We start from the raw sequence: 70326 nt of genomic DNA, 5'->3' as shown, positions 1-70326 counted from the left end.
TACAGCGTCATCCTGTGCACCCAAAGGCTGTGAGTTTGTGAGTTCGATCCCTGGTCAGGGCACACGCCTGGGGCGCGGGTTCGATCCTTGCTCAGGGTGTGTGTGGGAGGCAACTGTTCGATGTTTCTCTCTCCCTCTCTCTCTCTCTCTCTCTCAAATCAATGAACATATCCCTGGTGAGGATTTTAAAGAGAGAGAGAACGAGAGAAGTGGAGAAACCCACCAGCCAGTTTTAAAGCCGAGGTTTGTCACCATAACTGTGTGAAGTCTCTCTTCCTCTGGGGGAGAAGGTGGTCGCCAGGGAAGCCCCCGTAAGGGTCGACGTCACAGTCAGAAACGTTGACGGGGTAGAAAGGAGCTGAACAGCCAGGGGGACGACACGTTTTCATCTCGAGTCGGGTTAAAAACAGACCTCACGTATAAAGTGCAAGGTGGCCAGTGTACAATTTAATTCCCGAATCTTAAAACATTTTGCAGGTAAATCACAAAGGAAAAAAAAAGACAAAAAAGTGATTGAGAAAGTAGAGTTTACCTCCTTAAAGAGGATAACCAACCGTGGGATTCAGTAATTCCCTGAGTGCCTCAGAAACACAAAATTTGTTTGGGGTATTCTAGGCGCTGAGACGGGCGGGATCAATTTCCCCACTCTGCTTGATCATGTTATATTGGGTTTGCAGCTGCACCCACCCCCAGGGGGCACGTGGCAGCGTCTGCGGACATCTTTGATTGGGACAGCCGGGTGGGTGCTGCCAGTGTGGGTGGGGAGAGACCAGGGGTGCCGCTGAACACCCTGCACCGCACAGGACAGCCCCTCGCAGAGAGAGACGGTCCGAGCTGAAACGTCATCCCTCAGAAGCCGAGAGGCCCCGTGGTATATGGTTCCTGGAGGACTCGCCTTTGTTTTACAGTGGGTGAGAAATCCTGTTTAATCAACTTCATAACACACCAGAAACACAGATTCGCGTCCTCTTCCTGCACATCTCAGCCCATCCAGAGTCACTACCCTGTTCCCCCCGCCCAAAAAGTAAAACAAAAAGGAGTAAATATTTGAGTGGGATTGACTTTAGCTGCAGAACTGTGGGGTCGGGATAAACAGCAGGACTCCCAGTAGGGAACAGAACTTCTGGGCAGGCGAGGTGGGACCCCAGGCACTGGAGGATGAAGGCTCTTTCTCCTGCAACCAATCCGGGCATCACTCACCTCACCACAGACCTGCTCCCAGCTTGAAGGTGACGCTCCGAGCCTGCAGCACGAGGTTAAATGGAAGGAATAGAAACTTACCCTCTCCCGTGGTTAGTTGCTTAGTAAGACACACACACTTCTTCTTGACTTTTGTGAATGAAATCCAGCTGAAATCTTGGGTGGGGGGGGAATCACAGCCAGAAAACATCTTTCCATTTCTCACTGGGTACCAGCCAATAACCATGAGGCTAGGGCTCCCCGCTTGCCTCAAACAAGTCACCTGCCCACCCCGACCCACCCAGGCACCAGCTGTGTGGACTGTGGATTCCTGAGGTCAGTAGGCCACTGGGAGGGCTGGGACGTCTCGCTGCCTGGCACCTGCTTTGAATGTCCCCATTGTCTCTGTGCGGAGGAAGCTCTTTAAGCCCACCAGTGGGGTGGAAGAATGTGGGACATATGCAGTGTGGCTTTGTGTACGCGAACTGTTTATTCACGGCAGGTAGCGGCAGACTGTGGGGGAGCCCAGAGTTTCATTGAGAACGTACCTGTGGCCCTAGAAAAATCCGTGCAGAAGCCACAGCACCGGTGACGAGGCGGACTTCAGTGCAGGAGGCCTGTGGCAGACAGACGAGGGTCACGGGCCACCTGCGGCTGTTCAGGCTGCACTTGGCAGCCCAAGGGTCTGCGGAGGGAGGGGCTTTCCTCTCACTGCCCCACCCCCTCCAGGGCACAGGAGCGACTTTCAGCAGCCTGACACTCACAGCCAATCCTGGACATATAGTCAGGGGTTCCTTTCCAGTCAGCTTTGCTCTGCCCTCCCTATTTTCTCTATAGAAACGAGAAAACTGCTGACCCCTATTTGGTTGTGAAGCGATCGTAAACTCAATAATCAGCTTCTATTAATGACCCTAATTATCCAGCTCCTATTTTGGCATGCTGGTCTTGCAGCATGCTCTAGGTGGGTGGCTTTAATGAAGCCTAATTACAGATAGTCACGTCCAAATACGCACGCATGAGTCACAGGTCTTGGGGTTCGGGGGCCCTAAGCAGGAGTTTGCCGTGGGATGATCAGGAATGTCAAACTCACACGCACCGTGTAAATTACTTTTCCGATAACTACGATGGCAGAGGGGATTGTTGGCAGGCAGAGTTGTTGATTCGAGTCGTTTAGGACAGTCTAGCACCTCTCGTTAGACCCTCAGAGAAGTCGTCAAGTTCACAAAAGGTTTGCTTCCTTCCAGCACTGAATCGCACTGTGCGGGCTTGGAGTTACTGCCGGGTTTGTATGTCCAGATGTCTTCTTCTTCTTCTTCTTCAAAAAAAGTGTCTTCTAATATAGCGACATGATCTTATCATTAAAGAAGCACTAAGGGGGGGAATTTTACTTCTGTGCAAAGTCTAATCGCTCCTTGTCAGCCCTTCCCTAGATACCAGCTTTTTATTGCAGGCGTCAACACTCAGTATTTTATCGGGTGAAACTGCATCAGATTCCCCAATACCACCCGAGTTCGGTGTTGCTATTTTTGCACATGAGAAATGAGCAAGCCCAACTTGAAAGGACGATGTGGTCAGCAGGAGACCTCGAAGGGCTGGGCTGAGGAGTGACCGGGAGATCTGGTTTCCTTGGTGCAAACCATCACGTCATCGTGCGTCACTCCTCATGGGCGGGGCAATCCGGCCCAGCAGCCAATCAGGGGCAGCCATAAGAAACACCGGGAACTCCGCTCCCTCCACCCACGCGCCTCCACCTGCCGCTCCGAAGTGGTACACTCAGCACCCACGAAGATCTGACATTCTTGCAGGAGTCACTCACAGAAGAACACAGTAAGAACTGATAAGGACTGTCCTGGTATGCAGGCTGCCTAATCCGTTGGTCGACAGCAAAGAAGCTGCAAATATGGAGGGTTTGTCTGCAAACAGTGAGATCTGTGTCTTTTTTGCAGCGTCCTCGACTCAGACATCAACTTGGTTCAAATCCAGCAGCAAAACACATGTGACCTGGAAAGGCAATCTTTGCAAGGCAGGGTTTCTGGGGCGGGGGGAGTATTCCCTTGCGGGAATACGTTTCTGATGCGCTGAGGGACAGAGGAAGACGCGCAGCAGCAGTGGCGGAGGGTTGGCTCTGGATTGTAACACGGGCGCCCGGAATTTAAATTATAACCGAACCGAACCGAGCTCCTACGCGTTGACCTTACCTTTCCGTGGAATTGAGAGGGATTCCTTTTAGTCAAGGCCAGCGGTTCAGAGGTCTGGGGATTTGAGGGCTGCTCACCGTGGGTGGGGCAACCTGACCTTTAGATAGTTAGCCACCCAGCACAGCTGACTTGGGCGAGGTGCGCAGAGAGGTTATTAGGGTCAAAGGCTTCGAAAGCAGGCTGGCCTCCACGATCCACTGTGTGACTTTAGGCATGTTACTTAACCTCTCTGAGCCTCTGACTTCCACGCCTACAAAACCAGACAGTCATACTTTAATTACTGGGTCATCATGAGGTTTAAATGAGCTAATGGAGATAAAGCGTCTTGCCCTTAATAAATAGCCATAGATGTTGAGGAGGGCCTTTTTACCAGAGTATTTCCCCTAAAGTTCCACTTAAAACTATGACAATATTGCATAGCAAAGCCAAAGTGACCATGATTCTTAAATATTCTCTAATGAATCGACCCCTCAGAGAAATCACGACCCTCAAACCCCTCCACACCCAGCGCCCGCCTGGATCCCAGATCCTGGGTTCACGTCTACACCAGCCTCATCAACAGGCAGAGATTGGAACCACCTGGAAACGCTGTGCAAAGACAATGCCCACTCGTGACCAAGTGAAACTTGGAATCCTGCCGAGGATACAAGGTTCCGTGAAGCTAGAGAACGTGATTGAGGAGCTATTGAAGTTGGTCAGTGTGCAGTGAGGCCCGCTGTTGCAACTAGAACCTGCAATTTATTCATAAAAAGCCAACGTTGTTTGTTTCATTATTTTAGTCTTGTTTTTCGAGATGGTGTTCCAGTTGTTGCATGTCCCCCCCACCACCACTGGTTCTGAGAAATCTTGCTCCCCAGCTGAAGTGAGTTCACTTTAACTGGCCTTGATTTGGTCACAGTTTCTCCAAGGAAAGAGGCCCCTGTGTATTTAACTTATGGATGTCAGTCCATAGAATGAGGGAAAAAATGGCTTCAAAACGACAGTCCACCAAAATCAACTCTGTTTAGGCGCAAGTAAAGACAAATGCATGTTGAATGGAATTAAGTTTTCTGTGTGCCTCCGGCGAGTGGGCTGGACAGAGGGGCGGATAATTCGGTGGATTGCGGTTTCGCCCCCGCTTCTCCTCCCGCTGTTGTCCATCAGTGTCCAGCTCCCTGGCATCGCTGCGCTCCCTACCACCACGCCCAGGCTCCCCCGCCCACTCCCACTCTGCCCCTGCCCGGTGCTCCACGCCAAGGCAATGGCTTATCAACAGCTGGGCACACGCTCCCAGCCTCCAGCCGGGTCTCTGTGTGAATGAGTAATCCCATGAGCAGCCTCCTAACCCAGCCGGCTCCCCAGGCCCGCAGCCTTCCAGACCTCCTAGCACGAAGGTGACTCACTCCTCAGCCATCACAACAGTAACATGAGTCACGTGTTGTGCAAAAGCTGAAAGGCTGTCTTCTGCATACACAGAACGCCAGGTTTATAAATTTCTGGGATTTAACGTTATGGGGGAAGGAGTAGGGTAGAAATGAATGCCACATTTTTTTTTCAGAGTGGATTGTATTAAAAGCCCACACCGTGCAACATCTGTGTGAATCGGTCTCCAAGGACCCAATGTAAACACTTGTTGATATAAATAGATGTGCTCTTAAGCAAAGACAGATGGCCCAGACCAAAATGTTACGAAAACACATAAAACAGTTCAGTTCAAAGGCATCTTGGCTGTCATTTCTCTCCCAAAAGGTGCATCTTCTCTGGGCTACGACAGCGAGGGGTAGCGGAGGGAACATTCTGTTTCCCGATTAAAAAGCACGCTGCGCCGTGGACAGCGGGTGTGCGAGCAGCCCAGACAGAGCAGCGTCCACTGGCCTGGGTTGCGATACGTCCTTCACTCAGATATTCTCATGCTATTCGTTGATTTACTGAAGAACATTCCAGAAGATCCAGTCCTCAGAATAGTTCCCGGAGAGATCCAAGTGGGAGGCGCCAGGAAACAAGTCCCTGGAATTTGGAGGTTGGCCGCTCCGCCATCCGTGGGAGGAGAAGGCCGGAGCCTGCAGGGTTCTGGGGCGGGACCACAGTCCTCTGCGCCCACCCGGCCCTGCTCCTCCAGCGCTGGGCGCAAGGACCCGAGATCGGAAAGACGATAAACAAATCTGCATCTCAGTGGGAGGGGACATCTCGGAGAGATTACCAAGGAAACTGGAACCAGGCAGGAAGGTCATTTATAAATAGGGCGAGTGGCATTGTCTGCGCCGCAGGCACCCGGACGCGTTTTCACATACGTCCCCTCGCCGCTTGTGAGAGCGAAGAATGTCAGACCTAAAAGGAGTCTGAGAAGGCAGACAGGGACGTATCTGACCATGCTTCCCTTTCTATGGTAGAAAAATTCTACCAGACCCTGTCAGAGCAGGTCGGCCCTTCCTGCCGGAGGGCACGGCCATGACCGCTGTCCTTGGGCTGAGCCCTCCCCCGTCAGATGCTGCAGCTGCTTTGGGGGCGCTGAGGACTGAGTCGGGGGTGGGAGTGCGGGAGGGTGAAACAGGCTGGTAAACGGACCCAGGAGTCTTCCATGGTTCCCTCCCCATCCAGCCAGGGCACGCCCGGCCCCACGACAGGCATGGGGGTGGGGGCGGTGCCCTTGTCTGCGAGGACATGGCCGGCTTGCTGGCCTCTTACACGCGTGGACATACGTGCTGGCTGAGGTTTACCATGGAAAAGCCCACCTTCCCTTCCATCTGAAGCCAAGTGATCTGGAGCTTGGTTCTTTCTCAAACTCTCAGAAAAGGAAGTCAAACCAAAGCCCCAGTCACAGGTCACTGCAGGATGCATGTCATCCTCAGGGGTTTTGTTTATCCGAGATTGTCACGCTATCGGGCGCGCCGGCAGGGCAAGCCATCAGGAGCTGCAAAAGCAGTCTCTGGCCCACTCGACACGACACCATAATCGGTCAAACGACCTGAAGGTTTGGTCTCCATGTCTCCAGACATCCGTGAGTATTAGGATGAAACGCTGTATTAATCAAACATTTGGATGAGGCCACCGGCGGAGGTCGGTACGTCTGAACATGGTGAAGCTGAGATGGGCAACGTAAGACGTTCACAGCCTCCTGTCCTCTGCCCGGGCACATAGCAGGATGTGTCTCCCAGCCTCCCTTGCAGTGAGCCGGTCATTTCACTGGGTCCAGGACGATGGAAAATGGGCAGAAGGGGTGGGAGCTACTTGTGGGCTTGGCCATAGAGGTCCCTTGGGGTCTTTGGTGCACTCTCTTCCTCTTCCTCTTCCTCTGTGGTTCTGAAGGTCAGACGTGAAGACGGTGGCCTCCCAGGGTACAAACAGACTGGATCCCTGAGTTCCCACTTAGAGGAGAGGCCGCGGGAACCACCCAGGCTGCATCAGGCCATGGAGGAGGGAAAAACGGGTCTTTCTCATAGGACACTGAGATTGGAAGATTGTTTGTTAGCATTTAGTATCCTGACTATGCATCTAGTTTCTGGGAAGTACAGATAGAGGCCACTGAGCAGGGTGCTTTCGAGAACTTATTTTGGGGCATTTTCCTGATCGCGTGTGTAGCTGAAAATCGGTCCCAAAGGACCGCCGTTGGGAAGGGAAAGAGAAGCAGGATGGGAAGGATGCGGTGATACTCGCCCCAGACCCCATTCGCTGTAGACTCCCAGAGCCAAAAGAAGCCGAAAGGGCCATTGGGTTCATTCCCTGCCTCCAAGCACGGCCGCATCCTGGGGGGCTAGTCTGTGCCCCGATCCTAGAGGAAGCCATGCATGACACTCCACAGCCCACCCTTGTAATTCGGTGGCTCAGAGAGCTCGGGGACCAGGGGTGCGTTCTGAGTGCTCGTCCCAGCGCACTGGCACACTGACCCCTCCTGTCCAACGAGGCACCAGGCTGCTGCTCACGGTCTCCACTCTGCGTGCCTTCCTTTATTTGGTTACTGGCATCGCATGCAGTTCGCATCGCTCTTCGCTGCCTAGGCAAAATAACGCATCGCTCTGAAATGCATTTGACTCAAACAGCCATGGCCGAGGCTCGGGCTCTGCCCTCAAAGGCAAATGACAGAAACACAAGAAGGCCGACAGGACCTTACTCTGTTTACAGTGAGTGAGAAGAGTCTGATTTGGAGGAAGTAGGGAGCTGCAGGCTTCAAGGGGGGCTCCCGGGAGGAGGTGGGCTTTGAGAGGCCCTCTAAGGTGGTGAGAATTTGGAAGAGTCGAGAGAGGGGTTAGGATATCAGGGGAGGATTCTGGGAGCCAGTATGAGTGTGGGGCAAGAAGGTGAGAAAACCAGCCTGGTTGGAGTGGAAACTTCCGTGGGGGGGAACACAGGGGGAGTCTTGGAGAGTGTGTGGGGAGAATAATGCCCCCCCCGTGGATGTCCAAGTCTGAGACCCCTAACCTGTGAATGTGACCCTATATGGAAAAGGAGACTTTGTACGTGTGACTAAGTTGAGGACCTGGAGACGGGGAGATTCTCGTGGATTATCCCGGTGGACCTTAAATGTGAGCACAAGAATCTTCGTCAGAGGGAGGCAGGGGTGTCTGACTCAGAAGGGGAGACATCAGGCTGGAAGCTGAGGTCAGAGAGAGACAGGGGGAGGATTTCAAGATGCTATGCACGACGCTATGCCTTGAAGACACAGGGACTGTTAGCCAGGGAATGCAGGGGCCCGTGGAAACTGGAAGAGGCCAAGAACCAGCTCCTCCCCTAGAGACCCCATGAGAAACACAGCCCTGCTAACACCGTGGTACTATGACTTCCGACCTCCAGAACTGGAAGAGAATAGACTGTGTCATTTTCAGCCACTACGTTTGTGGTCACTTGTCAGGGCAGCCATAGAACCCTAACACTGAGGACTTCAAATTGGAGGCTGGTGAGATTTTGGGAAGAGGCATGAAGTCACTCATCCTTCACGTGTGCGTTGCGTGAGCTGTAGTAGGTAAGCATCACACAAACAGGTCCTGGCCTGTCCTGGTCCCCAAGTGTCCCAGCACGGAGAACAGTGCCTGCCATTCAGACGACACCCAGCAGGGTGCTGTCCGGGTGAATGAACACATGAGCAGTAAATGCTGCAATCTTTCCAGTCAAAGTCCTCACCCCCACTCTCGCTGGTCCTACTTCAACACCCACCTCATTGGCCTCCAGGTCTTTGATCTGCTGCCAAGTGCATGTTCCAATACAAGCTCCAGTTGTGCCTTTTTCACCCAAATAAAATGCACATTCCTGCAAACAGTATTCAAGTCCTCTGTGACGTGGTCTCAGGTCACCTTCAGGAGCAGAAGCCAGCGACACCCACACTTTCCTGTCTCCGTTGACGTGACTTCACTCTCAAGCCGCCTCCCTTCCCACGCCTGCTCATCCACGGCTTTACTATTCTAAGAAACCCTTGTCCAGAACAATAGAAGTTACTCACTTGACTGGTAAACACAGCATCTTCTCGGGAAAATCCACTTAAGTAAACTCCAAACGATTCCACTGTTCATTAGATAGTACCCGGGATTGTTTATTCTCCCGGACACATTTGAGAGTCCTGCTTCAACCCCCCACCTCGCTGCCTGCACTTCTCCTGAATCGTTACACCAGGCCCCTACCCAGTCCCCAGCGAGCTTCCTCCCACACGGGAAGACGGGCCACACCCTGGAAACCATGTGAACATCTCGGCTTGGCTCTGCAGCTGGAGAACGCCGCTTGGACTCTGTCTTCTGCTGCGATTATTTGCAAACACCACCACAGAAACCAGCAGGGCACGTGCCGGCGGGCTGATGTATCTGCGGCTGCTTTCGGCTCGTAACGTTTCGAGGGGCGTGAGAAAATGTGTGCAAGTCTCGATGAGGAAGGAAAATGATGACATCGAAATTGTCTCATGGAGTGTGTACAAACTAGAACGCTATGTCAATTCATTAATCGTTGGATTCTGAATATGTGCGAATTGCACGACGTGAGAAGACAATCTGTGCGCTTGATTTCCTCCATTCACCAGAATTCCGAATCCTCCAGTAGGCACAATAGATTAGATCAGCGCCTGGTTGCCGACTAATGTTGAACGCAATGTTATTTTTTTAAAAAATCCTATCAAGTTATTCTGCATTCAGAAAAGATATTTAAGATGTGACGTGGAAGCATTTTACTAACGCGATGGAATGAGCTGTGGTGCTTCTGAGAGCGAGGGCGCCTCCAGCAGGCCTGGGGGGGGCGGCGGGGCCGGCGAGCAGCGGGGTGAGAGAGTGGCAGTGTGGCCAGCAGCCCTGAGGACAACAGTGGCGGCCAGTCCCTGCACACTCATCACGTGTGACAGGTTCTTTTTGTGGTTTTTGTGATGGAGGTGAAGTCCACATAACATACACCCAGCCCTCTTAAAGCACACAGTTCAGCGGCATGCGGCACCTTCCCCATGCCGTGCGGGGACGCCCCTGTCTGGTTGCAAGTCTTCCTCTCACCCCCGAAAAGTGCCCGGTACCCATCAGCGTCCCCATCCTCCCTCCCCCTTCCCCCAGTACCACTCGTCTGCTTTCTGTCTCTCTGGGTTTTCCTCCTGTAGACATTTCATGGAGACAGAATCATACGCTCTGTGCCCTTTTGTGTCTAGCTGTTTTTTTTTAAAGTATTTTTATCACCTCAAAAGCAACCCCGTTCTCATTAGCAATCACCCCATTATCCCTGCAGTCCCCCCAGCCCTGAGCAACCACGAACCCACCTTCCGCATCTGCGGATGTGCCTGCTCCGGTCATCTCCGGTCAGTGGAGTCCTACCACGTCTGGTCTTCCGTGACGGGCTTCCCTCCCGCAGCACGGTGTGTTCAAAACTCATCCACGTTGTAGCTCTTGATTGCTTTTTTATGACGGGATGATGTTCCACTGTGCGTGTACAACTCAATCCGTTTACCCTTCCACCTGTTGACAGACATGTGGGCTGGTCCAACCTGCTGACTGCAATGACCGGTGCTGCTGTGAGCACCCAGGGGCACACACTTTCTTGGGCACCCACACTTTGTGGGTCACCACTGGGAGCGGAATCGCCCGTTCCTGCGGTGACTCCTTGTTTCACTTGTGGAGGGGGGACCCTTTCCGTCCTCCCAATAGTAAGACGGGGAACTAGAAACGGTTACAAACATGTGCCCAGGGGGACACCGGGAGGAGGTGGAGCCTCTTCTTCTATTTCCCTGCTTTCAGCTGCCGGGTGACCTCAGCCACCGTCGTCTTCAGCCGTGTCTTAACCTCGAGTGCGGTCTGCTGCTTCTCAGTGAACGGCTCCTTCCCACGAACTCCCACAACACGGAACCTGCCCTGGACACGGATGCGGTGGCGCTCCGTCCCACCTCTGCCGCCCTGACCCCGCAGCCCTCCCCTACCTGCACTGTGTGCCCTCGGGCTGCCCGCCTCCTCCGTTCTCCACACGGCCCGAAAGACGTTTCTAGAATGCAAATCCACACCCGTTGCTACCCTGACCCACCACCCCCAGCCCAGCCCCCACCTCTACGTATTCTATCTTCCACCTACTCAGGAGACAATGGTTAAGACCCCGGTTTGTTGTGGTGAGCGTGCAGTCAGATGAAGTCCAGAGGCAAAAGCAGGTGCTCATCTACAGTGAGATGAACAGGATCCTGGCGCTGGCCCAATGCCCGTGACCGTTCGAGGAGAACGTCTCCGATCGGGAACGAGGCGCCATGTGAAGTGCGGGGTTTCGGGTCTGCCTTCCTGAATCTCATAACCTGACATTGTCTGTGGGCGAAAAAGGGGCTCGGTGGGTAGCAGCCTCGCAGGGCAATCTGACCATAAATTCCTAACTGGACAGGTCATGGTGAGGAGTCACACCCCGGGCATGTAACTCCTGTAATAAAAGGCTTATCTTTGCCTCAATCAGGAGGCCCGGTTCATTCTGTCCGTGCATCTAGGTTAACACACCTTTCAAAGGCCCCTTTTCAGACCTGGCGGAAGCAAAACTAGCCTCAAGAGAGCACATTCTGTTAACTATCCTATAATCTTGCCCTGGCCTCGCTTTCTCCCACCTCCGTATAATCTTCCTTAAGTTCCCTTTTTACCTGCAAGTGTGTGAAACAAGTTGCAAACTCGCATTCTAGGAAGCATTTTTCTCAGCCTGTTGAGATCTTGCTTCCAGGCAGGCCCTGTTTGGCTCCAGTGAGTTTTTATAAAATTCTCTATAGGTCTGGCCACGCTCAGGGCAACCAGAAGTAAGGCGCCGGGGGTAGCAGAAGCCAGAGCTCAGTGCGAAGGGGCCGGGTCCAGCGGTGTCACTCATGCATCTGGGGGAAAGCAACAGTGATGAACCTGCCCGTAGGAGCCGTGACAAGGTCTGCAGAAAGTCTCTGTGGCACTTACGTTGGAGGTGGGGGTGGCGGGGGGAGTGTGGGGCTGACCTTGAACTTTGCAGAAGTTCCTTTCTGCTACTGAGGCATGCCCTGGGCATCCGTTCCCTCACGCCGCCTCCCCAAGCCTTCTGGGGTCGCTGTGCTCCGAACGGAACCTGACCTCAGGTTAGCCAGGCCTTCCTTGTAAGAGGACACCGAGACTGAGATGGGGAGAAGGGAGCCCGGCCAGAAAGAGAAACCATGGCCCAGAACCTCAGCGTTACGGAACCCGAATGGCTGCAGGAGTCTAGTCTCCAGTGTTCAGTCTCGAAATCGCAGCTAGAAGTGTTTTCAACGTAAGGGGTTAATTTGGCATTCCAGATCTGTGCGCATCCGTCAAATACGGTTCTGTTCGGGCAAAAGAGAGAACCCCCTCTTGGAAGGATTGTCGTGCCGATGGAGTCCTTATGGAAGGGGGAGGCTCTCAGGACTGCAGTTTAGTTCCACTTTGGGCTTGCCAGAAAAAATCGCTCGCTGTTAACCAAGAATCAGGTCCTACTTAAATCAAAATCATGGTTCCACAGGCAAACTTCCGAGCTATTGCAGGTGGTTGGGCTCCACAGCACCGCAGTGGGACGAATGGTGTAACAGAGTGAGTCACACGAGTATTGTGGTCTCCCCGTGCACATAACTATTATGTTGACACTATACTGTAGTTTATTAACTGTGCCATCGCATGAGGTCTAAAAAGCCAATGTGCGTACCTTAGTTAAAAAATACTTTATTCCAAGCCTTGGCTGGTATAGTTCAGTGGATTGAGCGTGGGCTGCAAACCAAAGCATCGCAGGTTCGGTTCCCAGTCAGGGCACATGCCTGGGTTGCAGGCCATGACCCCCAGCAACCACACATTGATGTTTCTCTCTCTCTCTCTTTCTCCCTCCCTTCCCTCTCTAAAAAATAAAAATAAATAAAATCTTAAAAAATACTTTATTCCTACAAAACTCTAACCATCATCTGAGCCTTCAGCCAGTTGTAACCTTTTGGCTGGTAGAGGGTCTCACCTTCAAGTTGTAAAAAATGCCGTGTCTGGGAAGTAAAGCATAGTAGTAAGAGGAGATCTGTCTGTGTCGACACAACCTCCAGAAGGTCTTCTGAGGAGGAAGAGACAGGCCTCGCTGCCAGGGTTGCCTCCCGCCTGGCTCTGAGCAGACCTCGCCTGTAACCCCCTCGCAGCCCTGCAGGGAGGTCCGGAGCAGGAGCTCCGTCTTACAGAGCGAGAAGCAGGATGCGCGCTTATCGGGCGACGCACAGACAGGGCCGCACGGTCTCACTTGCCGGAGGAGGCCGATGCAGTCCACCGTCCGATATAATAAAACTGAACTTTGAAAGGTCCCTTATGTTCCATTGCAAAGCAGCGGGACAGAATGAAGGGGAGAAAATGATGCCTTCCGTTTCTCCTCAGTTTCCCGTTTTTACTACATCGTACTGGACTCTGCAACTCTCACCTCCTACCAGGTTCTCGTAGCAGGGAGGTAAACAATAATCCGACTTTGTACAAAAGCGTAAGATGCGATTAGTTTTGGATGTGGTGTAGCCAATGGTAGTGTTCATGTTTCCAGCACAGACTGTGCCAAAACATTGTGTATGCAGCCTGGTCAACAGATGGTGAGATAGACACTAGACGGACCGACAGACCGACCGTCAGACAGAATGCCTAGGTGGCTACTCACAATCACAAGATCACTGTGGCATGTGCTGCCATCCCCCTGTTACCCTGAGGCCCAGAGAGGCTCGGCACCTACTGAAGGTCACACAGCAAGTGAACAGCAGAGCCCAGACCTGACCCTTGCCAGGACCCGCGCTATCTGGCGGCCTTGGAAATACATCCGACACCGAACGCACACTTTGTATAGTGTGAGCACTTCACTTCCACTAGGCTGACACTGAGATGAATGACACACTAGTATAACACACACTAAAATAGCCAGTAGGAAAAACGTAAAAATAAAAAAATAGACCTGCATACTGTGTATTTATTCAAATGGGGCTGCTATTTGGCCAACTATTTCTTTTAAGGTTGGGGTCCTACGATTAAATTTGTATAGGTTTCTGCCCTGGCTGGTGTAGCTCAGTGGATTGAGTGTGGGCTGTGAACCAAAGCATCGCAGGTTCGATTCCCAGTCAGGGTACATGCCTGGGTTGCAGGTCATGACCCCCAGCAACCACACACTGATGTTTCTCTCTCTTTCTCCCTCCCTTCCCTCTCTAAAAATAAATAAATGAATAAATGAATAAATAAATAAATAAATAAATAAATGAAAATTTGTATAGGTTTCTAACTCCAAATGTGGGAGCTTAGGCCTGTTACATTAATTAAACAAGAAGGACAGTAGACTGAGTGACCTTCCTGTTCTGGGGGCCTGCGTCAGCAAACCAAAATCCAGGCCTATAAATACCTCAAGGTTAGGAAGTCAAAATGCTAAGGACGACCAGTGACAGGCAGCCAACCAGGCTTTCAACGACAGCCAGTCATGCAGTTCCTTTCTCTGCTTCTGCACTTTCTCCGTCCTGGTCTCTTCCCCGGGGGCCTGCCCGGGGGGGCGCCCCTGACCCCTTCTGGTTCGGTGCTGCCAAATTCCAATGAATTTTTACTCAAATAAACTCTTAAAAATTTTACATGCCTCGGTTTATCTTTTAACGGGCCCCAAAGAGACAGTTAAAAATTATTAAAGAAGACCGTTTGGATGATTTAAGTGGCATTTAACACGTCAGGAAGCAGACGATTGCCGCTTGGAGAGCAGCAAAATGGGGGAGAAGGCAGGAAGCTTTCCCAGGATTAAAAAAAAAAAAAACAAAGGCCCGGCCGGGCGGCTCAGTGAGCTGGGCACCACCCCCTGCAGCAGAATGTGGTAGGTTCCATCCCTATCAGGACACAGGCCTTGGGGACAGGTCTGATCCCGGTCTGGGTTCGTGCGGGAGGCAGCTGATGGATGTTTCTCCCCCTCTCTCATCCTTCCTTTCTCTCTGATATCAATACACATATCTTCTGGTGAGGACAAAAACAATAAAAACTAAAAAACAAGAAGCAAGTGCAGAGCTAGGGGTCGGCCTACATCTGGGGGCTGGCTGCCTGGACGGACCCGGGCTCTCTGGTCAGGGACAGTGTGTAAGACAGGGCCGTGCAAGTCAGTTGTCGGCTCTGCTTTGTGGATGTGGCACCCTTGCGGCAGCAGCTCCACCTGGAGCCTGGAAACTCACTTCCACACGACCAGGAGCTGCGAGTTCAGTGGTCACCGGCACCCTTGAGGAGGCTGGGCGATGGATCCTCCAGGGCGTTTCTGGGACCTTCCGAGAGGGCCAGGCTGAGCCTGTGAGCCCTGCCGGCTTTCAGCCCCCATGTCTACAGGCAGCTCAGCTGCCTGACTTCCTTTAGCTCCCTCCTGAGATCCCTGTGTGCCCCGGTAAGTCTGAGACCACCACAAAGCGATCACTGAAAAGAGTGTTCTCTCTCAAGATGGGGATTTTCTCGTAAAATGTATGGTTTAAGGGCATCGTAATAAATTTTACTTTTCCTCTGCCAGCTGTTCCTGTTTATTGAGCACCTACTACCTGCCGAGGGAAGAGACGTGAAGGAGAACAGGAATGTGCATCATGGAGAAGCCTGTACTTTCTCACTTACCGTATCACACCAGCAGGAGAAACACGGTGCATCTGACTCTGGCAGAGCCAGCACGGTCTTATGAATGCAGCAAACCGAGGAAGGGGTCCAGGTCCCCTGATGCACGGGAAGATGGACAGAAGCTTGGTGAGCTGGAATCAGAAGCAAAGCTTCTCGTCTTGGCCACATCCGCAATACGGACCCAGTGCAGGGTAAAACCAGTGTAGAACCGGTGCATTAGATTACTGGATGCTCTTAATCGCACCTGATACCAGACAAGCGAATGCCACTAGAAAGAAGGTCAAATTCTTATTCTGAGGGACATAAGGGTGTTCAACTGTCATTTCAATAGAAATAAGCCTGTAGTCCTGTTAAACGATTAAATGTTGGCATTAAATATGGTGTAAAATCATTTGCATATTCTAATTTCTGTTTATATAATTTCTCTAGACTTTAAAGCACTGACTTTTAACTTGGCATTTGTATTGAGCCTTATCATGAGACAGTTTGTCCAGGCCCAGACTTTTCCACGTGTGCTTAATTACAGTGTTGCTTGATAACCAGAATTGATTAGAGTTGAAAATTTGAAAAAGGAGATGTGAAAATAATTTTTTTATTATTTAGAATATAGTACATTAAGCATCTTAAACTTACTCCAGAGTTTTAAGAAACATGGTAAATATTTAATAATTCAAATCTTCAATGGCCGTAAAGCCTTGTCAGCCCAATTACTTTGTGATATCAAAAATGTCTAGATTTATTCACTAATGTGCATCTCAACTATCTAAGTAAATGCCTGTCATATAGTACATATTTAATAAGTATTATTTTGGTTCACAGGCTGACGGTCAATCCACTGAGTCACACCAGCCAGGGCATATTGCTTTTTTTAAAAAAATGTCTAAAAATGAGGAACTGAAACCTTAAAATATGTGTTCACAGTTAAAGCTGTTTGTTCAAAGAATAAACATTAACCGCTCCGGAGCTGGCCTTCCTATTTCCAAGAGCAACCCGGTTGCTCTGTGCCACCCGGTTCCTGGCAGCCTGGGATACACGGATGCACCAAACCGGTGCCTCGGCCCTTGGGAGGATGCCCCCTCCCCTTTTCCACTCACCAGAAGCCCCTCAGCCTTATCCCCACTCCTGTCCCCCGCCTCGCCCCCCCCAACCAGCTTTACATTTGTATATCCCACCAGGCGGCCACCCTGAGGGGCTGGCGAATGAGTGGAGGACTAACAAGACAAGTCCTGGGCGGGGCTTCGAGATGCCCACCTGTGCCGTGGGCCCCGCAGCCCTGTGCAGAGATCCAGCTGCCCCCCCCGCCCCTTCCTTGTGCTGAAGGCTTCTCTTGCTCAACCCCCCGCCAGGCCCATTGAGTGAAGTGAATGAACCCTGTTGATTTTTCTGCTGTGTTTCTGTTTGTCTCTCCGGCCTTTGATGGGGACAAGTGACTCACCCCAGACCCTGTCTGAACTTTCTACATCTTGATACCATCTAGATGACTCATGCCCACGACACCTGGGGAGCGGAGCGAAGGTGCTGTTTGCTCAGACCAGACTCACTCTAAATGTATTCTGTCCCTTCCTGGAAGAGAAGCCAAGAGTTGTTGGTGACCCCTGGCAGCTGCGGCCCTCTGGTCCCGGAATCAGCGGGGTGACCCTCTTCACACTGGTTGGCTGTAATGGAGCTGTCTCGGCGCCTCCTGGAGCAGGAGGCCACGGGGTGTCAAATTCACCTGTTCAGAAGGTGTGATGTTTGTTTGACGGTGACCTCTGGCCCAGAGCAGCTTCATACCTGCTTTCTCTGGTAAAGAGACTGAAGCTGAGTTTCAATCACCTTTGCTCCTTTCATCAAAGGCAACGTTCACCGTGATTGTAATTACTCCCGTCCGTGTATCATGGCCGCTCCGGAAACACACGGCCTTTCAGAGAGCACAAAGGACCACTGTGCCAGCCGCCGCCCTGGGAAACAGACAGACAAACACACCATTCACAGCCGTGCCCCTCGGGCCGCGCCACTTACCCTTGGCTGTGCGTGGCCGTCCAGCATGGACCATATTCGTTTCACAAGCTGAGGCTTCATTATGAGCATAATTCAACGTGGGGGCCTTGGCTGCGTGTTTAAAAATCAAGCCACAAATAAACATTACGCTGGGGAGAGGTCCCTGGGCTGCAAGGCGAGAAGTCACGGGTCTGGTCCTCAGTCCGTTCTGCTGACCAGCGGAGACACCTCAGAAACCCATGCTGTCCCACGGGGCACGTCCGTTTTCTCATCTGAAGAGTGAGGAGATTGGATACATCAGAGCAGAGGTTCTCAAAGTATGGGCCAGGAGCCCTAGGGGTCCCTGTGAGGCCTAAACGACTGTCGTAGGTGGCGTTCGCCTTTTTCACCCTTGCTCTCTCACGAGGGGTACAGCGGCATTTTCCAGAGGCTCCGTGACATGTGACATGGCAAAGGCTAGAATTCAGGGGCAGATATGAGAACCCTGATTTCTGCTGAGCCACAATTTAAGGAGAATTACAAAAACGTAAACCATGCCATACTTCACACTAATATTTTCTCATTTTAGAACATGGATTTACTTTTCCATTTAAAAATGGTATTCCTGTGAACATGGGATAGGGTTATTGTCATTATTTTTTTTAATGTTTATTGATTTTTGAGAGAGAAGAAGAGAGAGAAAGAGAGAAACATCAACAACGTAAGACAGAAACACCAATCGGCTGCCTCCCACGTGCGCTCCAAAGGGGACCTAACCCCCAGCCCAGGCATGTGCCCGGACCAGGAATCGAACCCCCACCCAACCTTTCAGTGCACGGGATGACGTGCCAACCCATTGAGCCACACCAGCCACGGCTACAGTCAGTATTTTTAGATGAATAAATATTTTCAGTGTCTTGACGGTGTCATTTCTAATATGGTAAAAATGGACAGGCTCCATGCAAGCAAGGCATTTTAAGAATGCAAAAGAGTCCTGAGACCAGAACGTTCGGTACCCACAGCACGAGGTCAGCTTTGGGGCCCTTTGTCATTCTGGAACTTGAACTTCCCTTGCCTGCTTCTCATTGCTTCTCTTTTTCCCCCATTGCATACTTACTGCCACTTTAATGACAAAGACTCTGCTTATTTCTTGTTCTTGCTACTTATTGCGTGTACTCCCCCACTCCCACATCAAGTCTCCGAGGGCCGAGGCACCGGTTTGGTGCATCCGTGTATCCCAGGCTGCCAGGAACCGGGTGGCACAGAGCAGGCCCGTGGTAAACATTGTGCACGGAAGTGGGGAGAGGGGAAGGAAACAGGATTTAGTTCTTCCAGTACCTGTTTCATCTTCAGTGCAGGTTGCACTGTCTCTGTTTTAGGGGGGAAGCTGAGACATCAGAAATGAAGAGCCCCTCACTAGATCACATGGTAGTGGCAAAGCCAGAAGTCCCCTCCGTGGTCACATGACTCTATTATCCGACCCTCAGAAGGCAGCCCCTTCTCCAGCAGAGCCCAGGAGTATCTGAGCCCCCTGCAGTTGGTATTAGCAGGGAGCCTGTGTCCAGTTGGCCCCAAAAGGTGTGGGGACACCGCTTGCCCATGCACAGGTTGCTGGTAAATGACCTCAGAGCCCTTGGGAGGAGCTTAGCAGGAAAGCTCAGCCCCACAGGGCGGAGTGGGGGGAACTCTGGGTGTGCGACCAGAAGCGGGCCTTGGAGTCAGCTGGGGGTCTCTGAATGAGATCTGGTGACCCAGGTCAGGCCCCGTCGACCTCCTCTGGAGTGTTTCGGGCTATGCCAGGTGCGCCCTCTGCTTTTGCTCTTGGTCAGTCCCCAGTCAGGGAGCCACGGTCACACACCAGGCCTTGCCGCCTGCTCTGGGCATCTCCAGGAACGAAGAGGCGGCGCTGCCCTCAGCCAGCCAGGGCCCTCCCAGGCACGGAGCTGGTGGAGCCCATGTCCACCCCAGCCTCTGCAGCCTGGAAGTAACCGCCCGCCACCTCCTCTAAAAGATCCTGGTGCTCCTGCCAGAGACGCTCCAGGCCTTGGCAAAAGGGGGATCTTCTGGGCCTTCAGGAAGCTGAGCATCTCTGTGAAGAAACAGTCAGACAAGACCGACCGTCACAGCTCGGGAGTTAAGCCCCAGGAGTCAGCTCAGAGAGCCAGCGAGTTACTGTGAGGATAACGTACAAAACAGGGCCCGGTCCCCAGAGGGCACCCGATAAACTGCAATGACGACAGTCTCCGTCTGTTTGGGCTGCAATCCCAGAATGCCGTAGACTGGGTGGCTTATCCGCAGCAGGCATCTGTTTCTCACGGTTCCAGAGGCTGGGAGTCTGAGATCAAGGTGCCAGCAGATTCAGTGTCTGGTGAAGACCAGGTTCCCGGTTCATACATGACCGTCTTCTAGCTGTGCCCTTACCTGGTGGAAGGGTCCGAGGGAGCTTCCCGGGCCTGCTATTGTAAGGACAGCAATCCCTGTCTTGAAGGCTCTTTCTTCATGGCCCAATCACTTCCCAGAAACCCCCACCTCCAAATACCATCATATTGGGGGTTACCTTTCAATATATGAACTTGGGGGCCACGCAAACTTTCAGACCATAGCAACGATTACAAAACATGCTCAGTAAACTTCTATTCTCTTTTCTCCTCACTGTCTTGCCTTCCCTGGGCTGCATCTTGGGGTAGTTGGTGAAGGGGAATGGGAGAGGAGGCTGGTAATGCAGGTGAAGGTCATGCCAAGCAATTTGGATTTCACTTTAGGAGCAGTGCAGAGGCGCCGAACGTCTCTAAGCGGGGGAACAGCCTCATCAGAGCAATGGGTGAGGGGGCGTGTCTGGCAGCCGGGTGTAGGACTGGCTGCAAAGAAGCCATCAGAGTGGGGGCCTCTGGTGGGAAAGTGACTGCCAGGCACTGTTGTGCCCGTGAGAACTAAGAAATTGATGATTAAAGAAATTTAGGACCTTGGATTTACAGGCCCTGGGTCAGGACTATTTGGAGTGGGCAAAAGACAGAAAAGTCCGGGGATTACCCCTGGTCAGCTGGGAGATAACCCAGATGATGTGCATTGTCAGGGATGGGTGTGGCTGAGCCTGCCGGATTCATCCTCAGCACAGGCTCTTCCAGCTAAAGACTACAGTTCCCAGACTCTCTTGCAGCTACATGAAGTCAGGTGACTAAATCCCGCCCAACGGGAATGTGCAAGACTGCCCTGTGCAATTCTGAATGGTGCCCTCACTGGAAAAGGCCTCTGCTTCCCTTCCATCCTTTCCCAGGGAGAAACTCGGACATGATAGTGAGCCATCTTCAGCCAAGGAGACGAGGGCATAACAAAATGGGAGGAGCCTAGGTCCCAACGTCGCTGGCCACCAAACCAGCCTCAGACCACCTTCCTCCAGTGTTATTCTGGAGAACAATAAACTTCTATGTCATTTAAGCCTCCGTGTCTGTGGTGTCTTTGTTACTGACATGTCGTGTTCAATGGCTGTTCTCTGTGAAGGGCAGACCTGTTTGCTTTTGCTGTATTTTAAGTGGCTGGGAGGTTGAGAGACTGAATCTCTGCACCAAGGGCTGTCAGAGTCACCAAACTCCACCCACAGGCTCTGCGTCCATGAGTAGTATGAAAAGCACCTGCTAGGTACCCGAGGCTCACGCCAGCTCAGGGCAGGGGCCATCTGGTTCCGCAGCACGTATCTGGGCAGCAATGGGCACCTCACATCTGCTCTGGCAGGACCGAGTCAGGACACACACCCAACAGTGGAGGCCTCGGAGTCACCCGCATTTCGTGGAAACAAGTGGTATCGTATGACCCGATAGGTTTACTGGAAAAGCAGATAAAGTGAATGTGACAGATGTCTTTGTTTGTTCTTCAGCAGGATATTTCCCACAATGTCTTATATCTTCGTGTTAGTTATGCAAAGAGAGTTATTCATCCCGGGGTTACTGCCCCCCGAGGGAGAGTTCTAGGGACATACTACATACGGGCTTTGCCTTAGTCACTGTTTGTTCAATGACTGGTTTATCAAGTTTATCAGTGATCAAAGCCGTTAGTAATGGGAGACACTTTGGAGAACAAAACTCAGGAGTCATAAAGATCTGAAAGACTGGAATAATGCATTGAATCTGGTAAAACTCCATTCATTCACTGAACATATTATATGAGCACCTAGAACAGGCCGGATGCTGTTGATGGCACTGGGTCACAGCAACAAACAAGATGGACAAGGGTTCCACTCGCACTAAACTTGCATTTTAGTATACCGGAGAACAGGACAGCAAAATCAGATAAAAGGTAAATTAGTGAGAAAATTGTGCCGTGATAAATGCTAGAAAGAGCATTGTCAGCACGACGTGATCATGGTAGAAAGGTGAGCCACCTTCTGCGTGGGGGCCAGAATGCACAGCCCTGACCCAGGGACACTTGTCCTGGGTGGTGATAAAGAGCAGCCCTGCAGACACGGGGCAGAGCATTCCAGAGAATCACAAGGGCAAAGGCCCTGAGGCAGGAACGGTGCTGCGGGAGCAGCCAGAGGCTGGTGCGCCGGAGGGCAGCGAGCGAGGGGAAGAGAGGGCGGAGGGGGGCGATCCTGGGTCTTCTGGGGCTTTGAGAGGAGTTGGGGTCCTATGTTATGTGGAAAGAGACGCTTGTAGAAGATTCTGAGGACAGCGGTGGCATCACCGAATTGATTTTTTCAGAGACCGTATCGGCTGCTGTGTGGAGGGGGGATCGCAGGAGGACCGGGGCAGAGGGGTGCTCACCAGTCAGGACAGTGACGCCTGAACATCAAGGGGAGCGAACCAGTGATGAGAGGACAGCAGCAGACCAAGGGAGACACGAACAGACCTGAGACGGGCTATGGAGGTAGAGCCCACCGGATCTGCTGATACTTTGTGGGGCCGAGGGAGGAGGAGAAGTCAAGGGCGGCTCCTGGGATCTTGACCTGAGCAGCTGGTGAAGGGTGGTGCTGCTGCCTGAAAGAGGAACCCTTCTCTTCCTCTCCACCATGAACTCGGGGGTCCAAGACACCCCCGTCCCCTACCTTTGTTCCCGCTGCAGTCACGTGGCCGGCTTCCTGCTGCCACCCGCCCCGTCCCCACGGTTGACAATGGCGTATGTGGAGATCAGCAGTAAGGGCGCCATGTGAACGCTCCCACACGCCAGCAGGTGGGTTGGAAGGAAACCTCAGTGTGGTTCATGCACAGAGAACAGGGGGACTGGTGGTCACTCTGTGGACTGTCCTGAGATGACAGAACTTGGACATGCTTCTGAGCAGGGAGGGGACAGAGGACACCAGGCAGGGGAGGGAGCTGGAACTGAAGAAATGAGACTGAGGCAGGAGCTCCATCTGGGACACCAGAGGTGGCAGGGCAGGGGGCGGGGTTCTCACGCACAGCAGGGCAGGGACCAAGGGGCTCCCAGGACCCAGCAGTGACCCCGGGCTGGCCAGGAGGCGGTCCAATCCCCACCACGCTGTGTAGCTGGCTGTTGGTATACTTGGGCTGTTGGTATAGTATCCTGCCCAGAAGTCCACAAGGCCAGCCCAGTGTTCTGACCGACTCAGGAACAGGGGGTGATTCAGACCCAAAGTGGAGGGGCCCCAGAGAGACCAACTGGGGAAACCCTAGAAATGAGCAGGGACAAGGCCAGCCCAAGCTGACCTTCGGGTTCCTTCTGGTCTTCTGGTCACCTACTGCTCTGCACCACCCTTAACATGGAATTGACCTACATTGAAAGTTCTTTTCTTTTATGACACCTTTCACTGTAACTGTAGACGGTGACTCACCCTCTAGACTGGACTGAATGTTCCACGTTCTTGCCACCGTGAATGCACGTTGCCCCCGCTGGCTGGAGAGCGATTTCATAAACCCCCTTTTCTCTTTTGCTTGTACAGGATGTCAGAGATCCCAGTCACTGCCTGATCTAACGTTTTTTTTAAAGAACTACTTTTTTTAAGATTTCATTTATTTATTTTTAGAGAGGCAAGGGCGGGGGGGGAGAGAGAGAGAGAGAAACATCAATGTGCGGTTGCTGGGGGTTATGGCCTGCAACCCAGGCATGTGCCCTGACTGGGAATTGAACCTGCGACACTTTGGTTCGCAGCCCTCGCTCAATCCACTGAGCTATGCCAGCCAGGGCTCTAATCTAACTTTTTATTTTGTTACCTGATTTTTAAAATGTACTCGACACTTTCTTACTCATGCTAAGACCCCTCGCTTTCTTGGGAAGCTGCGTCTCTCTAGACTCCGGTCCCCGGGGCCCGCACCGACATTCCACATGGTCGGCACTCGCTCAGCAGACACCGAGTGCGGTGCATACGGAGCTGCTCTGCGCTTCACAGAAAAGCAGGCACGTGCCCTGCGCCGCCGCAGCAGCAGAACTCGTGCGGGGAGACACAGAATGCGCAGGACAAACAAGTCAGACATAAAGGATGTTAAATAGTGACACGGCCTAAGGGGAAAAGAGAGCCTGCTGGGTTGCGGGGGGGGGGGGCGGGGTGAAATTTTAGCTGGGGTGTCCAGGGAAGCTTTCAGTGAAGGTGACGATTTAGGGAAGGTCTGAAGAAGCGAGGGAAGGAGCCAGGTGGCCTCTGGGAGGGGCATCCCCAGGAGAGGGGACGGCAGAACGTGAGGAAAGGCCTGCCTGGTGTCTGGGGACCCACTGGCTGGTGCCCGGGAGGGGCCCGGGACCCAGGAGAGAGGAGACATCGCAGAGATGGAGGGCAGCCAGGTCACCAGGCCTACGGGGGACTTGGGCTTTCCCTTTGAGCCACACGGGGTCCACCGAAGGGTTGCTAGCTGAGGAAGCATGGACCCGACTGACGTTTTGATCAGACCTCTCTGGCGGCTGTCCTGAGAACGAACTATGTCTACAAGCGCTCAGAAATGATACAAACAAGTATTCTCATCCACACGGGAAAATCACTGTGAAAACGTCAAACAAGGTCAATTACTTCTCAGGAAAACTGGAGTGAATGGTTGATTGATTGACTGACTGATTGATTGATTGCTTGAATAAAATGTCAGATGGTTGCTTTTTTCCTAAACTAGAGCAAGTGGTTCTTGCAGGAAATAATCTCCCCATTTTTCTATACAAACACTCACATGCAGGGGAAAATAAAGAGACAAGAAAGCCCTGGTTGGCATAGCTCAGTGGATTGAGTGTGGGCTGTGAACCAGGCATCACAGGTTCGATTCCCAGTCAGGGCACATGCTTGGGTTGCAGGCCATGGCCCCCAGCAACCACACATTGATATTTCTCCGTCTTTCTCCCTCCCTTCCCTCTCTAAAATAAATTTAAAAAAATTTATTTAACAGCGATTTTCAACTTTAAAAAAAAAAAGACAGACAAGAAGGCACAACTCACTGAGGACAGACCAAGTTCCTCTTGCTACCCAGAAACGCAGGGGCTCAAGGTCAGACGGGAGGGCCTCCTGACGGGCCTTCCCACCAGGAGGAAAGGGTGGCGGACCCAAGGGCACGGTCGGGCGGCCCAGCCCGGCACTCGGAGGTAAAGAAAGCATTAACTCGGAGCCCAGCCCCAAGGAGAGGTGATTTACAGCAGCCATAAACAGGAGGTGCTGATACCTCGGTGGGTCTGAAAGAGACACAGACACCAAAGTTCATGAATGCGATGGAGGCGGGTGGGGGAGCCTCGCAGCCCCTGGCCGCGAGCCGTTCCTCCGAAGTGTGGGCGCAGCGTAGACAACCCAGCGTCTCAGTGACTTACTCACATGCGTGCCTGCTTAAGTCTGCAGCATTGTTTAGCTCCAAAACGTTCATCCGGGTCTTATATTGTCACCAGCAGTGGCAGGGGAATTAAATGACAAGCCTCTGCTAGACGGACCAGCCCTCGGGGGGTGGGAAGACCAGGAGCGGAGGGTGCCGGTTCGAGGTGAGGTCAGCGCGTGCACGCACTCTCCATTCCGGAGCGCGCTGTGGGAACCCTACTGGCCACAGAGCCAACACTCGGGTGACCAAACCATGTGTCTGTGCGGGTCTGACTCACCCTCCAACCCGTTTATTTAGGGGTTATCAATGCTACAGAATGCAGCAGGTCCTCTCGCTACTTCTGCTGTTTGGGCTTGCCTTAGGCACGTCATCGTGTCCTTTAATGCCGTGGTGGATGGGGAAGGTGGTTTATATACGGAGCGCTGCCTTATAAGGGAAAATGACCGGCGGGCCGGAGTGTGTGGTCCCAGCCCTGCCAGAAAGCAGCCACGTGACTGTGGGAAGGAATCGATCCCCCTTGGGCCTCGGTTTCCTTAAAAAAACAGGAGCTGGTCTCGCTTACCAACTCTCTAAAGCGGTGGTCCCGAACCTTTCTGGCGCCAGGGACCAGTTTGTGGGAGATCATTTTTTCTCAGACGGTGGGGGAGCAGAGGGCGGGGAGGTGGATGGTTTGGGGATGATTCAAGCACATTGCGTTCAAGCTCACCGTCTGTACAGCCTGGCTCCTAACAAGCCCAGACCGGTACTGGCCCATGGCCCAGAGCTTGGGGGACCCCTGCTCTAAGGTGTTCTCCAGTTGTTGGAAAACCCAGTGTTCAGGCCCCGGCATTTTACCACTCAGGGCAAGAGGATGACAGTGAAAGAAGGCAGGGCCGCTAGTGACAGCCTTGGTCTTGACCTCATTCCTTGCTGTGACCTGAAATCCTGCCTTAGCGCGTACAGCACAGCAGTGATCAGAGAGGCTGCCGGGAAGGTGGATTGAGCCCCCCCACCCCTCCCCGGTCCAGAGAACTCTCACGTATCACACGCGTGGACTGTGTGCCGGGCATTGTTCTAAGTGCTTCAGAAACAGTAACTCAGTTCCTCCTCAGGCAGCCCTGGCAGAGCGGTCCTGCGGTCAGGCACGTTTGACAGACAAGGCGACGGAGGCCCAGAGAGGCTCAGGAACTTGCCCAGGAGTTCGCAGCTGGAGGGCTAGTGAAGGGCTGAGCCAGGACTGGACACCAGGGTATCTGATCCCACGGGCTGCCCTGCGGAGGGAAAGACCTCCGCTCCATCCAGTTATTATGCTTTTGTGCCCACAGAGGGCCCAGGGGATGCATGAGGCCGCCCACAGGCAGAAAAGAATCACAACAGGCCCTTAGGAAACGGCTTTGACTTCTAGGAAAGCCCCGTGGCTGCTGCTGCTGCTGCCAGGAATTTAAAAGAGGACAGTAGACACAGGCAGCCCTGGGAACCACCGTTTTTGGGAGATGGGGAGGCTGCTAGGCCACCCCAGGGCAGCGAGGGATGCCTGGTCCCTGTGGGGGTCTCCCGGTGGGCAAGAGCAGGGGGCCAGACGGATATTATATGAGTTGTGTGGACACCTGGAGGCGGGAGGTGGGGATGGGGTGAAGGGGTGGCGGGGTTGGGGGCGGTATAAAGCCAGACTTGATCCGTTCCCGGACCTGACATGTATCCGTGGAATACCTGATCCTTCTGAGCCCCACCCAGTGAGCCAGGGTGGGCGGGCAGGAAAGGAAACACAGATGCCAATGTGCACGAATTACATTATTTCTGCTTCTCAGTGTGTTCTTCTCTCCCGCCCCACCCCCCGCCCCCATCAGGATTGCCAGAGTCTCGTATCTGCGTGTGATTTTCACTGTGCTGGGCACTTCAAGGGCGGGGGTGAAGCCTTCCTCACCTCTGTCTTCTCGGCGGGTGACACTGTTTGCTGAATGAAGAAAGAATACAGCTCAGGGCAGATGACGTCTCCAGCTGGCCCTGGAGAGACCACCTGGAACTGTGTGTGGGCTATCGATCTGGATTTCAAGGGAAACACGGGCATGTGTATAGGGACACATTTTTGCTCATTTTTCAAAGGGTGACTTGGTAAGCTAATCACTTTTAATAATTATGTCTGGCCTTCAAAAGAACTCCTTATCTGTAATTCACCCCCAGGGCATCTGGTATGGAAATATAACACATTCGTATCCTGGGCAGTGTCCCCTCTGCCCTGGTCCAGGGGCCTCTCTCCTTCTTCGGGGAAAAGAGCCGGGGGGTTGACACGGGGCATCGGATCATTTCATCCCGGGTGGCTCCTGTTAATTTCCTTCTCACGCCTTCGACTTTTGATCCTGAAGCACAGGGGCTGTGCTTTTATTAGGCTTAATTTACTGTGAAGTGCGCGCTCCTTGTGAATCAAGCCATAATCGTCAATGAGTAATCACGGGCTTCAGCCGGGGCCAAGGTCTTAGTTCAGCTGAGTAGCTAGGAAACGACGCATAGCAGGAAGGTAAAAAAAAAAAAATGTTAGGAAGGCTGATATCGCCCCAGAACTAGGGTAAGCCGTCTCATTATGACCGGGCGACCACCCAGGCACACAGGGCAGGGTGGCCACAGTGTAGGACCCAGGGCAAGGGCAAGGGCGCTGCCTGGAGGAGCCCAGGCCTCCTCAGAAAGGGAGGCAGGGAGTGACAGGGGCCTGGGTGGGAGTCAAGGGTCCCAGCCGGCTTCTGACTGCGGCTCCCTCCCCCTGCCTCCTGTACCTCTTCCAGTTCTGGCATCTGTGCTCTGGCCAGATCATTTCTGTTTGTTATCCTCACCCAAGGACATGCTTATTGATTTTGGAGAGGTGGGAGGGAGGGGGGAAGAGAGAGAGAGAAACATCAACGCGTGAGAGGAGCACTGGTTAGTTGCCTCTCGCAGGCACCTGGACTAGAGACCAAACCCACAACCGAGGCATGTGCCCTGAACAGGAATTGAACCTGTAACCTTTTGGCTTACGGGACAGCACTCCGACCAACAGAGCCCCACCTGCTAGGGCTGGCCAGAGCGTTTTCAATAGGGTTTCACACACTTACCACTGAGTGGGTAGGGATGACGGTTTTTCGTGTACACGATGTGTTTTTCAAAGGGTCCCTTTCATAAGATGCTTTCAGAGGGGAGTTTGGAAAAAGAAATATAATAGCTATATCATTTTGAGCCTCTCTGCCACGGGCTCAACACTGATACAATCCTGACCCATTTGGTTTGGTTCTGTGTCATCTGTTCGTCCCAGCCTGATGACAAAGTTTCCAGAATCACCTCTTCTTCTGCAGAGGAGAGAAGGAGCCCACAGTTTGAGGAGTTACAGCAGAAGAAACATCGGCTGTCAGGAGTGGACTGCCTGCAAACCGCCGAGCTCCTTCTGATACCTTTCTGCTCAGATACGTTGGAAGTGACCCAGCGTAAGCAAAGTGCCCGCCACCGCCCACCCCAGCCTTGCACCGGCCCCTTGGTGGAGAAATGACGTCTTCCCAAGGAGTCACTGGACTTCAATGACTCAGCCCCGGGCATCCCACACTGAACCCCCGTGGGTGCCAGAGAAGGTGCAGTGGACAGGCAGTCCCATTTTGAGCAAATGAACTTGACCTCGTGGCTGTGGGCACCCAGCTTCTCAGACACTATCAAGGCCTGTGGTGTGTAGCCTGGGGGGGAAATCCTCTATCAGATAAAACTGCAGCCCAAAGGAGTCTGTCTTTTCTGCTACCTTAAAAAGTAGCAGACTCTTCATGTCTCCATGGTAACTTACTATGGATCTGCGTTCCGTTTATGACACTCTTTGTTGACCTATCTATGGCTTGTGACTGGGGACCCAAATACACACTGAGGAGCCATCAGAATGAATTCAGTGTACTGGAAATATCAGTGCCCACTGTACTGGCTTGTCCCAGCCTTGCAGACCCTGCCATTGACCTGTGCAATGATGATACCTGGCGACCCTCAGGTACCTGGAAACACTAAGGTACCCGTGGCACCTCAATTATCTGAGTAACTCTGGATTTAGGGTTGCCATGGTAACAGAGAATGGAGGCAGTTCCTCCGGTTTAACAGCACTGGGTCCCTGAGATGCACCAATTTTTAGTCCCGTGGCCTTGCCTAAGCTGGGCGACTTTATTTTATATCCACCTTCAGGAATCTATATTTTCCTCCCAAATCCTGAGAATCTGACGTGAATTTTGCACAGGGAGTGCACACGCACTTCTTCTAGCCACCGACTCAAGTGCTTTCTGCTAAAAATGGAAACTTGGCAGAATATGGGCAATGGTTTGGACCGTGGGTGGTAATTACACGTTTTATGACCCGGCAAGTTATTTACCCCGAGGTTCAATTCCCTCATATTTAAAGGGGGAACAAGAAGGTCTTGGAGAATTATCGTGCGCCTTAGATCACAGCAGCTCAGGTTGGTTACAGCTGAGGCATCGCTCAACTCTAGGGGGCGCTACCCACACGGAGGCTGTGGGAACCGGACTGCCTGGGGCAGGGTGGACCCAGCCCCCCAGCACAGGGCCCCGTTCGCACGTGTATCATCTCATTCACAGTCTTTTCACAAAAAGAATGATAAGGAATCAAAGCTCTAGGAAGACGTCCCAGAATGGGGCCTCTTATTACCCAAGCCCTGAGGCCGCTCGGGGCCACCAGCACCAGTATTTGGGGTTCAAGGCTCGCGACTTGGGGAGACTCTCCGCCTGAGCTCCGGGGCGCACGCGAGGGAGTGACGGAGGCCGGCGGCCTTGGGGCGCAGCGAGGTCCGGGCCGGAAAAACCCGGCTCCGCCCCTACCCCACCCCCGTTGCCCTCCCTCCTCTTCCTCTCAACCCTCGCCTCCTCTCCTCCTCCCCCCATCCTTCGGCCCTCCCCTTCTCTCTCCCCTCCCCTCTCGATGCCCCTCCTCCCGTCCCCTGTAGTCTCCCCTCCCTCCGCCCCCCTCTCACCGATCCTGAAGAGCTCGTTGCGAAGGGACCGGGCGGATTACTTCCTCCAGCGGCGGTGCGGAGCGCAGGGCAGCCGCAACCCCGAGCGCCCGGAGCCTCCCGTTCGCCTGCTCGACTGCCCGCCCGCCTGACCGCCTGCCTGCCCTCGCCCCGGCCTCCCGGAGCGCCCCACCCGCGCCTCGGCCCCGGCCCAGCCGCGATCGCACCGAGAAGCCCGGGCCCGAGCAGCTGCCGCCCGACCGCGCGCCGGCCCTGCCAGAAGCGGCGCGGTAAGAGCTGGGTCCCGGGTGGGCGGTCCGGCCCGGCGCGGGCCGGGGGGTCGGTACATAGCGCCCTCCGGCGCCCGCTCCTCTCCCCGGGGACCTAGAAGCCGGGCTGGGGACCTGAGTAGCGCCGAGGTCCGTACGCCGGGGTCCAAGCTGGGTGGTGGCTACTCCTAGGGTTCGGGGGTCGCGCGTCTGGGTCTGGGTTCCGTGCCTCTCCGGGCTCGCGTTGCGGGTGGCCCGGTGGCTTTGAGGACGGTCGGGACGCGGGGCCCAGGGTAGGGCTCGTGATGGGCCGGGTCGTGACGCGGGGAGCGGGCGGCGAACTTGGGCCGCGGCCCCCAGGGTCGCCGAGCCGGCTGGGGCGGGCGTGCGCGCCGGTTTGTTTCGCTTGTTATTGTTTTTAAAAAGAATGTCGAGGCCCTGGTGGCGGTTCCTGCCTTTGGGCACTCCGGGGAACCTGATTTCGCGAAGGGGCTGGGAGTACGCAGGAAAGATTGTCGGAGGGGGCTCCAGGGCGCCCGGGGTTGCGGCTGACTTACCGCAGCGCGCCGGGCCAGGGCGGACCTGGGGCGCCGACCACCTCAAATACCTGGGAGACTGCGGCTCCCCGAAAACGTTGGGCCCCTGGTCACCTGCTCGGCCACGTCCAGGGCCCGCCCGGGGCGGCCCGCGCGTCCTGTCTCTAGGACGAGACCCCCGCCGGGCGCCCAGGAGTGGATGATCAGGGAGGGCCCTTGGGCTCTGCGAGTCGAGCAGCGGGAGCCTATCGGAAATGGGGAGGGGGGTGCGAAGGGCTGCTTTTGTTTTCTTGTTCTTGAAGCATTTTTAATGAAGGGATATCAGTGAGCGTTTGTGCATTGAGGTTTTGGGGTTTTTTTTTTTAAAGCACAGGCGACTTTTTATATTGGCCTGTATTCAATTTAAGGTAGCTTAAAATAGTAGTTGACGTGCTACTTACTTAGAAAGTAAAGAAGTGAGCAGTCCCCCGTGGAGATAAGGGTAATTTATTTTAATTCACCACTGAGAGACTCTGTTTGTTCCGGACAATGGCAGCGCCTGTACGCCATCTGCCTGCCCACACCACCACCCATCAGGGAGATAAATCTCCAAGTTAAGGTTTATTAAAATTCTGAGTAATATCATGGTACAGTAAATGTTAGCACCGGCAGTTCTGCAGGGAAATATCAGACACTCATTGCTGGGATTAGTCATTCCTCTCGCTAAAGTGGTAACTTTCAAGGGGGAAAAAGCACACCAGCCTTTGAAAAGTATATTGGGCGGTGGGGTACCTGTTGGTTTCAACTTTTTCTTTTTTTTTTTTTTTCAATTTCCCTACATACAAGCCTGTGGTCTGATCTCACGTGAGTGATCACTTGTTCCACGAAGGCTGTGGCTGTCAGGCAGGTTCTGCTGTTTAAAAGTTTAACCATCCTCAACACTTAGATTTCTGCCATTTTCCTTGTCTTTCTATTTAAAAAAAAAAAAATTTGTTCACAAGCAGCAATCCAAAGGTCGACACCAAAAGGACCCAAATTTAAAATTGATTTACATGGAGAAACGTGGCCTGTCGGCCACCTTAAGGAGCCATGTTGAGTGCAATAAGTGAATGAGCTCAAATTCGGTTAGTCCTGTGTCTGCCTGAAACCACTTTGGTTCTGTGTGGTTCTTACAAAGCGAGTTAAAAGCTGGACCGCAGAAGAGTTCTGTTCTGTAGTGAGTAGTTACCACTGTTTATGTGGGCGTGGTAGGCTGCCTTTTCTCCTCCCAAGTATTTGTACACAAACCCCCTCCAGCCCCCCCCCCCCCCGAAGCTGTTCCATCACCTGACGCGTCCTCGCTCTCTGTGAAGGTGGGACAGTATTCTCTGTTTCCCAAGTCACCCAGCTTCTGCAAACCAGATGTGGAAAAGGAGGCGGGCTCTGCATTTTGGTCTAGGGTTTGAGGCTTGTGTATGTAATGCACAGGTTAACAGGACTTGGTCGGTTCAGATGCACGCCAGAAAGCTCTGAGCTAAGGGGGCCTTTCACAACCTGACATGTAGCCCGCAGGGGCCGGGTCTGGTATCTGCGTGCTGTCTGGGGTCTGCGGGGTGCGGCGGGACGAGGCCCAGGCCCACCAGGTTGTCCTGGCACACGGGTGCTCGGGTCTGAGCCACCCTGGACGGCCACGTGGTCTGCACTGTGCCCCTTGAAAGCCCTGGTGGTACCTGTGTGACCCTGGACAGGTTCCCGGAGGTCTCCGGGCCTCACCCCGGCACACCGACTTCTCAGGAATGTCTGGGAGACTCAGTGAGGTGGGAAGGAGGAACAGTCCCCAGTGCAGACTCAGCCCTTAGCGAGGAGGAATCCGTCACGGCAGCCGGCACCAGTAGTGAATGTTGATTCTTGAGCGCGAGTGGCCCACAAAGTGGAGATTCTGAGCATAAGTGACCACTTTTGGTCCAGGGCAAGCCCGGGCCCTCCCCTGCCCTCCCCAAGCAGCTCTATCACATCATCCTGGTGCTCCCCAGCCCCCCTGGCCGCCAGGGCAGTTACCCGCACTCGGAGGGTTTTAACAGCCCTGTGCAGCGCCTCTGGCCTCCCCTGAGACAGACACCACCCCCCTGACTTTCGGGGGGGTTGGGGGGGCAGCGTGTAGGTGCTTGTGCGTGTGTGCACGTGTGTGCACGTGCTGAGTTGTTTGGGGAGCTTGGTTTAGCCACAAGATTGATCATGAAGAAAAATCAAGAAAGCAACCAAGAAACCCAATTCGTTACAGCAAAATATGCCATTGGCCACCTCCAGTGAGTGCTGCCAATTGCACAGTATGTGTTAATTACCCGAAGGTCTTAGTTGGAACAGGTGGGAGCACCCAGGGGAGACGGGGGGACAGTTAGCCGGCCCCGTCAAGTTGCCTTGTGGGCCTTCAGTTCCGTGGCCAGGAACTCACCCAGGTCATTTGAAAATGAGTTCTAGTTTCTCTGGTCTTTTATCTAACACTGGTGGCCTTATCGAGGTACCTGTCTCACTTACTAGTATGTCATTTACCTGGCAGAACAATTACGTTTTAAGGCCCCAGGTCAGTTCTTGGTCTGTTACAGCGTGGCCCAGATGCAGGCCACATATGTAACTAAGTTTTCTGACAGCCACGTTAAATACATAAAGTAGGTGAGCTTCATTTCAGCATATTTCCATTCACCAAATATATCCAAAATGTTATGCAAACACTCAGTGACTATAATGTTATTACTGAGATTTTTTACTTTTTTCCGCGAGATCTTTGAAATCACGTGTGTGTGTGTGTTACCCGCATCCCGGCTGTGTGCCAGGTGCCCAGCAGCCACACACGCGGCTGGTGGCCACCCGGTTGGGCAGCGCAGGTCGCAGGTCCCGTGGGAGCCCAGAGGCTATCAGAGCAAGCCAGGCAGACCTGGGGTTGGAGTGGCCTCTTGAGGAAATGCACAGCTGGGCGACACAAAGCAGCCGTGTTTGGAGCCTGTGTGCTTCACACGGGACCAGGAAGAGGGTTTGGTCGGGAGCAAGGGTCCTGCCTCTGATCTTCCAGGGCCGGGAGCCCCTCCGGTGTGGAGTGGGGGGCGCCTCGGGGCTCCTGTGCCTGCTTCTCCCAGGATCTGGACCTATCCGGAGCTGCCTGGGGTGGGCCCTCTCCGGTGCCCCTGAGGCTCCTGGGCGGAGCCGCTGCCCCCTGGCAGCCCGGAGGTGGCACCTCCCCAGGCCCTCCCCCCTCCTGTCCCAGAAGCTCACAGGCTGCCTTAGGGAGGCTCAGAGCAGCCACAGAAAGCGATTTGATCTAAGTGGCATTCAGTGGGAATTAGCGTATTATTACTTAACTACTTCAATTGCAGAGCCTTTGTGGGAAGGGCTTTTAAATAAGAATTCCTGGCGTTTGGTTCTGAATGACCATGAATGGGTAGAACCTGACAGATTCCCCAGAATTCAGTGTCTGTGTAGCCGGGCAGCCCCCTGAAGACGCCTTAGAAATGTTAATACTTGACTTGTTGCCTCTGACTCTTCATTTTCCTCTTCCTTTTTTTTTTTCTTTAAGATGAATGATTTTGGAATCAAGAACATGGACCAGGTGGCCCCTGTGTCTAACAGCTACAGAGGGACACTCAAGGTGAGTGAAGTCCCGATTAAAAGTTCTTTTATACAATTTAGAAAGCTCGGTCTCTCGGCGGAAAACAAAACGGAACAAAACCGGCCGGGCTGGGCCCCAGACGGCGGGTTCTAGCCCCAGTTTTCAATTCCCTGGCTGTGTGACTCTGGGCTGTTGGCCTCCTCTCTCTGGTCCTCAGTTTCCTGGTCTGTAAAATGGGCGTCCTGATACCGATACTGTTTGTCCTCCAGGGTACAAACCCATTTAACCTGTAGGAGTTGAGGCCTTGGTTGTTTGCGTCTGAGAGCCCTGCCAGGTAAAAAGGCCCGTGGTCCTCAGGCGGCCAGAGCAGGAGTCCCCTCGGACCGTGGGAAGACTGTTTCAGAGGTGCAGTGGAACTGCCTGGGAGAGGCGGGCCGGCCTCGCCGCTGCTTCTGGCTGACGTGCCCGAGCCCGCGGGGCAGCTGTGTGCGTGGGAGCCAGCAAACAGAGGAGAGATGAAAGGCGCTTCTGCTGCACACACAGGTCACGGGGCTTCTGTCTTAATTCTCCGTGGGAGCATGCCACAGCCATGCCAATGGGTGATTCCCCGTCTGCCTTCTCCTCGTTTTTAGCTGCGTGTCGTCAACGCATCTCAGAAGCGGTGGTTTTCGGTGGGCCTCCTCCGAGCTCCGGGTTTGGTATAAATAGGTGCCTCTGGCATGCTCTGTTTTACTCTGGAGATCACCGTGAGGTTATTTGTCTGATGGGACCCAAAGAGCCAAAAAAAAAAAAAAATGGGCTCAGGCCTTTCTCGAGGATTCTGTAGGTCGTCCAGCTTCAGGCTAGGGCGCTTTCTGGTTGGTTTGGTCAGGTGTTTTCAGCGTGGCGGGCACTGGACAGGCTGCGATGGTACCGACTTTGAAACCACACCCCCAGGCAGAAAAATCCTCCCGCAAATTAAAAGATGAGTTGGTGTTGTCCGTGCGATTTCTGGATGGTGGGGGAGAGCGGTCCCTGGAATTGGTGTGTTGAAATACCCAGCACGAGTGGGGATTGTCTTTTGACTTCCTGATTTTTTAAAAAAAAGAACTTACGGTCAGTGAAGGAAAGACGTTTCTTAGTCACTTGGGCGCAGTGCTAGTCGGAAGGTGAAACGTCGATTGGGTCTTTTCCCCCCGAGTTAGCCCGACGTGATGGATCCGTTTATATAATCTGGATGAGTATTCCGAACATGCCTGTTTGGTTTTTCCCTCGACGCCGCGGGTCCTGGAGGGCCGGGCGGGCCCTGGGACTCGTCGCCCAGAGCGGCTGGGCCCGCGCCAGCCCTCTTGTGTAATCTGTGCCCCCCTCCTTCTGCATTTCTAAAACGAAAGCACACGGACCCATTGTGTTTGTAAATGTGTGACCCATTCTCTTCGGGATGACTCAGCACGTGTCACTGGATTACACAGGACCTGGGATTTCCAGCTTATGTTGGAGAAGTGTAATCTTTCTTCACATTTTTTTTTTTCCCTTAACGAGCCGGGCAGTGGTGACTCAGGGCCTCCTCTGTGACTCGGGAGCGAGTCCCACACGAAAGGCTGTTTTGTTGACAAACGCTGGGATGAGAGCGGCACCCCGAGTGGGGTTTCGTCTCTGGGCACCCTGCCCTCCCTTCCCCGATCGGTAGATGGTTCTCACTGGACAGTCTGTGTCCTTTGGAAATAATCCTTCACCGCAGGTGGCTGTGGGGCGGGGGAGGGGAGGTTCTTTTTAATACGCTTTGCTTTTGTAAAAATGCACCTTAAGGAACTTTCTCACATGTTTTACTATCTTCTGAACCACTGGGGTGGATGGGGGGGAAACACCTACTTTCAGTGAAAGTGTTTCGTTATGAACATTTCAAAAGAAGCGCATCCGCGGCTCTTTTATGTCATCGTGTGATTTTCGGTTTTCGTTCAGCCATCGGCCTTTCACGTTAAACGCGGTGACCTGAAACGGCTTTGCAAAAGGTCGTTTTTCTCCTGCCCGCGGCCTGACTGGATTCCTCTCCGATGATGCCACAGGAGGGCCAGGTGTTCGGACCAGCTGGGCTCCGAGCCCCGTCCCGGCACTGCTCTGGGATTCTGGTGTTTTCAGGATCGTTTACCTACTTTATTCATTTACGCGGAGGAGGCCATTGAAAATGAACTCCCGGTCGTCCCGGCTTTGCGAGGGTGATTTAATGACCCGGAGTGACGAGGACTCCTTTTGACCCCATGGGCCGTCCTAGAAAGCTGCTTGAGTCCTGCCGGTTTATTCCAGGCGAGGCTTCACCGTGGCCGGTGTGGTCAGGGTGCATCGGTCAGCTTGCCCAAAGACCCCTTTGAAAACCGCTCATTAAGTAGGTAAATATTATATGTCTGTGTTCTTTCCACCCGTTTTTGCAGCGCCAGCCAGCCTTTGACACCCTGGACGGGTCCCTGTTTGCCATCTTCCCCTCCCTGAACGAGAAGCAAGCGCTCCAAGAGGTGCCCACGGGCTTGGACTCCATCTCCCACGGTAACCTGCTGCCCCGGTGGACGGGTCGCACGTGACTGCCCAGAGCAGCTCCCTTAGTAAAGAGATGACAGTTGAGGAGTCAGGAGCAGCGGTGTCTTGGGTCTTTGGTGTAAAAAGCCAGAAGGAGGCCCTGGACCTGGGACAAGACCGTTTTCCTCTCCTGTGCGTGTGGGGATTCTGACGTCTCCCCTGCCGCACGCTGCCCAGGGAGGGCTGGTGTCCTGCTGCGGGCAACCCTGCAGAGGACCCTGAGGTCTCCATCGGGGTGTCTCCGGCCCGCAGCACCCAGGGTCACTCAGCAGAGCAGCAGAGGGGGCACGTTAAAATGCACCCCAACTTTTTCTCCTGGGTTCACAGATCATCCCCTGGAGGCTGGGGGCAAGCCAGTCACTCCTGCTAATCTTTACCCATCTGTTTTTACTTCTGTAGTGTAGTTCCTCGTGCCATGTTTACCCTTCAGAAGGGGCTGGCACGTCGAGGAACGCCTCTGCAGTTACCATGAGAGAGTTATTAGTTGGAGACATTCCAGAGATGACTTTGTCATATGAAGTAGGTGCTGGAAAATAGAGTCCAGAAAATTAATTAAAACACATGTGCTTGCGTCAGCGTGCCATCGTGCGACAGTCATTTATCATTCCTGAAATTGCTGAGGGAGTCCAGAGAAGACTGTTTCTCAATACAAGTTGGAAGTGCGCCAAGCTCATGGGCACGGAGGCCTGTGTTTGTACAGGGCCCCGAGTCTCTGCCTGCTGCTCAGTGTAATGGAATTGGCTTCCAAGTGATGTATTTACAATCCCTCAAGCCTTTGGGCCAAAAATCCTGCGTTTTCTCTCATTGTCTAAAACTTTCAAATAGCCTCCACTAGACATGTTCCCCGGGCATAACACTGTAGATTGTTTTTAATCAGTGTTGTTAACGAGATGTCTGATAGTTTTTTTTCAATTTTCATCCAAAAATATTCTGTTGATATTCATACCCCTTTACGGAATTATGTCAGGGTTGGAGATCAGAACCGTTCTTTTCTGAAGAGTAGGATTTCTCCCTCCGACACGGCCCGCTGTGGGACCCTAACGTCGCCCCGGGGTTTCTTTCCAGATGCGGCCAGCTGTGAGCTGCCCCTGCTCACCCCCTGCAGCAAGGCCGTGATGAGTCAGGCCTTGAAAGCCACCTTCAGCGGCTTCAAGAAGGAGCAGCGCCGGCTGGGAATCCCCAAGAGTAAGTGCCTCTCCCCGGGGCTGCTTTCCAGAGAATGCTCTGTGCTGTGCGGACCTGACCGCCGTTCCTTGAGATGGGTTCTTTTTTTTTGAGCTTTTGTATAATGCATCTTGCAAGAGTGGCAGAGATGGGGTTCACCTGAGCCAGTGTTGGTTTCAACCCAGTCCGCCCAGGACTTCAGCCAGGACTGGTGGTCCCATGTTAGAGTGTACCTGGGGGTCTCAGACGCTCGTGCCCTTGGCCTCTGGTGCACGAGTGGGCTCGCTGGGTAAATCAGCAGTGACTCCTGTGGTTTTACTGCCTCCTTCCATTCATCCCTCCCTCGCTCTGTCTTCCCTCCCCTCCCCATAGACCCCTGGCTGTGGACGGAGCAGCAGGTCTGCCAGTGGCTGCTCTGGGCAACCAACGAGTTCAGCCTGGTGAACGTCAACCTGCAGAGGTTCGGCATGAACGGCCAGGTGTTGTGTAACCTGGGCAAGGAGCGTTTCCTGGAGCTGGCACCGGACTTTGTGGGCGACATTCTGTGGGAGCACCTGGAGCAGATGATCAAAGGTACCAGCCACGGGAGGGGAGAGCATACAGCTGTGGGGTCAAAGGTTTAAGTGGTGGAAGTGGCCTGCAAGTGCCACGGGCGAGGGTCGGATGTGAGGCAGTAGGTTTGGACCCACCTCAGGGCGCACGTACGGCCCCGAGTGCCACCTCGAAGCGGTTACCTCAGTCACTGACTTGTCCGCTGTTGCCGGACAGCATTCGTCAGAGGGGACGGCGTGGTGGCTTAGATCCAGGGGCCCTCAAAGAGTCCCCCTGGTGCGTGGCTCCCCTTCCAGAACCAGAAGAAATGAGCCAGCTTCGGCAAGAGGGAGCCTCTATTCAGACAAACTCCATGAATTCTACAGTAGATTTTCCCAAGTCCAGATGGAGTCCAACAAATACATTTTTTTTGGTTTTAGGTTTTTAAACAAACTGATAGGTTTTTCCACACTGATGTGTTATACAAAAACTGGCCACCGAACAAAGAACTCTTATCATATAGAAAGTCTCGAATCAGACCTTATAAGAGCATGGAGATCATTGTTAAAAAGCCAGAGTTAAAAAAGAAAAAAAAAATTGTAGCGAGGGATCACGTAAGTGAAAACTTGAAGAAAACGAGCCGCTTTGTAGAGTTCAGGCAAACGGGCCTCATCTGGGTGAGCACTGAGTTTCAACATCTGCTGTCGACTCAGAATTTTAAAACCACCTCAGGGTCAACCGCCAGCTCTTTCTGGTTATGGCTTCGGAGGGCCAGGGAAACGTATTTTTAGAGACCCCCAAATGCTCCTTGAACTTGGGACAAGTCTGACCCGACAGAGCTCTGGGGACATCTGTTTGTAGCAAGTTGGGCCGGTTTACCATTCCTCGGGTGTGAGTCTGGGCTGCGTGTGTGGGTGTGGGTGGGTGGGCGTGTGGCTCCCTGTGTTTGTAGGGGGCAGACATACACACAGCCACACACCTTTCCCCTCTCCAAGTTCCTGGGCACAGGTGTCCCCCTGTGGCCCACTTTCTGTGTAGCACTCACCGCACCCTTGGGGGCGGCGGGGCGGGGGGGGACAGGCATCTTTCAGAAGGAGGCGGGAAGGGAGTCTGCCCAACTCACCAGCTGTCCCCAGCCCCCACCTGGGGCAGGTGACACCCCGCCAGCATGTCACTCTTCGCTGGCACGAGGTCTTTCAGATGGCACAGTAGAAAATTTAACTTGCCTGTGACGGCGTTCATGTTGGAAAACTTCCTCTCCTTGTCGAAAATGCATGGCTGTCTCATGTGTTTTAATGGACGGAATTGCTTGGGACACAGTTGGATTAAACGTGCACCACTGACTGCGTGGAGTTGTTCTGACCTAACCACACGCAGGAATTCGGAAAGTCACTTTCTTTCCTTGTGTTGTTCTGCTCCTGACCTGCCACCGTCCTCTCTCCCGTTCCTTAGAAAACCAGGAGAAGGCAGAAGATCAGTACGAAGAGGATTCCCACCTCAACTCCGTCCCTCACTGGATCAACAGCAATTCACTAGGTCAGTCTGTGCTCCGCCCCTAAGATCTTGGTGTTAAGTCATCATGCTAGTTCACGGGCGGCCCAAAGGCACTGTCTAGGCCTGCGCTGACCCGTGTGGTGGCCTCGCGTGGCTGTGGAGCTACTGGGGCGTGCAACGTGGCTCGTCCACATTGAGATGTGTGATAAGAGCATCGTGCACACCAGATCCGGAAGCCTCAGTACGAGACAAAGAATGGAAAATAGCTCCTTCCTAATTTTAAAAGTACTATGATTACCTGCTGAAATGATCACTGATATCTTAGGTCAAGTAAAATGTTCAAGTTTCCCGTTTCCTTTTACACCTTAAACGGGGCTGCTAGAAACTTGACCATTGCCTAATGGCCGATGGCGGTCCAGGCCACGCACAGAGGGAGGGCAGGATGTAGTGAGCTGATATGGCTGGGATGAGTCTAGTATAAGGGGTGAGAGGTGGCCGGCGCGGGCCGTGGGGGGTCAGCGAGACCACGTGTGCTCTGACCTTTGGGGTTGCAAAAGGGGTCATGGACTTCAGGTCTGCCCTCTGGTTGCTGACATGGTGAAGAACATAGGTTACAGGCAGTCCCCCCAGCCAGCCGGGGGGCAGGGGGCTGGAGATGCCACTTGGGTGTCACGTACAGGTGCATATCACTTAGTCTGTCCGAGCCTCAGTGGCGCTGGAGGCCAAAAGCACCAGTGACCCCTGTCATTCCGAGGGAAGCGTGAGAGCACCTGGTGCGTGAGAGACATAGCAGCGTAAACACGGGGGCGCGGCGCCCTGGGCCCGAGGCAGCAGGCGCTTTGGAAAAGGGCATGTGAGGCTGGGAGGATGAATGGTTTGAAAAAGGAGAACTCTGTGCAAAGCCCACCCATCAAAGCCCACATGTCCACCGAGGGCCGGCGAAGGCCGGGGGTCCTGTAGAGCGGCTCGCATTCCGTTTGGTGAGAGGTGTGGAGGGTCCTCGTCGTCACGTACGGCCGCTAATGGCTGCGCGGTCGCATGGCTCTGTTCCAGGGTTTGGCGTGGAGCAGACGCCGTACGGGATGCAGACGCCAAGTTTCCCCAAAGGCGGGCTCCTGGACAACATGTGTCCCTCCGCGGCGGCGCCCGGCAGCCTCGGTGCCGAGCAGGAGTTTCAGATGTTCCCCAAGTCGCGGCTCAGCGCGGTCAACGTCAGCTACTGCCCCGTCAGCCAGGACTTCGCGGGCGGCGGCTTGAGCCTGATCCCCAACGGCGCTGGTAAGAAGGGGCTCCCCGCCGATCCCTCCAGCGGGCTCTGGGTCCGAACCCGGCAGCCACAGTCAGACGGCGACACGGGCTTCTCCGTCCACCGTCCCGTGTTCAGCCGTCGGGGGAAGTCAAGGACGCGTCCTTCTCAGGGACGTTGGGTCACTGCCACAGATGGCTGACTCACTCCGCAGGCGTGTCCCCGACGTGCTTCAGGCTGTGGGCCGGGAAGGCATTGGGTAAACCAGACGCAATAAGCGCCTGCTGTCCTGGACAGATCCCTCCACCCAGTGGGGTATTTGGGGGACAGCGTAGGAATCTAACATTTCTTTTTGCGGAGACGTGTGCGCATGGTGCTCAAGCTTCCGGGGATGCAGCTGCTGGGGTTTTTACAAACACACACCTTGTGTAGCAGCCACCCCGGTGCAGATGGGGTTCCAGCATCCCAGAAGGCGCCCTCCTGCCCGTTCCCCATTATCAGTATCCTCCCCCCCCCAAGCGGAAATAATCGGCATCATTTTTCCTGGTTTCGAACTTGATATAAGTGGGGTCACGCTACTCCTTTGTTGCTGCTGTATCGGACTCCATCCCATGAGGCTACGCTCGATCGATCGATTCGATTGTTGGTGGGAGATGTGGTTGTACTGCATACTTCTAAGGAGCAAGCCCCGCGGTTTAAGAGCATTAGGGCGTCTGAACGATTCTGCACCCGCAGGGAAGGTCGTGCAGTGGGGGTGGTTGGTAGCGATGTGCCGCCGTTGGGGCGGAGAGAGCCCAGTGCCCCGTCCGCAGTGTGGCCGGGCGCGTGGTTGAGTGTGTGCCTGCTTGTCCCCGCCAGGGAAGGCCGGAGACCCGGACGCCCCCGAGAACGGCAGGGACAGCAGCTTCGAGAGCTCGGACTCGCTGCTGCAGTCCTGGAACAGCCAGTCGTCGCTGCTGGAGCAGCGGGTGCCGTCCTTCGAGAGCTGCGAGGACGAGTGCAGCCAGGCCCTGGGCCTCAGCAAGCCGACCATGTCTTTCAAGGATTACATCCAGGAGAGGAGCGACCCGGTGGAGCAGGGCAAACCGGTCATACCTGCGGCCGTGCTGGCCGGCTTCACAGGTGAGGGAGTGTGCCGCGCCGGGAGTCCGTCCCCGCCCCCGTGCCCTGCCCCGCCCAGCACGGCCAGGTTTTAGCGAGGGTGTTCCTGGTCGGAGCTCATTGCCGCTGCACCCCCATGCATGGGGTCCGTGGGGTATAATCCCGACTCCAGACAAGCTGTGTCTGAACTCCAAGAAGGCCAGCCTTGTAGGAATGCTGTGGACTCGGCCTAGCGGTGCGGTTGGAGACCACGGCTGCTCCGGCCACCTGGGATGCACTCAGCCGTTCGGAGAGGAGGGGACAGGGGCCGGCGGAGGCTTTAGCGCTGACTCACTGTCGCCAAGAATGTCAAAGAATGTAAACCAGCTCGGGGAGGGGCAGCCAGCCGGCCTCAAAGAACACAGGACTGTTCACCTTTCCTTGCTCCTAAAACCCATCTTGTTTGCACGGTTTGGGCAAGAGCTATTCTAGGCAAGGGCCAAATATTACAGCTGTTTTTAGAGACAAATATTTCCAGCACTTGAGCGAAAATAGAGATTTTTTTTTCCAATTGCTTCATAGTGTCCTTAAATGAGCTATTTTGACTATATAGAGAGCCACTGGGGATGTAAGAAATACCTCCTCACAAGAATCTCACAGGTTAAAATAAGAACGGGCAGGCCTCATCCATTTCTTCCTGCCCTGTAAAACAAACCGCCGTGGAGATGGGTTAAAAATACCCAAGGCGTGAGTGAGCAGTGTCGTAGATTTCTCTCCTGGGGGTCAGGGCCGGACAGGAAAATAAACAGCCGTGGGGTTGGGGGTTTTCATTTCAGTGTTCGTTACCTGCCTTCTCGGTGTGGGCAGCCAGGCATGTGATCGGTAGGACAGCCCACCGTGGGCGGGGCGTTGACCCACTTTACCGATGGGGAAATGCGCTCAGGTGACACAGCTGTCTGGTGACACAGGCAACCAGTTCTGTCTGGTTCCAGAACTCCTGGAGCTTCACAGCCCAGCCTCCCAGCCGACGGCCTTTGTGTCTTAGGGGACAGGTCTTGGATGGGCATGTGATCCGGGGTGTGGCACCTGGCCTCGGAGCTGTGTCTTATACCTCGTATTTGGAAGGTGCTTCTGCACAAGGCGCTGGTTCTAAATACTAATGAGGAAAAGGCCCATTAAGGGCACTTTGCCGAGCACAGGCCCTGGCACACAGGTGGTGAGGCTGTGGGTGCCGCTCCAGATGCCCAGGCGGCTCTGGACACATCCGAGTCCTGGATTAAGCCCTTTAGCCACCGTCACGTGGCCAGAAAGCCACAGCGCAGGATTCCACGAATAATGCGCCGCCTTCTATGGTTCAGTGCCCCGCCTTCAACCGCCCGTCCTGACCCAGCGTCTGTAGAAACCCACACTGCACAGAAGGGACAGTGACGCGGCGTGACGAATCTTGAGGCCGAGAGTCGGTAGCCCGGGATTCCCAGCATTCAGGGGTCCACTGACCTCTTCTCTGGGAGCAGGAGGCATGGACGAAGACCCCTGTTTGGTGTCCAGCCTCACCGTGCCAGCCTCCAGCACTGTCACCAGCACCTGGGTGGCCCTTCCCGGCAGCACCCGGGAAGGGGGCGCGAGTTCCTCAGCCTGTTGGTTTCACTAGGATGGCCGAAGCCTTGCCGTATTCTGAGTCTATAAAAGCCTGTAACCCGGCCCTCTCCCCAGGAAGCGGGCCCATCCAGCTGTGGCAGTTTCTCCTGGAGTTACTCTCTGACAAGTCCTGCCAGTCGTTCATCAGCTGGACCGGCGACGGATGGGAGTTCAAGCTCGCTGACCCCGATGAGGTATGGCCGGAGCCCCAGAGACCTTAGGACTTTCCACCCTATTGTCACCCCTTTGGGTTCGCAAATTCAGTTCCCTGGGACAAAGAGGGGCTCTCCTGGTGGGGGTGGGGGGAACCCGAGTGCGGCCCTGGCCCTGTGGACAGGTGTGCCGTGTCTCTGGGCAGGTGCGCTGGAGTCAGCCAGAGTTCGCCGTCTTGCCTTGTCATTGAATAAAAGGGTGCAGGCAGCAAACTGAGGCTCTCTCCTGGCCGTGTGAAAAACGCCTCGGGGAACTTGCTTCCTTCTGTTTGGGGGAGCGAGCCTTGGACCCCGACGCATGCGCCCTGCTGGGCTTTGCTGTGCCCCACAGCTGAGCTCGGCCGAGCCGCCCCAGTCCCGTCTGGAGGAGAAAGCCAAGGGCAGGTCCAGACCTGCCCATCGGGACAGCATTAGAGAAGTTCTGGGTCATTGACTGGTCCGGCGCAGTCTGTCACCTCCCATCCCCTTGGGAGACAGAAGCATTGAGGGTGGGGTGATGTCACCTGGCTCAGAACCCCACTCGGCAGTTGTCCGAGTGTGGGACTCAGAACCCAGGAGGTAGAGGGAGGGGACACAGCTCCTCCCCTGTCGCAGAACCCTCCGTTGGGAACCCTCGGCTTGCGGGCGGTTTTCTGGAGCAGGAGGTGTGGAGTCCTGTCTCAGACAGAGCTGTGGGTGGGGCACCGCACTGCGCTCCGCCCCTCCCTCCGTCCCCCGAGAACCAGCCGAGGGACACAGTGCCCTGGCACTCTCATCCTTCCGTCCTAAAACGGGTGGCACCTTCGGGGTCTTCTAGTGGGCGGATTCCCCCCGGGAGCACGCAGCGGCGTCGTCATCAGGGGGACTTCATTCCCGTGTTCTTAAGTGCCCCGTGGAATTGAACTTGTCTCCACCCGTGCCCCCCCCCCGCAGGTGGCCCGCCGGTGGGGAAAGAGGAAAAACAAGCCCAAGATGAACTACGAGAAGCTGAGCCGGGGCCTGCGCTATTACTACGACAAGAACATCATCCACAAGACGTCGGGCAAACGCTACGTGTACCGCTTCGTGTGCGACCTGCAGAACCTGCTGGGCTTCACGCCCGAGGAGCTGCACGCCATCCTGGGCGTCCAGCCGGACACGGAGGACTGAGGCCCCGGGGGGGGGCCGCCCACGGGGTCCTCCTGACCGACTGTCCCCGGGCCCCTGCCAGGCCGATGATGGAACACTCCAGGGAAGTCGCCGAGAAGCAGTGGCCTTAACTCCGTCGGAAACCGCAGCTCTTCGCCCAGAGCAGCCCGGCGTGTCGCTTCTGAAGCCTGCGGGTGGGGAAAAGCTATTTATGACGCAGTCGCGTGACCGTGGCCCCCCGTGGGGGCCCGCTCCGGGGCGGGCTGCGTGGCCCTGCCGCTCCGGCCGGGCTGTCGGGCATTCTCCGAGGAGCGAACACGTCGTGGACACACACCTTTTTTTTTTTTTTTCTTCCCACTTTCGTTGGCCTTTGGCAACCAGGAGTCACAAAAGCCAAAAGCGGCCTCTGTTTCAGAGGGCAGGAGGGGCCAGGAAGCAAAGTGCCATTTCAGAAGTGGGTTTGTACATACGACTGTAATCTTCTCATTGTTACCAGAATCCTCTCACAGGTCTATTTAACAGAAATTGTATATTGTAATTTAAAATAATTATATTACTGTATGTGAAATAAGGATGCAAGGTTTATTCCCCTTTTCGAGAGCACAGACAGCGTTTTGCAAACGTCGACTCTGCCGCAGCGGGCCAAGGATGTGTAAGATAAGGTGTGCGTTATTTACAGCGACTTGGCCTGCAGGACAGAGGTCTGAGAGGGTTCATCCCTGGTGTTTTGTTTTGTTTTGTTTTGCCCGGGTTGTATCTGGCAAGGACTTTGTACATTTGGGAATTTTTATAAGAAACTTAATGTTATTATCTGGGGGCACACCTGGCCTCTGGTTTCTCCTTTAATTGTCATGTAAAAGCTATAAAGCAGTATTTTTCTTGACAAATGCCATATGTTTTCCATTCCTATGCATGCCTTTCAACTCAGTGGACGCACAGAGTTTTCTTTCCCGACCCCATTGTGTTTCCCCCACAACTCACCTCCCCGACCAGCCACGGCCAACCCCGTGCCCCGTTCCCGAGCCCCAGATGACGCTGGAGGATTAAAATAGGAAAACTAATGTTGGAAAGACGCGACTCCTTTTCAGAGAGCAGGAGGGGTTTACGTACCAGCTATTTTTACCATAAAAGTAATGCACTGGGAGAAAAATGTAAGAACGCTTCGTTTTGTGTCTCAGCCGCACACAGAGTTACCCACCGTGCGGGGCTGAAGGTCAGGGGGCAGGGGACGCCACAGGAACACGCTCAGACACGAACGCAGCCCGCCGTCCCGTCCGTGTTTTGGGCCGTCAGGACCCCACGCCGCTCCTTTCTGCGCAGCGGCCACGGCGACGTAGGCTTGTCCTTTTCTTACGTTTCGGACGCTGAGTGCCCAGAGGCGCAGGGTGTAAGCAAGCGTGGCTGGAGAGGATGCATCGAACCGGTTCTCGGTAGGAAGATGTTCCAGCGAGCGCCCTGGAGACGTGCGGCAGATTCTAAGGTGCTCCCTGGCCAGCGCGTGTTCCTGGCCTTCGTGAACGATCCGGCCCCCGAGGGTGGGCAAGTCAGACAGGTGGCCCTGAGCAGCGCGAGGGGACACCTGGACCCGTCCCTGTGCCACCCCCTCGTGCTCGGCGAGAGAGAGAGGAGCTGATAAACGCAGCACTGCCTCCAGAAGAGCCACACGGGGCAGTTCCCAGTGACTCGGAACAGGACAAGGATCTGGGGACCGCTCGGATGTCTGTCTGTCTGTCTGTCTGTCTGTCTGTGACATCGACAGACGTGACTGGGAACACGCTGCCTGCCAACACGGATCTCAGCCGCTGCTCACTTTGTTTGGGGTCGAACCACCCGGAGCCAATGTTTAACTTTTTTTTTTTACTGACCGAGTTGGCAGCGTCACGCAACCCGACCCAAGAGGGACGGGCACTGAAGTCCCTTTGTCAACCTCCGGCGCAGCGATGGGCAGAACTTAAGCAGAAAAGTTTTGCGATTTGGCCGTTTCTTTCCCAAATAATAAACTATTTTGTTTATATAAGCTCCTCCTCGTCAGAGTCATTCTTCGTCCCCACCCCCACACGGAGCGGGGAGGGAGGGCGCTGAGCCCAGGGCCACCCCACTCGGCGGCTGTCAGCCCTGAGTCACGTCTCTGTGTAACCGATTTTACACACAGCCGCCTAAGTAAACGGTGACCAAGCTGGGGCCAGCTGTGTGCCCTCCCTCCAGGAATTCCCCCAAAGCGTTCCTGACCACCGAAAGTTCTTTTAAGAAGCCTTTGGAATGGGAAGATTTGGGTTCTGTCTGCCGGGGCTGGGGAGGTGGCAGACCTACCTACAGACGAGACTTGGGGGTGTTTACATTTAAGAGCATGAGGCTTTGAGGTTCCAGGACTTCGGCAATCGAGGCCAAGACTCTCCTGGACTCCTGACCTGGCTGACTCACCTTAAGCAGACAGGAGGGTGGTGGACCTGGGACACGGGCACCCTCACACTCCTCCTCACGGCTCCTCCCCACTCTGCAGGAGTGAGGACGCCCCAGAACCCCCACGGTACTCCCTGGGCTCTCGGAGTCTGCTTCAGGGCTTCAGGGCCGAGCTGGCAGTTTGAACTTGGCCGTGATGGGAGTGTTTACACCTCGAAATCAGCACACAGTACAGCTGAGAGGGCCACCTCCGCCCACCCTCCCTCCGTCGCAGGGGCTGGTTGTTAAACATTGACCAGCACGCCACTGGCTGGTCAGCAGTATTCACCACGTTAGAAATTCGCACACTTGAAAGTGATTCATTTTTAAAATAACATTAACGGGGTTTTTTTTTTTGGGGGGGGTGCTTTTTTCTTTTTTCTTTTAACCATTGTTCAAATACAGTTTTCTCTCTTTTACTCCCATTGCAGCCCACCAACATTATTAACATTTTTATGAGAAAGCTTTTTATAAGAAGACGACAATGGCATTTTACAGGTGCCCAATCTTTTTGGTGTCTGGCTTCTTAGGAGGGGCCTGGATTCTCCTGCTGCTGCCTTCAGATGTTGTGATGCATTTTGAAGAGAATTAGGCCTCACAGAGATACGTAACTTGGAAGAGGGAGGGGAAGGTAGTAACTTTCAGATAACTGTGGATGTTGCTTTATACGACACCCGCACTGACAAGTTGCTTGAAGGTTCGTCGCCTTTGGAATTTGAAACCATACCTACGAACTTTCCTACAGTGACAGTAAATCCCACGGGCCTGTCTTGCACTTGGAATAGATCTCTACCCCTGTGGGATCCTGTGACATTGTGCATTAGTCACATGGAAAATGTTGCTTCAGCCTGTTGGCCCATTTCACTGCACAACACCGCGCAGTTGCGTCAGTTACTATTGCCACCGATTTCATCAGCAAAGCACCGGGCAGCTGTCAAGCTCACAGGGGCAGATACAAATTCCCAAACATTCAAATTTTTACACACAGGCTCAAATTTTATCAGCAAAAAAAACACCAAATTTTCTTGGAAGTGACAGCCCCGTCGCATTTAGTACTTTTGAGGAAACCCCTGTGAAGTACCCAAGTCTGAATCAACATAAGCTGCCAAGTTGTTCTTTCCATAAAAACGGTGTCCGTCAATCAAGGAGGTAGTTCGGCTTATAACTCAAACAGCTTTTTGAAGATAGTATAAATATTTGTTTTATATATCAACTTTAAAATATTAAATATAAAAGCAGTATTTCTAATTTTTTACTTTCCAGTGGCAGTTGACCTGCTGTATTATCTCAGTTTCGGGGTGGACAGCCTAGTGGTTGGGCATTCATACAGCTCACCCCGGGGTCGCCTGGACAAGTCTCGGGCCCACCAGACGCCACGTGAGGTCACAATGCTACTGACGATCCCCTCCAGCAGCAGAAGTGCCTTATGTGCACTGTCCACTTTGACCCCGAAATGCAAAAGGTGTGTATTCACTAAGTCAGAAAAAGTTCATCCTCGCCACCCCACACAGGACATCGTCACCACCCCACACAGGACATCCTCACCGGGGTTCTGGTATTGCCCCCGCAAGTTCAAGGCGGCGGCGACCGCAGGGACCGCCCTGGTGCTGTTTGGGGTCCGGGCCCCAGCGGTTTCTCCCGCCCTTGCATTTTTCACACCCATCAGTGCAAACGCCAACACAGCAAAAGGCAAAAGTGTCCCTGTTATCACAGACATTGTTCTCAGCTTGAGGGTCCCCCTGAAAGGCTGTTGGAATGTCCAGCTGTCTGTCTGGGGACCTCACTGGAGAATGTTCCAGAAAGAGAGGCCCAGGCCGGGGGGGGGGGGTGGGGGGGGGCGGGCATTTTCTGTTTTCCTCTCTCTTCCAGCATCTCTGCTTCCAGTCTTTTCACAGCCAGTCAAGAAGCTTTTTTTTTTTTTTAACTTACAGCAACATCACCGTTTGATGTTCTGTGTGATGAATTTCACCTAGGAAAGGGAAACTGGACTTTCCCGAAGTCCTCTTCCACCCTTCACTCTGTCTGTGTCCTCTTTTATCTTCACTCCAAAATGTTTAAAAGTTAGAATACAATGTATCTTTTACCACATTAAAAAAAAACACATCATTTTTCTTGACATACTCAGCGCAGGATGAGGTCCACCTGGCCTGTCTTGCAGGGTTTCCACGTGGTGCGGAAGACGGGAAATTGAATTGCCTTCAGCCCCCTGCCCCCATCCCCCGCCCCACGTCCTGGTTCCCCCTCCTGGAGGGCCTGAGACCCCCTGTGAATGGAGGAGGGGGCGGGCTGCTCGGCTGTGTGTCTGAGGCGTAGAAAGTGGGGCCCCGGAAGGTGGAGAGGGGACGGGGACAGGACCAGGTGGCACCCAGTTCCTCCTGCTTCCGGAACACGGGCGAGGTCGGCAGTAGGGCTTTCCTGTGCTTTGGAGCCAAACCTTAGGTTGTCACCATCTTGCGCTGCAGTGTGACCTTGGGCACGTGACTCAATGACTCCATGCCTGCGTCTCCCCTCCAGACAGCGGGGTCACTGGGTAGCAGTGGGTGGATGAGTCTTAGGTGTCAGACTGCGGGAAGCCGGTGGTCTGGGGGCTGCCGTGAATTAGCAAGCCAAGCGTCCCAGCAGGGGGTCCGCTCCCAACCGTCTCGGCTCCTTTTTCAGCAGAAGAAGAAACCCAGGTGGGCGAAGCTGGTACTCAAGGCCCCCGGGACTCGACCCCAGGTCCCCGGCTTCCCGATGTCGTTCTCCGGCCACGACAACCACGCCGCGTTGTCCTTGTCATTGCTGCCGCTGCCCACGGGCTCCCCCACGCTCCCAGTTCCCCCTTCCACAGCCCGTGGTTTGACTTTTAAATGATCCGTGAGCCTCCCACCCAGGGAACTCACGGCCCTCCCATGCGCCGCAGCTGGCGGCAGCTGGTTTAGTCGGAGCAGATGCGAGGATCCCAGCATCTGGGCCAGATGGTGACCTGTCAAGAGCAAAGCAGAAGGGTGTGACTCGCAGCAGCGAAGGGGGAGCCCCTCCTGTGTGACTCTGCTGTAACTCCCGGGCAGGGTTTGGGCGTGGGACACCACTTGGCGCCGAACGTCTGGGGAAGGCCATTTTCGGTCACAGCTGGTGTGAGGACACCTTCGCGACGGGAGCCGACAGGGCCTTCGTCCACGTGCTATGAGTAACGGCCCCTCCTCGTCTCCCAAAGTCATGTTCAGATGGCAAAACAGCCCGGGATTGCCAAATCGGTCCCCGCCAGCTGTTTCTCTGTGTGGCTTCGCACGCTGCGTGCCGAAGCAGGGCTCAGCACGCACATGTGTGTTGGTGTGGCGTGGAGCCAGACGTGCTGATCCGCAGGAGCCCGTGACCCAGCTGGCAGGAGAGTAGAGCGTGGGTGGCAGTGGGGGGGGGCGGGTGTGACGAGAAAAGAAGATCAGGTGTCAGCTGTGGTCCCTCTCCATGGAAACCTGTGAGAAACACCTTTGCCATGTGCTTCCCAACGCCACCCAACTACACTTATCGAAATGCAGATATGTCATGAATAAGGGTGAAACCCAGCAGCATTGGCAGGGCTCACTTTCATCTGTCACCTCACCGTGACCCCAGGAGCTCGGGTTCGCTGTGCTCATTGTACAGGTGTGAGCACTGGGGCTTGGCGAGGCTGAAACCCTGTATTGAAACGGAGGGGACTCACCAGGGCCTGTCGGTGGCCTTTGATGCGCTGCGTGCAAAGTTTGGACTCTGGCGTGGGGCAGCAGAGGGCTCGGTCGCCTGGAGCTCGGAGCCGCCGCCACTGCAGCAGAGGGGCTGGACAGCCTCTCACAGACGGCCACCCGGGTCTTGCCCCGCCTGTCCCGGGGAACCATCAACGGTGCGGTAGGTGCTCCCTCTCGCTGCCCCGCCCTGTGGGTGCAGCCAGTCTCCCAGCTCCCTGAGGACTTCCCGTCCTGTTTACCATCCTCAGGAAACTGAACCAGAGAGGGATCTGGGCAGGGACCTCCACCCACTATGGGGCCTCAGTTACTACCTGCCTCTTGGTCAAGGTCAGCTCTTCCAAGCGGGGACTTGTCTTGTTCAGAGCAGTATTCCCCAATTTCTCTCTCTCTCTCTCTCTCTCTCTCTCTCTCTCTCTCTCGGGAGGGAAGGAGAAAGAGAGGGAGAGACACTTCCATGGAGGATATTGATTGGTCACCTTCCATATGCGCCCTGACTGGGGACCAAACTCACAACCCAGGCATGTGCCCTGACCGGGAATCGAACCCACAATATTTTTGGTTTGCTGGATGACGCAAAACCAACTGAGCCACACCGGCCAGGGCCGTGACTGGCTCCTGTGCACAGAAAGGGGGGTGGCCCAGCCCCACTCTGACCCCCTGGGTGTGCTGTGGAGCCAGGTGGGCCTGGAGGGACCCATCTCCCGCTGCCGACAGCACTGTCCTCGGCCCAGGGCCCCTAGAATGCCACCACTTCCTGTTTCAGAGCAAAGGGAGGGACTGTTTTCTAGACCTACTGGCCGCCCCTCCCCCCACCCACTGACCAGCCCTGGTTGCTAGGCACCCGATCACCATAGAGACAGAACACACCTCGGGGTTCTAAGCGGTTATTTGTGCCCACAGGACACTGGCAGTCGGTGGCAGAGCTGTGAGCCCCACTAGTCATGAACGGCCTGATGCCTGCCATGGCCACAGCCACCCCATCCACCTTCCAGCTGATCCTGGAGCACCTGTGCGCCATTCTGCTGCTGATTTCTGAGGACTTGAGACAGGACCCAGCTCTCCCTGCACTCCTCTCTGTGATCCTGTTGGGCGCTCTGGTGGCGGTGGTGTCTCTGATGGTGAACAGACGACTCACGTCAGGACGTGCGAAGGCGCTGGACGAAAGGAGTCCTGCCCATGACGAAGTCTGTGCAGGACATGGTGAGAATACCGGACCGATGACAGAAGCTGACGACACCCCCAGGCCACCTGGGGTGGAGGCCAGCCCTCTCTGGTTGCAGACCCTGTGCTTGAAGGCCCTGAACGAGCACCTGAGCAGGATGTCGTCGCTGCAGGACCTGGCCGACTTAGTGAGAACGGTGCGCAGGACCCAGGCTCCCAGACGTGCCCGCGTGACCCACGAGAAGCCCGTCACCGAAGCACCGGGGACTGACCGAGAACAACTTCAGGAGAACGTGCCTGGTGACTTGACCAAAAACACTCATTATCCCGAAAGTCCAGAGCTGTGCCAAGACGAAACCAGGGGACAGAAGGAGGACATCCGAGACCAGGAGGAAGAGAAACAAGGGCTGGAGCCGTTGGCGGCACCAGTGGAGCGGGTCCTCCAAGGTACAGTCAGCCAGTCCCTGACTGTGGGGGGAGCCCCCCCGCAGACCAGCCCCGGGCCCGAGGTCCTCAGAGGTCACTTGGCTCACGTCAAATCCCAGGCCGAGCGACAGAGCGAAGCAGAAATTGGGGATCCCTTCGTCCATGGGTCGGAAGGCGATCTCAAGGGTGTCCCTGGTGACACTGACCTCAACGTGCCCCTTCCACGTGCTGACGAGGACAGTGGGGCAACAGCCAGACAACTGTGGGAGCAAAAGCAAGTAAATGACGAGCTGGCAGCAGAAATAAGGAGCCTGAGAACCGAGAAAGTGTCTCTGCGCTGTGAAAATTTAAACCTCAAAGCTGAGGTTCAGCAGCTGAAGCTGAAGCTTCGAGCTCGGGCTGACGCACAGGAGGACCATCTGACACGGCTCCACCAGCAGGTGCTGGAGGCGGAAATGCGCTGCCTAGCGATGGAGAAGGAACACTTCAGCAACTGGAGAAGCGCGAACTCCACCCGCCAGATGCTGAACACGTACAGGAAGATGACCCAGGACATGCGCCAGGACCTACGAAGGAGCACGTGCTGCTACGAAAACGAGATCCGACACCACCAGGAGAGAGCTCGCGGGGCCCAGATGGCAGCCGCGCACATGGAGAGAGAGGTCCAGGAGCTGCGGAGAGAGATCGATCGCCGCAGCCTGGTGCTGGCCAAGGCCAACGCCACCTTCCGGCCTTTCCCAGGTGGCCCTGCTGCTCCTGCTGCTGCTCCTGCTGCTCCACCCGCAGCCTACAGAGGCCCAGAAGGGCCAGGCCATCCCCTGGGCCATGTCACCAGGTCCCAGGAAGGAGCCGGGTCCCGCGGGAAGAGCTCAGGAACGCAGGCGCGCCTGCAGATCTGACTGGGCTCCCGCAGCAGCGGGGCCCTGAGCCCCCGCACCCAGGACACAACACCCGCCTGGGTTTCTGTTCCAGGGACTCCAATCGATGTCTCGTTAGTGAGGCTGCTCTCCCCACAGTGATGCCACCGTTGCCCTTAGCAGTGCAAGCTTTGTACCCCAACAGCGATGCCACCTCCGTACGGACCCACTAGTGTGATCCTCCTGAGTGCAGAGTCCCCAGGGGCCCTTTAGGGTTATCTGCTGGTTCTCAGTGCTGAATTTAGACTTAGCAACCCCTCACTGGGGCCTACACCGTCACCTCAGTTTGACGTGGTTGTTTCTTAACCAAGACCACGGTGGTGCTCGGGCTGTTGTCCCAGACCCTTAGAGGTAACTTCCTATGTGCCTAAAAAAAATGTCGGTTGGTTTTAAAAACAATGCAAAAAAAGAAAAGCAGAACTTGAACAAAACAACACCACATCAAACTGCATAATATGTTTATTACTTTAGTCCTAAGTACCTAGTTTAGTCTTTTTTAAAAAATTTTATTTAAATTGTTGTTGCAGTACAATTTTCCATCTTTTACTCCCATCCCAACCCACCCACCCAGCCTAGTTTAGTCTTAATCATAGGATAGTTTAGCCTTAAATTCATAGATTAGTTTAAGCTCCAAACTTATCGATTAGAAATATTTAGTTTCCTTTCCTGCTTTATAGTTTTTTTTCTTATTCTCTATTTAAGATAGTATTCATCAGCTAGCACCTCTACATTCTGTGCACTCGAACGAAAAGGTTTCTCTGGATGGCATCACACACACACACACACTCACGTTCTTTCACACACGCACTCACACCCACAACGTGAAGATGCAAGTCCCTCTTAGTTGTTTTCGCTCTGAGTAAAATTAAAGATACTGTAGCAAACTGAATAAGGATCGTCAATAAACCAGTCTGTAGACGGACACAGCGGCGTGCCTGTCGTTTGTGCACAGAGAGACGACTCCCACTCTCACACTCACACACACACAGGAGCAGGGCTGCCCCGTGCACGTGACGAGGTCCCACTGGAAACAGCTCATGACCGTGGCCGGAGAAGACACTGGGACGAAGGCCATCCCCCGGAGTGACAGGCCTGAGGGAGGGACCAAGGTGGGGACAGGTGTCCGCAAGAGGGAAGCATTCCCCAGCCCTGGGCCTGGGGAGCGCAGGCTGGGGTCAGCCTCGGCACAGGGCAGGCCTGAAAAGGGCCTGAAGCCCTTGGACAGTGACCCCAGACTCTGCTTGATCCGAAGTGTGCGTGGGCTCTGTGGCCTCGCCCAGACCCGTTCATTCATTCAGTCACTGCGTCCGGAGCTTCCCCACTGACCCCAGGCCTCCCCTGGGTGATCGGGACCCAGCGATGGAGGGAACCGCCCAGGGAGCCCGGGGACCCAGCGCCTACGATCTAGGAAGGCAAGGCCTGGTAATCAAGGGTGACACCGTCTGCCCTGCAGGCTCTTCCAACCGGGTGATGAGTAACGGGGCTGATGGGGCGACCCCCGGAGGTGACACTTATGGTGAGCTTAAAGGGGAGAGGAGCTAGCCTGGGAAGATCAAGGGGCCACATACTCCGGGCAGAGAGGACAGGGAGTACACAGGCCTGAGCCCTGGCTTCCGGGGGCAGGGAAGTGGGGGCCGAGCTGACTGGGAGGTGGAGGGATGGGGAGCCGGCCCCCCGCACAGGGGACTCCTGGGTGCAGTGCCCGGACTCTGGGGACGGGCATACACCTCGGGGACGGGCAGGGGTTGGGACGTGGTGGGTGTGTACTCTGCGCAGATCTCCGTGGCTGTGGAAGGAGGGGAGGGTCGGGTGAGAACACCTAGGGGGCAGTTCGCGTGAGGGTGGTCGTCGCGGAGACGGACATGGAGCTGGGCTCGGGTGGCTGAGGGCCGGAGAAAGGAGCGAGGGATGACTCCAGGCCCTTTCTCAGAGCCCTGGTGCTGCTCTCCGCGAAAGCTCCGCAGGGGCCCCTGCACAAAGCCAGCAGGACACAGGTGCATCCCCTCCACTGAGATTCTGGTCTTCTTAGGGAGAGGCCGTGGAGTGAGGTGCGTCCGTCTGGGCGTCCACGTGGCTTGTCCGACGCCTGAAGGCCCTCTGAGTCAGACGATTCCGCCTTCCAGGCACTCTCCCCCCGGGGCCTTCGAGCACAGGTTCAGAGGGGGTTCACCTGCTGCAAGGAGAGGATTTCCGAGTGTGAGGCATTTGCTGCCCAAGTCGAGCTCACACGCCGCTGCTGGTGGGGATGCGGGCGGGAATGACGCGTTCACGCGGGCAGAGCACAGGGTCGGGGGGAGAGCGAGACTCGTGCACCAGAGACTCCTGCGAACAGGAACGGGGCGTGTGCCTCACTGCTGGCGCCATGCCCGGCCCTCTGACTGTCCCTGCGGCAGCCTGGGGTGGGGTGGGAGGTCTGGGAGGGCTCTCTGGAGGAGGTGGCCTCTGAGCTGAAGACTGAAGGATGAGTAGGAGCTGTCCACATTGCGGTTCACACTGGAAGGGGCGTAGGAGTCCCTTGGAGATTTTGCTACAAAGCAGCCCCATTCATCAGATCTGCGGAGGGTCGGAGACCCTGCTTTGCTCCCAAGTGAGGTCCACACTGGAACCAGAAGTTTAACAGGAAAGAACTTTAGATGATTATGGGGAAGGAGGGGGCAGTTGCAGGGCAGAGAGGCGTTTCTGCCGGCAGACACAGCATAGGCAACAGTGCAAGGGCACCAGCGGCCTGGCCTGCGTGAGCAGGCGGGTGTGTAGAATTATCCTCCTGAAGCCCAGAAAGCAGAGCAAGTGTATGATGTGTGTCCAGGCCCTGAGCTGTGCCTGAGTGAAGACCCCCCACTGGACCCTCCCCGCCCACCTCTTAGCTTGTCAGGAGCCACAAGAATCTGGGTGAGTCACCCAGGAAAGATCCTCTCCCAGGCCCCTGGTCTGGGGGACCACGTGCCTTCGCTCCTGACCCTGTGGCAATGGGTTTCCCGTCACACCCGCACGCATGTGCACACTCACACAACCACACACACTCTCACACCCAAGGACAAGCCAGCATGGGACTCAGAGGACAGTCACACGCCAGGCCAAGGAACTCATGTCCAGCCCAGCAGCTGGTTATTGACCGAGGGGGCAACTTGGACAAACGCTCCGTCTGGGAGGCCCACGGCCCTGTTTCCGGGGCCACTCAGGGTCCATCAAAGGATGTTTGGAAAGGGGACCTTTTATCTGTCGTCTCCCGGCTGTGCCAGCGAGGATGCTGGGAAGAGACAGCTAGGGACAGAGGGGGTTGGGTTTATTTTGTAAGGACGCGCTGCCCGTGAAACGTGAGACCCAAGCCGTGGCCTTGAGCCCAGGGACAGAAGGGGCGGCCAGGGCAGAACCCTGGGCTCCCTCCAGATGGCCGCGTCACTGGACACGGCCTGAGAGGGTGCACGGACCGAAACGGAATGACGGGGCTCTGGGCACCGACACCCCCGCGTCGATTCCTCGGGACTGGGGCCAAGCGATGTCCGGGAGGGAAAGAGCTGGCTTGCTGCCGGCTGGGCCCTGGGTGCTCTCGGGACACCCACCGCACCTTCCCTGCGTGGCAGGTCCTTGCCGCCGGGCCTCCAGCGGCCCCTGCTCCAGAGCCGTCTCGATGGGCTCAGAGCGAAGAGCAGGCAGAGGAGCCGACGTAGTCTCCAGTGTCGGCACATGGGCCTGAGATGAATCCCCGAACCAAGTTCTCTCCTCGAAGCCCCAGTGAGCAGCGGCTCGCGGCGCCAGGTCACACCAGGCCCATGTCGTCTGTGCCCGTGGACTGGGCGCCCGCCGAGGCCGGGCCCTGCCCGTGTCCACGCCAGAGTCGGCCACGCTCCTGCCGACTCTCTGAGGTCCGTGTGAGGTCCCGTCTCCAGCGGAGAGACCGAGGATCAGACTCACGCTGTCCCTGAGGCCAGAGCGGGATCTGAACCCACGTCTGCGGGGAGCCTGGTCCCTGCCGCTTCCTTTCCCCCCTTTGGCCCACACGGAGTCTCTGTCTCCACTTGCCCCCCCACCTCTCTCATTCTTTCTCCTTCCTGCCTCTTCCTCCCCTTTCCTTTGCCCAGTTTTCCCCTCCTTCCTCTTCTTCGCCTGCTGCTCCCACCTCAACCCAGGCTGTCTGCCCGACCCCCACCACCCCGCCCGACCCCAGTCCCGCATAGAGGGGGCACTTGGCAGATACTGAGCCCTCGGAGACAGCTGGTAAACACGGCCCTGAACCACACGGAAGGGGGCTGTGCTGGGGGTTTCCAGGAGAAAAAAAGTGAGCAAAGGAACACGTGAGCAAAGTGAGCTGATCACGTGACTCCTCTCTCTCGGGTGGGGTTCCCCTTCCGTGCGGTGTTCAGTCCGTAGTTTCCAGGACCCCCGGCTAACGCCCGCCCCGTGCAGCCTCGGGGGAGGGACCCTGCTGGCGGGGGGCGGGGGTGACGGTACTGAAGGGGAGGGGAGGGGGGGCGGAAATGTCGCCTTCCCAGGATGAACGGACCCAGACTCGGGGCATCTGTGCAACCCTTTGGGAGAGAAGCGCCTTCTTCGGGGAGAAACCGCTTCCCGGATTTCTGGACCCATTTTGGACGCACACCCTGTTTGAGGATGTGTGCATTTCCCCACTGCCGGTTGCTCTGAGCTTTACCCCTGAGCTGGGCTTTTCCAATGTAACAGAGGAAACCCCCAGGATGGCTCCAGGCTTCTGTCACCAGCACGGGTGGAGGGCTCTCGGGAAAACACCGCCCCTCTCACTGCCAGAAACGCAGCGTGTCACCGCCGACCCAGGACGCTGGCTGGTGGCTGCTGCGGAAGAGTAAAACTTACCGGAAACCGGTTCTCAAAGGCTACGTCACGTGTCCATTAAGGGACCACAGACACGAAGTCTGGGAAAGACCCGTGCAAGGAGCGTGCTTGGAAAACCCAGCGGTCCCTGGGCCTGGCCCAAGGTGGATGCCCCTTCTTGGCTGTCGCCTCCCTCTCCAGGGCGCCCACTCAGTTCACAGCCTTCTCTGAACCTCCCTGGGGGAGGAGGCACCAGCTCTTTTGCTGACCAGACCACAAGGTTCACCTGGGAGTCCAGGGGGCACGGGAGACTGTTCTGGATTTGAATTCCAACGCTGCCACGCCCTGGCTCTGTGTCCTTGGGGGGATGTGTCCACTCTGTGAGCCTCTCAGTCTTTTCCTCGGCCCAAGGGGAGACAGTGCAGCGGCGGGGGTTCCCTTAGCAACACGTGTGCAGCTCCCAGCACCCAGCTGGCCGTGGGGAGAGCCGGGGCCCTGTTCGGCAGGCCTGGGGAGCCTGTGCAGCCCTCCTCAGACCCCTAGTTCTGGTGCGGGACATCGCAGTTAGAAGGGAACCGACTCCCCTGCAGTGCACGTGGACTCACCGCTGTGAGGGCAGCAACTGCGCTTCGCTATCACGCAGCACGGTCCTCGGCAGGTCTTGTAACTGCTGCAACTGCAACGTAGTGACGCGCAGCAGTGGCGCTCTGGGGTTCCGCCACCAGAGCCCCGGGACGGGAGGACCTGCGACTTGGACTGGCCGGTGAACCCTAGGTGCGGCCGGCCCTGCCACCATCGGTTGCCACCCGTGCAGCAACCGAAGACGAGGCCACCTCTAGCTAGGCGCTAGTGAACATTGAAAAGCCATTTTCTCCCACCCAAGTTCATTTGTGGACCCTGAGGACTTCCCGGGGTTTCACAGTGACTGGCAGGCCTGGGGCAGCAGGGGTCCGGGTGGGAACGAATGCACCCCTCGCTGTGAGCTGGGGACCCCAGCGAGGGTGCAGATAGATGGCGGTCTGCACCTGGCTTCCTTCTCTTCTCGCAGTTCTCCCGGGACGCCAAGGCTAAGTGACAGCGTCTCCGAGGCCGGGGTGTGTCCCGAGCATTCAAGTAATTCCCTGAACGTAGAGTTCAGAGACACTCAAGTCTCCCCGGGGGGAACCTGCAGGTGGAACACTCTGGAACGTCAGACCCGCCATAGCTGGGTGCCGAGGGACCGGCCAGCTTTATTGTTGTTATTTAGGGAGCACTTTCAAGCTTTCAGAATTGAGAGGTTGTCGGTGTGGAGGGGTTTTTAGAGCCCCCACCCCCGCACCTGCTATCCATGTATTCCTCCTCCAGCTCGCCGGGTGCCCGAGCAGCACATGCCAGCTGGGAGGCTGCCCACTCTCCACACCCGGTAGTGAGAGCTGCGGTCGGGCCTGACCCACACCTCTGTCCTCTTCTCTTGCCTTCTGGGAACTGCCCCCCTCCACCGGGGGCGGGGGGGACCCCCAACCTCTCAGTACAGGCAGGGTATGAGGCCCCCCGGGCCCTGCCCTTTCACAGATGAACACAGACACTAAGAGAGAGGGTCCTTGTCGCCTTCTGAAACCATAAGCACCAAGAGTCCCGCAGTCCTGGCGCACCCGTAGCCATCTGGCCCCCTGTGGAGGTGTCCTGTCTGAGAACTAAGCTGTCGCAGAGAAAGCAGGAGAGCCCAAAGACATTGGGAAACAGAATCCTGATAGCTGGACCCTGGATCCAGCTGTTCCTGAAGGCTCACTCCCGGTCTCATAAATGACCTAAGCCAATGAGTTCCCTTCGGGGCTTAAGCCAGTTTGAACAAAGTTGCTGCCACTTGCATGTGAAAGAATCTTATTGGTTATATTTTATAACGATTCTTCCAATGAGCAAACTCCATGTGAAGTAGAACGCTCTGTCCAGGGTCACAGAGTCCATCAGAATAGCCAAGATGAGACAGCTCACAGGTGCAGTTGGCCACACCTGGGCTCATACCTCCCAAGCACAAGAGCAGAATCAAGTGTCCCCATTTGCACATGTATTGGGCCACTCCCCCCAGAGTTCCCCACTCTTCCTTGTGCTGCGTGCTCATTGTGGGGCCTGGGGACGTGGGATTCTCCCAGGGGACCCAGCAGACGCCACGAAGTGAGGGCTCGGCCCTGACCCCTGACCTGCCAGGCCCACGGCGGGCTCCTGCTGGGAGCAGGGCTGCGGCTGGGCACTCCAAGCTCCTGGGTGTGCCGGGGGAACCTCCCTCCAGGGTTAGCTTCTGGGCAGGGGCTGCCGCCTCCCTGGGGGAGGAAAAGGCCACTGGAGACAAGACTCAGGTTTTCCTGTCCCTGCTGATGATGACACAGTGCACTGCCTGGATTCCTGCTGAGGGTTATTCCTGAACTTCCCCAGCCCAGCCCTGAGTCCAGGCCTCCCCTGGGCTTCCTGAGGCTGAGGCCGGGCAGGGGCTGCCCACACAGGGCCCACACCTGCCCAACTGCCTTCCCCCCTCGCTCATGCAGCCCCTGCGCAGCCAGGAGGGAAGACGCAGAAGTCGGTCCTGATGGGAACCCCCATCGTCAGACCCCCCCACCCCCGCTGGAAGTTATTAATGATGCCAGAAAGAGAGGCTCCTAATTCAACCGATCCTCGGAGCCCACGTGGGCCCTGAAGCGCCTTCTCTTGGCCGCTTCTCCCAGGTGCTGCTCACCGACCGTCCCTGCCAACTAGGCAACCGGTGCAACGTTATCATCAGTCTCAGTGACGGCCGGCGTGAGACTGGCTTTACATTTGAATATGCTCTCCTGCTCCCACTGCTGATGAAATTTCGAGTCTGAATCACAAGGTCGGAATGAATGAAACCTGATAGACCAGAAGAATGGCAAGACCGATGCGCAGTTCTATTCCCACGCCTCCCGAATACCCCCTTCTCAGGCATCAGCCGGAACCTCGGAGCTGAAATCACGTCTCTACCCACCTCTGGACGCGTGGAACGGGGTGAGAAAATTGGGCAGCCATTATCTCATCTTTGAGGATTTATAAAAGACAGGCTGGAGATAAAAAAATACATTTTTTTTCCTCCCGGGCAAAGTGAGTACCAGGTTATGTCAACCACCTTCCTGAGAGACACACACGGGCGCGGGGAAGAGCGTTTGGCAGGCACGTGCGCGTGTCTCACCGCCACTTCCCTTATTTTTCAGGAAACAGAGGTAACGAGGCAGACAACACAGGAAAATGAAGCTCCTTCTCTTAGACGGTTACGTTACAAGTGGCCTTCTGGGGATGTCCTGGGACGGACACCGATTCCTCCTGAACTTGACCGGGGACAGAGGTTCACAGTTTGCACCCGGGTGTAACGCTGCGGATGTCAGGCAGAAACGAATTCCACACGCGTTTGCTGGGCGGAAGGCAGGTCCCGGCCACAGGCCGGGCGGGAAGGAAAGCTGGGGAGGTGCACACCCGCACTCCTCCAGCCTCTGTCTGGTTCCCAGAAAGGTGCGTCCGAAGGAGCCTCGGAGGTTCTGTCACTCAGAGTCTCCTCCCACACACTCCTCCGCTCTCGGCGGCGAGCGCAGAAGTGGCTCTAAGTCAGACCCTCCTGGGCAAGGTGTTCCCACCACCTCGAGGCCCCTAAGGGAGGAGACACTGTCGTCACAGGGAGCCTGGCCCCCGGCACGTGGACCCACACAGCAGCCAGGGAGCCGGGACAGGCGGCGTGGGAAGTGGTCCTGATGGTTCAAATGGACGCCTTTCCCAAACGCTGAGTGTGGATGGTGGACACAGGGGCCACCAAGGACTTGTTCCACTTAAAGGAGCTGGTCCGGTCTCTCAGACTCCACAGGGTCGAAGTTAGGTTATGCGTCAGCTGACCATGTGATCAAGGGCAATTGCCTAATTTCTTGGTTGCTTAACTAGCAAAACGCTCATGGTCTTTGCGTTACAAAACCTTCTTCTTGTGTGTCATGCATAAGCTCCTGAGGGAAGTCTGATGGCGTGCCAGGAGCAGAGGGGGCTACTGTCTATGGCACAGGTGGCAAACACAAGGCCCTTGGACGGAATCTGGCCCTCCACCTTGTTTTATCCGGCCCAGCACCTTGCTTCTACCCGATGGCAGCGCCGAGCTCTCGGTTGGCTATCAAAGAGTAGTTAATTTTTTTTAAAGACTTTTTCTTTTAAGATTTTATTTATTTATCTGTAGAGAGGGAAGGGAGGGAGGAAGAGAGAGAGAGAGAGAAACATCAATGTGCAGTTGCTGGGGGCTGTGGCCTACAACCCAGGCATGTGCCCTCACTGAGAATCGAACCTGCGATGCTTTGGTTCGCAGCCCGAGCTCAATCCACTGAGCCACGCCAGCCAGGGCTTGAGTAGTTACTTTTATACAGTTCTAAAACTACCTTCGGCCCTTTGAAGGCAACCGCGAGGCTGATGTGGCCCCCGGTTGAAAACGAGTTTGACACCCCTGGTCTATGGCACCTCACGGGAGCAAACAGCGGGACCTCACTCTGCAGCAAGGAGACGGAAGCCCAGACTGCTGAAATGAGTTGACCACCAGGACCGGAGATTCCATGACCGACCAACTAAAAAACGCTTCACTGCACAACCCCCGGTCTTCTCCCCTGGACCCCGCTCAGATCTTCTCTTAGGAAGTTCGGGCTGGGTGGGCTGTTATTGGAGGTCTGGTCAAGGTCCTGCCCAGGAAGGGTGAGCGACCTCCAGGTCTCCACGTACATCACAGGACTCATCACGCAGCGTCTCCAACCAGCAGCTGCAAAGCTGGGACGGAAACCCCCATTGTCTAAGTCCAACATCTCCCTCACATCTTTTCCCCTTATTGACATAATGTTGATTTTACCCGATGATCCGTAACGCCCGCTGCATAAACACCACAATCCATCTTGTCTATTTTTGCCACTGTACCTAGCATCAATAACAACGGCACCGAGAGATGGAGATGCCCCCCTTGGTTCGACAAAGGCGTCTCAAGAAGGCGAGTGCCCAGGGCGTTGACTGCATCTTGCCAAGACATTTGGACGCTTTTCCTACCTCCCACTCCCTCTCAAGTCTCCGCTCCGCCAGGACCCAAGGCCAAAAGGACTCTCCCGTGATCGGCCGCTCTTCCCTGTCCTGCATTAAAATCGGTAAACACAGCTTGTTTCCTTTACAGACACTCTAATCACAGGGAGCTATCACAACAGGGGAGCTTCTGCGTGTCTCGTCCAGCTTGGCCTCACAGGGCCAAGTCTCCGCCTTCCAGTTTTACCAGCCGCCCCACCCACCGCTCCCGAGGAATGCGGGAACACTGTTCTCTAGATAAAGCCCTAGAGGTGGCATTTGTCAACCCGTGTTTTATTTATTCTTGTGCAATTCGCAACATCTTTTCTGTGGGGTGTGGGGGGGAGGACATTCTGTGCCTTTTTCTTGGCAGCGGTTCTGCTTCTTTATAAACGTGCTCAAATCTCACAGGGAGCTGGGGTTAATGTTTGAGTAAACAAAGCTGTGACGAGTAATTAGTATCCAATTAGGTCAAAGGTTTCTTGTCTTTGTGAGTCAAGGCCTCGCAGTCCAACCTCTGGGAAGAACTAAGTAGGTCAGGCCTCTGTTTACAAAGCAAAGCCCCATGCTGGTTGGCCCCCCAACCCCCCCAACTTACAAGCTGTTAGGAGCATGGAGCTGCTCAGCCCCCCTCCCCGTGGCCCCCTCCTTGCTGCTGCTGGAAGGGGCAAGACCTGCCCCGGGGATCTCGCCCTTCCTCTCCGTGTTTTCTTCCTGAGGAACTTCTAGTTCACCAGCATCACCTAGAAGCTTCATCCTGACAAAGAGGAAAGGTCATGACCCTGCCCTTGGGCGGGGGGGTGGGGGGGGGGTGGCGGTCAGGACGCTGTTCTTTTCATCACCGGCCAGTTTCAAATGAGGAGCCAGGAGTAAGAGCCTCTCGAAAGGCCAGAGCGTGTGCCTGATTTGTTTTCCCAGCTTTGCCTTGTGAACGCGTCCAAATGCCCAGGGAAGGAAAAGAGCACGGCGAACGTTGGTTTACCCAGCACCCAGACGCACGGACTGGGAAACTTTTGCCGAACCGTCCGAAAAAGACTTGTCTGCATGTGTCTCCTGAGAATAAGGGCATCCTTTCATACAACCAAAGTAATACTACAAAAAAAGAATTTATTGCACCTCAGTTATCGAAGTGACTGGAGTAACACTGCCCACAGCATCTCCTCGTTATCCTTTCTGAGTCCACAGGGTCTGTAGCGATGCTTCCGTTTCACTCTGCATGTGGTCCTGTGCTCATCTGTGTCTTCTGTCTTTCTGAATAAGTCTAGTTAGAGCTTTGTCAGTGTCGTTGCGGGGTTTTTTTTCTTCAAAGAACCAGTTATGGGTTTCGTTCATGTTATTTTTTGTTTGCCTTTTTATTCCATTGATTTCCACCTTTTTTTAATAATGTTTAATTTATACCAACTCTTTTTTTAAGATTTTATTTATTTATTTTTAGAGAGGGAAGGGAGGGGGAGAGAGAGAGAGAGAGAGAGAAACATCAATGTACAGTTGCTGGGGGCCGGGCCCTGCAACCCAGGCATGTACCCTGACTGGGAATCGAACCTGTGACACTTTAGTTCGCAGCCCACGCTCAATCCACTGAGCTACTCCAGCCAGGGCTTTGATTTCCACTTTTATGTTTATTACTTTCTTCTTGGTTTTTGGCTTCATTTGCTTTATTTTTTTTCCCAGCATTTTAAGTGGGAAGTGTGGATCATTTTCTTTAACTTACACCCACACATCTTGCCTGTTGTACTTTTATTCACATTCTGCTCTTCTTAATCCCCCTCAGGATTTCTTCTTTGACCTGCATGTTACTTAGGGGAATGTCGCTGACTTTTTTTAATATTTAGAGATGTTTTCAGATATTCTTCTGTTGTTTTCTTATTAAATTCTGGTGTTGAGCCAAGCATGAAGTTTGTACAAGTTCAGTCTCTTTAAACTTGTCAAGGCTTATTCTGTGACTCAGCATGTGGCTTATCTGTGTGTGTGTGCCACGTGACCTTGAAAGACACGGCTATTCTGCTGGTGGTAGGTAGATCTGGGGGGCAGTTGGGTCCAGTTGATGAACAGTATTATCCTGATGAGTTTCTGTTCACTTGCTTTATAAATTATTAAGAAAAAAGTGCTAAATTTTTCTTTTTTTTAAAAAGATTTTATTTATTCATTTTTAGAGAGGGAAGGGAGGGAGAAAGAGAGAGAGAAACACCAATGTGCAGTTGCTGGGGGCCGTGGCCTGCAACCCAGGCATGTGCCCTGACTGGGAATCGAACCTGTGATGCTTTGGTCCACAGCCCGCGCTCAATCCACTGAGCTACGCCAGCCAGGGCTAAAATTTTCCATTATAAGAGTTAATTTGTCTAGTCTTTCAGGTCTGTCAGTTTTTGCTTCCTTTATTCTGTGTGTACACGTTTCAGATTGTTATAACTTTGGTAAATTGGCTGCTATCACTATAAAATATGCTTCTTTATTTCTGTTAACAGTTCTTTTTCTGAAATCTATTTTTTCTCATGTTAACAAAGCCTCTCTGTATTTTGCTTATAGATTGCATGGTGTGTCTATTTCCATCTTTTTACTTTTCCATGTTTTTGTCATCACATGTAAAGTAGGGTTCCTTCTGTAGATCACACATACTTCTGTGTGTCTTTTTTATCTTAGAAGCTCTGTGTTTGGGTTGGAATGTAGACTATTACACGCGTCTGAACTTATCACCTCGCTACATTTTTCCGTTTGTCCCATCCCTCCCTTATTTCTTGTTTCCTCATTTCCTACTTTCTTTCGGATTAACTATATATGTACGTATTTTTACTACTCTACTTACCTACACTACTGGCTGATAAGCTGTGCTTCTTGTTTTATCATTTTGAAAGTGCTTTTTATAATACTCAGCAGACACTTACGAAGGGCCGTATGGAAATGACACTGCGCCACTTCATGCACAATGTACAATGCTCAGAACTTTTTGCTTCCACGTTCCCCCTGTTGCTGGTGCTCTTTTGTTCTGGTCGCATTTTATTTCTCATATTTAAACCCACAGTACATGTTTACATGTCACTCTAATGTTCAACGATCTTTTAAAGGAATTTTAATGAGGCGACCAATTTATTTTTACCGTGTACTCACCAATCTTCGGTGCTCTCCAGTTCTTTGCGTGCACCCAGGTTTTTGTGTGGTCACAGGTTCCATATTCCTCTGGGTTAAAGAACTTGGCCTCTCTTCATTGGGAAGCCAGTCACCTGGAAGTGCATTCTTGCAGCTTTTGTTTGTCTGAAAAGATTTTACTTCACTTCCATTTTTCCAAAGGATTCGTTTCCCCAGTATAGAATCATAGGTCGACAAGATCTAGGATCTCTTTATTTATCTACCATCAACCTATCTATCTCCCATTAACATTTCCTTCCCTATGGCCTGCATCGTTTCTGACAAGAAGTTCACGGTCATTCTTACCTTTGTTCATTTGTACATATGTTTATTTTCTGTCTCTGCACTGAAGAATTTTAAAATACTACCATCTGTGAATGAGGGTTCCAGTTTCTCCACATCCTTGCCAAAACAGGTCATTTTCTGTCTTTTTTAAAAATAAATTATAGTCTTTTTCATGGGTGTAAAGTGTGTTAAAACTGTAGTCTTGATTTGCATTAGTTGAATGACTAGGGACGTTGAACATCTTTTTGCATGCTTAGAGACCACATGTGCCTTAGGTTCTGACAAGCAGGTGCCCTCAGGAGGCTGGGAGGATGTTAGCAACGTGAGGAGGTGGCCAAGCAGAGGGGGCTCTCAAGGCAACAGACACATTGGTTCTGCTGGGGAAGAACCTCTGAAGTCTGGTTCCTAGCAACACTGGTTCTGAGCAGTAAGTGGTGGCAACAATGGGGTTTCCACCGGAAGAGTTCCTGCGCTTTGGGGCATTTCCCTTGGTTGCCATTGTTTCTGGTGGTGTAGCAACTGAGTCTCATGTCCTGGGTCTCACTGGGATGCTGTAAACTTCCTAATCCTCTCATTAGAAAGAAGGATACATCACTTTGGTTTTAAACTAACTAGGGTGCCTTCTGTTATCTGCCACTGTGAGCCTTGACCCATATAACCAGCATCTCATCAACAGTGAAAGGAGAGTTAATATGTTTTTCTGAGGCCATCCCCAAGTCTAAATAAATATTTGTTCTTGGAATATTTCATTTCTAAAAGAAAAAAATCAATAGAGTACCAACTGGGATTAAGAATTCAAACATGTTGAAAGAAATAACAGTGCCGAAGACTCAGAGGAGGAAGGACCTCTGAGAACGATTCACTACAGAAACCAGAAATACGCTATTTTGGAAACGGTTTGTTGTCCTTGCTGGAAGAAGGCAGTGACTCCACGAAACCAGGTGAGAAAACCAACACCTGGGCACGGGCCGTGGTGAAAGAGAAGAGATGCCCAGCATTAAAACAGAACAACAGTGGGTAGACCTCTGTGTGGGGGGCACGTTTCACCAGCTCCACGAAAGTCTCGGCCCCGTGAGCGGGGGTCAATAGTAATGTAACGTATGAGAGCTGTGCAGAGGGGTTGAAATGTGTGGGACGGGGCCAGCAGCTTCATCGGTGGGTCTGATGTGGGGAACACTGGCCCACGGAGCTCTGTGGGTGTCTGTCCCCAGCTCCCGCGAGCAACCGTGGGACGTCACACCCGATATTCTTCTACGGGGATCCAGGAGAGATGGGAAGGGAGGAGCCAGCAGGCTGAAGCGGAAAAGGCTGTGACCAAGGGAAAATTTCAGGGTGGGTGGACGGCTCTAAAGCTACCTTGACTCCCCGCCCCCCAGGTGGACCAGCTGGTCTGAAGGCACTGGGGGTGGGTGGGTGGGGGGGGAGGGCCTGTGCCTGCTGCAGACGAGGGAGCTCCCTCTGTCCCGGCTCCCTCCGCCCCGGAAGGCGGGGCTGAAGCCTCCAGCGCTCAGGCCGCTGAGAGGGCAGGAACCACCACTGAGTGGTCTGCGCTGCTCTTCCGCAGACAATGGAAATGCAGTAAGATTGACGGAAAATAAACATCAGTTTCTTTAAAGGAAAAAAAAAGAGGAGCCAAGACTGTAAAATGGGTAAACAGGGTAGGTGAGATAAGGAAGGATTCTAAGGAAACTAAAATTGCAACAACAGGCCCTGGCTGGCGTAGCTCAGTGGATTAAGCACGGGCTGCGAACCAAAGTGTTGCAGGTTCGATTCCCAGGCAGGGTACATGCCTGGGTTGCAGGCCATGACCCCCAGTGACCACACATTGATGTTTCTCTTTCTCTCTCTCTCCCCCTCCCTTCCCTCTCTAAAAATAAATAAATAAAATCTTTAAAAAAAATTGCAACAACAGAAATACGTTTTGGGGGAGGCAAAGAAGACATTGTTAGGTTTGATGTAATGAAATACTTGATTCTTTAAAAAATACTCCAGGAAAATACAATCAACAAAGTAGGAGAAAATGAACAAACACTGAAATGAGACAGGGATAAAATAGATCAATTTCTGACAAATACAATCAAGAAAAAACAAGCAAATGAGAATTTGGAAATGAGAAAGCTCAAGGAAAAAATGGCTCAGGGGAGAAATACGATCAAAGAAATATAGGAGACATGTCAGATGATGGTAATGTACGAACGTAATCGAACTATAAACACGGAGATGATGGCTGGCGTGATGTGAACACTAAACAGACATTGGATGACCATCAGGAATTGTTAACATTTTAGACAGGTAGTGGCATTTGTGTCATTTTTACAGTCCTGTATTGTCGCTATATATGCTGAAATATTGATAGATGAAATTACGCTGGTAGGATTGTTCAGTCTCCTGTTGTTACAGAAGTGTGGAGGGAGGCAGTGAGTGAGCACATGAGTGATGGGTAGACAGAAAAAGGTGTCCATCAGGTGACCAGTATTGAAGCCAGAGGATAAGAACAGGAGTACATTGTTCTAGTCTCTGGAACCCTGCATAATAAAAGATTTTAAAAATTAAACTGAATGCCCTGGCTGGCATAGCTCAGTGGATTGAGCGCGGGCTGCGAACCAAAGCATCGCAGGTTCGATTCCCAGTCAGGGTACATGCCTGGGTTGCAGGCCATGACCCCCAGCAACCGCACATTGATGTCTCTCTCTCTCTCTCTCCCCCACTCCCTTTCCTCTCTATAAATAAATAAATAAATAATCTTTTAAAAAATTTAACTGAAGTGATAACAAAGGTCATAAAAAAATTATGACATTTTACTCCATTCCGTGTAAAGGATGGGGGGCAATTTTCTGGGCATATGATCAAAATTGGCATAAAAAGACATTTTAAATGTCAATAGATGACTGACCATGAGAGAAATGCAATGAACTTATCTCAAAACTTTCTCCCAAACCTTTCGCAATTAGAGTATATCAAAACAATGCCAAAGCATGAACAAAGATGCAGAGTTACACAATCTATTCCATGAAGCCACATTAACCCTGATCCCAGGCCCTAACAACAAAGATACAAAAGAAAGAGAACTGTAAGCC

At 54.1% G+C, this 70326-nt stretch overlaps 1 protein-coding gene across 1 annotated transcript; it reads left to right on the top strand.

The window, feature by feature from the left end:
• Positions 1-29982: 29982 nt before the first annotated feature.
• On the top strand, positions 29983-47380 carry ETS2 (ETS proto-oncogene 2, transcription factor). The gene is made up of 10 exons (XM_045852571.1): positions 29983-30267; positions 34309-34380; positions 36750-36861; positions 37957-38076; positions 38428-38628; positions 40039-40122; positions 41134-41358; positions 42185-42448; positions 44120-44238; positions 45169-47380. The coding sequence occupies exons 2-10, from the start codon at positions 34309-34311 to the stop codon at positions 45382-45384; spliced, it is 1413 nt and encodes a 470-aa protein (XP_045708527.1). The 5' UTR covers positions 29983-30267; the 3' UTR covers positions 45385-47380.
• Positions 47381-70326: the final 22946 nt, after the last annotated feature.

This window comes from Phyllostomus hastatus, unplaced genomic scaffold (assembly GCF_019186645.2).
Source record: "Phyllostomus hastatus isolate PE091 unplaced genomic scaffold, TTU_PhHast_1.1 phas_contig_948, whole genome shotgun sequence".
NCBI lineage: Eukaryota > Metazoa > Chordata > Mammalia > Chiroptera > Phyllostomidae > Phyllostomus > Phyllostomus hastatus.
The sequence above is the reverse complement of the archived record's forward strand: the minus strand, read 5'-3'. Positions and strand labels throughout refer to the sequence as shown.

Coding starts and splice junctions, on each gene's coding strand:
- ETS2 (XM_045852571.1), top strand. CDS start 34,309: ATGAATGATTTTGGAATCAAGAACATGGACCAGGTGGCCCCTGTGTCT. Junction 36,862..37,956: donor CTTGGACTCCATCTCCCACG/GTAACCTGCTGC, acceptor GTTTCTTTCCAG/ATGCGGCCAGCTGTGAGCTG. Junction 44,239..45,168: donor AGCTCGCTGACCCCGATGAG/GTATGGCCGGAG, acceptor CCCCCCCCGCAG/GTGGCCCGCCGGTGGGGAAA.